This window comes from Salvelinus fontinalis, chromosome 4, assembly GCF_029448725.1.
Source record: "Salvelinus fontinalis isolate EN_2023a chromosome 4, ASM2944872v1, whole genome shotgun sequence".
In the NCBI taxonomy this organism is placed as follows: Eukaryota; Metazoa; Chordata; class Actinopteri; order Salmoniformes; family Salmonidae; genus Salvelinus; species Salvelinus fontinalis.
The window spans coordinates 50,029,086-50,100,507 of NC_074668.1; the positions used below are offsets into that span (position 1 = coordinate 50,029,086).

General features: G+C 42.5%; 3 protein-coding genes across 4 annotated transcripts; 2 read left to right on the forward strand and 1 right to left on the reverse strand.

Annotated features, from left to right (window-relative positions):
* The first annotated feature begins 8,696 nt into the window (after positions 1 to 8,696).
* LOC129853935 (phosphatidylinositol 3-kinase regulatory subunit alpha-like) lies at positions 8,697 to 37,005 on the forward strand. 2 transcript variants are annotated; one of them, XM_055920471.1, is made up of 16 exons: positions 8,697 to 8,883; positions 9,469 to 10,067; positions 10,695 to 10,787; positions 10,902 to 10,976; positions 11,734 to 11,850; positions 12,087 to 12,288; positions 13,687 to 13,769; positions 27,658 to 27,763; positions 27,913 to 28,011; positions 29,189 to 29,369; positions 29,565 to 29,690; positions 29,773 to 29,915; positions 32,706 to 32,882; positions 32,982 to 33,056; positions 33,207 to 33,377; positions 34,033 to 37,005. In XM_055920471.1, exons 2-16 carry the CDS (start codon positions 9,740 to 9,742, stop codon positions 34,220 to 34,222), a joined length of 2,166 nt encoding a protein of 721 aa, XP_055776446.1. In that variant the 5' UTR covers positions 8,697 to 8,883; positions 9,469 to 9,739; the 3' UTR covers positions 34,223 to 37,005. The 2 variants fall into 2 exon arrangements, with proteins under 2 accessions (XP_055776446.1, XP_055776447.1); XM_055920472.1 differs by having other exon boundaries at positions 9,474 to 10,067.
* Positions 37,006 to 41,901: 4,896 nt separating this feature from the next.
* LOC129853936 (uncharacterized) lies at positions 41,902 to 44,839 on the forward strand. Its single transcript, XM_055920473.1, has 3 exons — positions 41,902 to 43,137; positions 43,279 to 43,561; positions 43,752 to 44,839. Exons 1-3 carry the CDS (start codon positions 42,893 to 42,895, stop codon positions 44,112 to 44,114), a joined length of 891 nt encoding a protein of 296 aa, XP_055776448.1. The 5' UTR covers positions 41,902 to 42,892; the 3' UTR covers positions 44,115 to 44,839.
* A 4,602-nt stretch (positions 44,840 to 49,441) lies between these two features.
* Positions 49,442 to 51,133, reverse strand: LOC129853937 (protein FAM240B). The gene is made up of 3 exons (XM_055920474.1): positions 50,960 to 51,133; positions 50,527 to 50,651; positions 49,442 to 49,639 (listed from the first exon to the last, which is right to left on the reverse strand). Exons 2-3 carry the CDS (start codon positions 50,646 to 50,648, stop codon positions 49,528 to 49,530), a joined length of 234 nt encoding a protein of 77 aa, XP_055776449.1. The 5' UTR covers positions 50,649 to 50,651; positions 50,960 to 51,133; the 3' UTR covers positions 49,442 to 49,527.
* Between the last annotated feature and the right edge of the window lie 20,289 nt (positions 51,134 to 71,422).

Genomic DNA, 71,422 nt, shown 5'->3' on the forward strand with positions numbered 1-71,422 from the left:
CAATCTGTGTTAAGGAGAGAGATTGGTCTATAGGAGGCGCACTTTAGTGGTTTTTTTCCTTTCTTGTGGAATACAGTAATCACTGCTTGAGAGAAAGACTCTGGAAAGCAGTTGTCTTCCCTGGCTTTTTAAAGTACTCCATAAGGTAGGGGACCAACAGCTCCCTAAATTCTTTATAGAACTCTGGAGGGAAGCCATCCTCCCCAGGAGATTTATTAGAAGGTAAGGACTTAATGGTCTCCAACAATTCAGGAACTGAGAAGTGTTCACTCAGGCGCTCGCTGGCTTCCCCTGACAGGCATGGGAGGTTGAGAGGAGAGAAAGGAGTCGATCTCTGATAGATCATCGCTTGATTGGGAAGTGTAGAGGTCTTCATAGTATTTCTTAAAATTATTATTAATTTCAGTAGGGTCGAAAGATATCTCATTAGTAAGAGTTTCTATAGCATTAATTGTCCTCTTACTTTCCTCTGCTTTCAGTTGCCATGCCAATACTTTGTGGGCTTTCTCTCCAAGCTCGTAATAACGCTGTTTTGATTTAGTGATGGCCCTCTCAGCTTGATATGTGTTCAAAATATTATATTTCAGTTTTTTATTTGCCAAAAGCCTGTATAGATCTTTAGTCGGGCCTCTTTGCTAGGTTTTCTCTAGCTCTGAGATTTCAGATTCAAGGGCACTCAGTTCCGCACCGTGTTTTCTCTTCAGCCCTTTAGTATAGGAAATGATCTGTCCCCTCAGATAGGCCTTCAATGTGTCCCAAAGAATGAAACTGTCAGGAGCAGAGGGTTTGTTTGTCAAAGTAAAAACATTGATCTGCTCTTTGATGAATGCACAAAATTCAGGTTGCTTTAGGAGTGTAGAATTTAGTCTCCATCTATATGCTCCATTTACCTTGGTAGGAATGGAGATTGATAATACCAGAGGAGAATGGTCACTAAGCAATCTGTGGAGATACTCGACATCTAACACTCTATGAAACAGTTGTGTCGATAGTAAAAAGTTATCTATGCGTGTGTGTGTCTTGTGTGGGTGTGAATAAAAAGAGTAGTCCCTATCCTGTGGGTGCAACGGTCTCCAGATGTCGAGTAAATTGAGATCTTTCATGAATGACATGGTGAGCTTGCTGGCTTTGGTAAGAAGTGAGGGTTTATCAGAGGACCTATCAAGAACTGTATCTAAACAAAAATTAAAATCTCCTCCAACCAGTAGCCATCCTGGTGGTGCTTGAGCAACCTGAAGGAAGACATTCTGAATAAACATATGGTCATCGAAGTTAGGAGCATAAATATTCAATAGGGTCCAAGACTCTGAAAACATATGCCCCTGCACCAAAACAAACCTGCCAGAGAGATCAGAGATGGTGTTGTTGACGCAGAAGGGGATGTGTCTACTTATCAAAATTGCAGTTCCTCTTGCTTTGGAGTTAAAAGAGGACGCAAAAACTTGTCCTACCCATTCCCTCTTCAATTTCTTGTGTTCACTGGCTGTAAGATGTGTTTCTTGTAAAAACAAAATGTCAGCCTTTAATTTCTTAAGGTATGTACAGACTATTTTCCTTTTAAATCGGGCTGTTAAGACCTTTTACGTTGAATGTGATACATTTTAGTGGATTAAGCATAGATTGGGTTTCAAATATGTAACTGAATGGAAATCTATCATATGTAGATAGTTAGGAAATGTTTCAACTTTGGTTTGAACACAGAAGTGACCTATGTGTCTCTTTAAGAAGGAAACAATAAACATAGAAAAAAGGGGGGAAAAATAAAGAATCCCACCCACCCCAATTGTTAGACTAAAACCACAATCCCAACAATCAAACATGAATACACTTGTAGAGATACGTTGCTGCTCGCTTTCCATCTTGCTCTTACTAGCTAAACCTTGGCGTAAACTAAAACCTGCGAGCTCTCAAAATTGAAAACAAACGTTGTGAATAGACATTTATGGCTGAATATTTACTGCCCACGGTAAGAGCTGCTTGAGTCTCTTTTCGAAAGATTAACATAAATGAGGGGGAAAGCAGTGGGCCTAAACCCACTTATTTGCTTCGCCCAGTGGATATGGACTAAACCAAAATATACTCTCCTTTAAATGTAATAGAACTCACCCCGGAAAGATACGGTTAGTTGCAAATGTACAAATCAATTATAGCGACCGGAGGATATCAGCGGTTCAGTCCGGATAAGAGAAAACAAACAAACTGCATCTTATCCCCCAGAGAGACCGTCCTGGCTCAGACGTTGTTCAGTTCTTTGAGAAAAGTGTACACTTCTCCCGGTGTGTTGAAGAGATGGCTTCGGCCTTTGTACTGAACTTTCATCCGCGCAGGGTGGATGAGGTAGCCGGTGATGTTCTTCTCCTTCAGTGCTTTGGCGGCAGGTCTGAACTGCTTGCGACGTCTGGCGAGATCCACGCTCATATCCGGGAAAAGGCTGACCCTCTGCCATCGATGGTGATGTCCCCTTTGGCTCTTGCGAGTTGTAGTATCTTCTCTCTGTCTTGGAAACGGAGGAACCTGATCTGGACGGCCCGTGGGGGCTCATCTGGCCGGGGTTTCGGCGCTGATCTGTGGGCGCATTCGATTTCCAGTGGCTTGGTGAAGTTGATTATGCCTAGGACATCCGGGATCCATTGAGTGAAGAAACAGACCGGGTCACGGCCCTCGCTGTCCTCTTTCAATCCCACCTCACGGATATTACTACGTCTGCTCTGGTTCTCCATCTGATCTACCTTGTTTTTGAGGTAGGCATTGTCCTTTTGCAGTTGTATCAAGACCTGGTCATGTCGAGCGATGCTATCTTCAACTGTGCTAATGCGCAACTCTGCCTCAGTCGTTCTCAAAAGGAAATCATTCATGGAGGATTTCAGGTCGTCAATGGAAGAATGGAGTTCAGCCGTTTTCTTATCAATTTTCATAGAAAGACCTTTGTTACCATCCTGAATTTCCCGGAGGAGAGTAGCCAGCATGTCAGCAGGCTCACAAGAGGCTGCCAAAAGCAACAGTCTGGAACTGTCGTCTGAGTTATGAGGGCTAATGCTAATCTTGCAAGCTGTAGCGTTATCGTTATCTTGGGAATCAACAACATTTTGGTCGTCCTTCTTGCCTCTCGGTCGGAGGTCCATGGCTCTTTGGGAAGGTAAGTACTTGACAATTTATCAGCCGATGTTAGAATATTGTTTCAACGTTGTTATTTAGGTAATAATAGAATAACTTTGAAGAGCTCGGTTTGTTTTGTCAACGTCTGCTCAGCTCTGCAGCATCACGTGCTCCACAAAACAAACATTTATTGTGGAACTGGGATTCCTGGGAGTGCATTCTGATGAAGATCATCAAAGGTAAGTGAATATTTATAATGCTATTTCTGACTTTTGTGACACCTCTCCTTCTTTGGAAAATGGCTGTATGTTTTTCTGTGACTTGGCGCCTTCCAAACATAATCGCAAGGTGTGCTTTTGCCGTAAAGCGTTTTTGAAATCTGACACAGCGGTTGCATTAAGGAGAAGTTTATCTATATTTCCATGAATAACACTTGTATCTTATATCAATGTTTATTATGAGTATTTCTGTAATTTGATGTGGCTCTCTGCACTTTCACCAGAAGTTTGTTTGGGACAATGCATTTCTGACCATAACACACCAATTTCAAATTAGGTTTTTGGACATAAAGATTAACCTTATCGAACAAACACACATTTATTGCGTAACATGAAGTCCTGTGAGTGCCATCTGATGAAGATCAAAGGTTAGGGATTAATTTAATCGCTATTTCTGACCTAACATCGTTTGGTGTGCTTTCGCTGTAAAGCCTATTTGAAATCGGACACTGTGGCTGCATTTACAGGAAGTTTATTTTTTAAATGGTGTAAAATACTTGAGGAATTTTTTTTTTTTTTTTTGAGGAATTTTAATTATGGGATTTCTGTTGTTTTGAATTTGGCGCCCTGCAATTTCACTGGCTGTTGTCGAGGTGGGACGCTACCGTCCCACATATCCCAGAGAGGTTAAACCACTCGAGTGTTGCTTTAGCAATATGCTTAGGGTCATTGTCCTGCTAGAAGGTGAACCTCTGTCCCAGTCTCAAATCTCTGGAAGACTGAAACAGGTTTCCCTCAAGAATTTCCCAGTATTTAGCGCCATCATTCCTTCAATTCTGACCAGTTTCCCAGTCCCTGCCAATGGAAAAACATGATGATGTTCTCGGGTGATGAGAGGTGTAGGGTTTGCGCCAGACATAGCGTTTTCCTTGTTGGCCAAAGAGCTACATTTTAGTCTCATCTGACCAGAGTACCTCCCACACGCCTTTTGGCAAATGCCAAATGTGTTTCCTTATTTTTTTTCTTTAAGCAATGGCTTTTTTTCTGGCCACTCTTCCGTAAAGCCCAGCTCTGTGTAGTGTACGGCCTAAAGTGGTCCTATGAACAGATACTCCAATCTCTGCTGTGGAGCTTTGCAGCTCCTTCAGCGTTATCTTTGGTCTCTTTGTTGCGTCTCTGATTAATGCCCTCCTTGCCTGGTCTGTGAGATTTGGTGGGCGGCCCTCTCTTGCTGTGGTGCCATTTTCTTTCCATTTTTTTAGAACCCAACCCTGATCTGTACTTCTCCACAACTTTGTCCCTGACCTGTTTGGAGAGCTCCTTTGTGTTCATGATGCCACTTGCTTGGTGGTGCCGCTTGCTTGGTGGTGTTGCAGTGTCTGGGGCCTTTCAGAACAGGTGTGTGTGTGTATGTATGTATATATGTATATATATATACTGAAATCATGTGACAGATCATGTGACACTTAGATTGCACACAGGTGGACTTCATTTAACTAATTGTGTGACTTCTGAAGGTAGTTGGTTGCACCAGACCTTATTTAGGGGCTACATAGCAAAGGGGTGAATACATATGCACGCACCACTTTTCCATTTAATTTTGTAGAATTTCTTTAAACAAGTTATTTTTTTCATTTCACTTCACCAACTTGGAATATTAAAATGTATGTCCATGACATGAAATCCAAATAAAAATCCATTTAAATTACAGGTTGTAATGCAGCAAAATAGGAAAACCGTGAAGGGGGATGAATACTTTTGCAAGGCACTGTATATGTTTTGATTAGGTTTGTATCACAACTAAAGTGGCCAAATAACTTCTTACAAATAAGCACATTAATCTACTTTACAACTGGTGTAGAGCCTTACTGGCATACAGTTTCAAGTTTGGGGAAGAACATGTTCACCATAAAAATGCTCAATGATAATAAAGCATTACATGCATAATGGCATTTGCGGTCATTTTTGAGAACAGTGTTTTCCTGCTAATTGATTGCATTTTTCACACATACTAGTTGGACTAGTAACCGAAAGGTTGCAAGTTCAAATCCCCGAGCTGACAAGGTACAAATCTGTCGTTCTGCCCCTGAACAGGCAGTTAACCCACTGTTCCTAGGCCGTCATTGAAAATAAGAATTTGTTCTTAACTGACTTGCCTAGTTAAATAAAGGTAAAATAAATAAAAAATAATGTGAAGAAATAGCCTAATAGTTTAACCTTTTAAGCTAAATGTTCTGATCTGTTGCATCAGCCTCATTGCTTTAAAAAAACATTTTTATAGGAGTGGTTGTATTAATTTGGGATCTATCGCATCCCACAACTGTCCCAGAGTATGTTTGGAATATTTTTTTTTGCACAGAAGGACAAGTTGACCAATAGAATAGGTCAACTTTCGTACTATGGGGGATAGTAGCTTGACATGGCTAGTGCTTTTGCTGTTCGTTAGGCCTACTCATCTTGTTGGCTGACAAAGTAAATGTGGAAGTCTTCGATATGCACCTCAGAATTCGATACAAGGGACGCGCACAGTTGCGTCCCTGATGTGTCTTTCTTCACGTGTAGCCTACTTAGCTGAGATACCTTTGAAAAGGACCCCATCACATGATGGGCGTTAGCTAATAAGAATTGAGATATCTGAGAGAGCAAGAGGTGCTTCGGAGCACGGCAGTTGGGAGAAGGGAATTCTAATTATTAAATTCAGCCAAAGGGCACAAAAGCCAAAGGTTAGTTCCACTAGTAGCCTATCGACTTACTTGTTGGCAAGTGTCTTCTACATTTTCAACCTCCCTGTCTGAGTCTGTAATACCGTCATGTTTCAAGCAGACCACCATAGTCCCTGTGCCCAGGAACACTAAGGTAACCTGCCTAAATGACTACCGACCCGTAGCACTCACGTCTGTAGCCATGAAGTGCTTTGAAAGGCTAGTCATGGCTCACATCAACACCATTATCCCAGAAACCCTAGACCCACTCGAATTTGCATACCGCCCTAACAGATCCACAGATGATGCAATCTCTATTGCACTCCACACTGCCCTTTCCCACCTGGACAAAAGGAACACCTATGTGAGAATGCTATTCATTGACTACAGCTTAGAGTTCAACACCATAGTGCCCTCAAAGCTCATCAATAAGCTAAGGACCGTGGGACTAAATGCCTCCCTCTGCATTTGGATCCTGGACTTCCTGACGGGCCGCCCCCACGTGGTAAGGGTATTTAACAACACATCCGCCAAGCTGATCCTCAACACAGGGGCCCTTCAGGGGTGCGTGCTCAGTCCCCTCCTGTACTCCCTGTTCACTCATGACTGCCTGGCCAGGCACGACTCCAACACCATCACTTTTGCTGATGACACAACAGCGACACCGACAACGATGAGACAGCCTATAGGGATGCAAGGAGGTGTGGTATAAGGACAACAACCTCTCGCTCATTGTGATCAAGACAAAGAAGATGATTGTGGACTACAGGAAAAGGAGGACCGAGCACGCCCCCATTCTCATCGACGGGCCTGTAGTGGAGCAGGTTGAGAGCTTCAAGTTCCTTGGTGTCCACATCACCAACAAACTGACATGGTCCAAGCACACCAAGACCGTGGTGAAGAGGGCACGACAAAACCTATTCCCCCTCGGGAGACTGAAAAGATTTGGCATGGGTCCTCAGATCCTCAAAAGGTTTTGCAGCTTACATCACTGCCTGGTATGGCAACTGCTTGGCCTCCGACCGCAAGGCACTACAGACGGTAGTGCGTACGGCCCAGTACATCACTGGGGCCAAGCTTCCTGCCATCCAGGACCTTTATACCAGGCAGTGTCAGAGGAAGGCCCTAAAAATTGTCAAAGATTGCAGCCACCCTAGTCATAGACTGTTCTCACTGCTACCGCATGGCAATACCGGAGCGCCAAGTCTAGGTCCAAGAGGCTCCCAAATAGCTTCTACCCCCCAAGCCATAAGACTTCTGAACAGCTAATCAAATGACTACCTAGACTATTTGCATTGCCCCCCATGTACCTACATGTACATATTACCTCGACACCGGTGCCCCTGCACATTGACTCTGTACCGGTACTTCCTTGTATATAGCCCCGCTATTGTTATTGAATGCTGCTCTTTAATTATTTGTTATTCTTTTCTCTTACTTTTTTTGGTGGTATTATCTTAAAACTGAATTGTTGGTTAAGGGCTTGTAAGTAAGCATTTCACTATAAGGTCTACAAAAATGTATTTGAGTTTACCATAGAGACAAGATAATCAAACTGACTTTATATTGCATTCAAAGACTTCCGTAACTGGCTTTATCGCTGGATGCAATAACCCTGTTGCCATGCTCGCCAGAGTGGTAGAATGCAATGGCAATGGGCTACGTTAGTGTACCTGGATAAATTGTGGTATATGTCAGCTAGTGTGCTTCCTGGGTTAATCAGAGTTGCCCTCTGTACCAAGCAGGGGAGAACTCAGTACATTCGCAGATTATCTACCATGTTCCAATATTATACTCATTATCCTTAACTACAGTATCTCTCTATAAGATTCATTAATTATATTTGTTGCTTTCCTAACTGTATGTAATGACATCAATATAATATATACACTTGTGTAGCCGCTTACCCAATCAAATATATTTTTGCCCTCCAGGTTCTCCATCCCACAGTGGAAGCAGAACGAGTGAAGCGGTTCTGTTAACAAAATCACACAATTGCTGAAAGGTTCCTTAATAGCCCACCCTTTATCTTACTTTGATTTATGTTTCATAGTGTAATTCATTATCAGGGACTGCCAGCACTTGCATCTAGAGCTCTGTTTAAGAGTTTGGTTACATTTCCCCATCTTTCAACTTTAGACCTTTGTCTCATGAAGGTTGTGAGACCGACACGTTTGTATAGTGTAGAAAGTTACGCACCTCTTCTCTTTGTTGTTTGACCACAAAACCCCTCCCACATCACCAGAAATAATTAGTGGCCACCTATTCAATAGAGGCTCGTGACTATTCTTTTTACTGTCTTTTCACAAATGTAATTTTCATGATCAATTTACAATCTCAAACAAATTATAGAAATATACTTCTCTGCAATTTTATTTTATTTTATTGACATTACAATTGGTAAAAAAAAATATAGGGGGAAAAGCTGTGGATTTTTGTCCATCCTTCCCCGTTTCAGAATATATAATTTTCATAGTCATGCCATGCTTTGTGTAAGAGCTATGGAAGATTGAAAGCAACAACAAAAAGTACAATGAAATGTCTCTAAAAAAAAGTTGTGGATTTTTGTCCATCCTCCCTTTATTCAGAATATCTTTATTGTCATGGCATGCTTGGTTCAATAGCTATTGTTGAGAGAACCGAATATCCACTACTTTTAACTTTGACTTTGTGGCTGTGTTAACTAGTGACGACCGGCTAACTAGCTGCACTGCGGTGTGCTACTAGCTGTTACTGCACCCGGATGCATTTTCGATATCATAGCTAGCTATGTCGCATAGTTTGGAGACCGCGTCTATCCTGCACTTCCCAATGAAATCTGATCTTTGTTTTTTCTGAAGATTTTTTCTGAGGAAAATAACAATAAGGTAGCTATTCAACTAACGTTACCTAGCTAAAGTAGCCATCTGCCAAATCTGATCAGGCAGTGGAATTTCCAAATTTTCACGGGCCTGTGTGCATGCTAGCTAACGTTAGCTAATGATGTTACATACTAACTAGCTACACAACGCATGGCTTCTTTAATCTAAATGTTTTTATATAATTTGTATTTTTAAATTATTTTTGCGTTTGTCCTTTGGATGGTGTGTGTACTCGGTTTGTGGATGTGTCTTAATAGACGTAGCTACACGGCTAGCTAATAACGTTAGCTACTTCCCTTCTCCCCAATCCCCAACTAGACTATTGGTGTATAGCTAGTACAGTATGTCCAAGCTAACTAGCTATGTCACGAACAAAGACGCACAGCTTTATCCAATGTGGAATTTATAAAGCTTGAAGTATACAGTAACTTTAGCTAGATATGAACGCTTCTTATTCATAGACAATCACCGTTTTGTTGGTGATTGAAATCATTGAAGACGTTAGCTTGTGAACCAACAAATGATTTCAACAATCTAGCTACCACAGTTCTTTAATTTTGATTTCTGAATATACATTTTGTCTCCATCCAGGACAGATGCTTTCATGGGACTACAGATGCCGATGCCTTTGATGGGATTGTATTGCATGAAGCATAATGAGGGTGTATTGAAAAACAGGACAGAACCTTAATGTTAACATTTGGAGGTGCTGAATCTGCATACTTTTGGGGGGAAGAAGATCTGCATAAAATGAAGATGGAGGAAACATGCGTTGTTAGAAAGAATATAGTCCATTTTTAACCTCAGGCCAAATCTTATTGGTCTTAAATTGTGTATTGGGAAACAGATATCATATATCAAGATGACTTCAGAAGGATACCAGTACAGAGCACTGTATGACTATAAAAAGGAGAGGGAGGAGGACATTGATTTGCATGTAGGTGATATACTTGTGGTGAGCAAGGGTGCTCTGCTGGCCCTAGGCTGCCCTAATTGGGCTGAAGAAAAACCAGATGAGATTGGGTGGCTGCCAGGATTCAATGAGACAACTCATGAAAAAGGTGACTTCCCCGGGACTTACGTTGAGTTTGTGGGAAGAAAAACAATTTCACCACCAACACCAAAACCAAGGCCACCTAGGCCTCTTCCTTCCACATCAGATCTAGCCAGGACAGATTCAGAATCAGAGGGTGAGTAGTTGTACATCAGGTTACATTGCTGATGTTTTTATCTTGTCGATTTTAAAGTACTGTACTACCAATTTTGATTTTAAATTACTGTGACCAATCTTTTTGCACTGTTTATTATGAATGTTATTGTGCATAGACATGAATTTCAGGCTGTAGTTTGTGTTTCCGCTCTTCCTTGGCTTATTGTTTCATCAGTTTGAGTTGGTTCCAACTAGTATTTAGCACTGAGCTGCAGATGTGCAGCAAGCCAAGGAAGAGCAGCTGTGCTGAATACGGATCTATGAAAACGCTGATGTGGAGGATTAGTGCATCATAAGCTTTTGCAAAGGAAGCTTAAGAGGCAAAACAGGAAATGCTTGTGTGTAACTGTGATCTGATACTAATAATTTAGGCAGGCCTATACCTACAATAGTGCCGTGACTCCGCAAGGAGAAATGAATATCTTTGCAGGCTTGTTAGTAGATGCGACACAACCATTGCTGTGTGTAAAAAATACAAATAAAATATCTTCATTTTAATTGAATGCCTATAAAGGAAAGGTGAGCAAGATGGGTGTTTATCAGGGAACAATCAACTGTCCGGTAGCAGTTTAGAAAGTTTCAGGTACGTCATCTTTCTGTTGTGCAGGCTTCATGTTGCCAGATCTGCCAGAACAGTTTGCTCCTCCAGAGACGGCATCACCCATCCTGGTCAAGCTTCTGGAGGCAATAGAAGGCAAAGGTAAGAAGGGACCGTGGCCTGGTGCATGGGAGTAGTTAACGATGGTGAATGTTTTGCTATTACATTGAAATGGTTAATCAAATCCACCTCCTGATCCTGTTTTCTGTCCTGCAGGTTTGGAATGTCCAACCCTTTATAGAACTTTCACAGCAGCTTGTGGGCTGGATATGAGACAGTTCACTGACTGTGGTGAGTGAGTGGCAGATTGTGCCTAATGTGGTTAATTTCTTTACTATCAAATGAGGAGAGACAAACTTATCACACAAGTCAGAGTTATACTTAAACAAAATCTTTAATCACTTATTAATAAGGGAGCAGGTCAATACAACGCACACATATAAAGTGAATTGATTGAGTGCTCTACGATAATGATGGCTGGTCATGGCTGGTTGACAATTTACGCTCAGATGATTCGTTGAGAGCCCCGAGACAAAAGTACAAAGGTATTTTATAGCCAAGATACACCCCTTCCAACCTACATGACGAACAACAGATGTATAGAATGGGTCACAAGGTCAAGATTTGTATACAAGATACCTATAATACATAGCAGACAATATCTGCTGTGTCAACAGTTTTCATTGTATAGAGACCAGTGTCTGGCCCCGTATAGAACAGAAGCATTAACTCATGCTCTGGAATGTTCTTTAGGTTTTATCACCCAAAAGACATTGTAAATCTCCTGTCAGTGTTATCTCCCAGAGGCCCATCCTCAGTAGAATACACACACAATAGTTAACAGAATACTCTATTCTGTTGCATAAAACAGCCATTTGATGCAATAAAAGTATTATAACATAATCTTGCAATTTTTCCACCATACTACTTCTCACATTTTTAATAGTTCTTGAGAAATATGATTTTTTCTTAACCAAGTGATTGTTGTAACTGTCATATTTGTTACGTTCATCTCTACCATCTACTAAGTTTATTGATGCATTTACAGATTTGGAGCCTTTGGACCTACAGTCGCTATGTGATGGCCTTTGGAGATACCTGCAGGATTTGCCTAATCCAGTTGTTCCCACCTCTCTCCAAAGTGAGATGATTCATGCAGCAAAGGGTAAGACCTGCTGGCTATAAAACTTATAGAATCCCTCAAACCAAACGTACACTCAAGAAGCGGCCCACGGACCAAATCCGGCCCGCTGGCCGGTTTTATGTGGCTCACCATACAAATAAAGTTATAGTATTTTGTGGCAAGTTTTCCAGGGCAATGTTGTGCAGTACATTTTAATAGTGGTTGTCATTGATTTAATCTTTACCTTGTGTGACTGTTTCCTCTTTTCATGCTCACAGAGGTAAAGGATCCAAAGGACTGTGCCCAGTTGTTGCGCAGAATAGCCAGCTCACCTACCCATCCGCCCCAATACTGCCTCACGTTCTACTGCCTCATCAAACATTTCTGCCGAATTTCTCAGAACACCAGCAAAAACCAACTCTGTGTCAGAGACTTGGCGGAAATCTTTAGCCCTGTGCTTTTCAGGCTTCAACCAGCAAGGTCAGTATACAATTACAATTTAAATAATTTATTTATCCCACAAGGGGCAATTATGTTGACAGGAATGCTTTTATGTATGAGGGCAGCATAAGGACAACATGTCATAGAGACAATAACACTCACAGTAACTGTAGAATGTGAACAGATAATGTTTTGTGTGTTTAAATACACATACCAAATGTATTTAACCTTTATCTGATCAAGGACTCATACTGATTCCAAGGTCTCTTTTACAGATGAGCCCTGAATTACATAAATTACATAAAATACACATCAAAATGCAAGCAGAAAGAAAAAACACGATCATAAACAACAAACATATTCATCCGTAATAAGATCCTCAATCATCTTTCTGAATTGCCCTAGAGGCACGAGAACATCATATTTAAGAACATTTTGAAGATTGTTCCACAAATAAGGTGCAAGAAAACCAAAGGAATTTCCAGAGTGTGGTTACTTGTATGTCTTAAGTTTAGTAATGATGTTAGGTACAGTGGGACTTTTTGTAAATGGGCTTTATAAATGAAAACAAAGTAATGTATCAACCTACGTGACATCAAAAAGGGCCAACCAACTTTCTGGTAGAGAATGCAGTGATGAGTACAACAATTGTTGCCCGTAATAAAGCGCATGATAAACTGCATCTAACAGCTTTAATGAAGTGGCAGCTGCATTCATTTAGATGTCTCCATAGTCTAGAACTGATTGGAACGTCGACTGAATAATCTGCTTTCTACAATTTAGTGAGAGGCAGGACCTATTTCTATAGATGAAGCCCATTTTTATTCTCAGCTTCTAAACTAACTCATCAAGATGCTTTTTAAGACAGATTTTCATCTATCCAGATGCCCAGATATCTGTAAACGGGCACGATCAATATGGACACCATCTAAAGTACATATGCTTTAATCATCAAACTTATTTTTATGCGCTCTAGAAAACAACATATACTTAGTTTTACCTGCTTTTTTAACTAATTTCAGGTCAATAAAGTTTTTCTGTAATACAATGAAGGAAGACTGTAGTTCAGATATTGCCTGGTCAACCGTGGGGGCAATAGCATATACAACACTATAATCAGTATACAAGTACAGGTTACAACTTTTTACAGACAAGTCAATATTGTTAATGTAAACTGTAAAAACTACAGGACCCAGAATCGACCCCTGCGGCATACCTTTCGTAATATCCAGGAAGCCGGATTTAACGCCATCAGTAGATATACATTGAGTTCTATCTGTTAAGTAATTTTTAAACCATTTACATGCATCCTGGTCTAGACCAATTGAGGAAAGCCTCTGAATTAGCAGTGAGTGATCAACAGTATGGAAAGCGTTTGACAGGTCAATGAACTAAGGATGCAGCAGATAATAAATGTAACGATTTCCTATCTCTCAGCTGTGAGGCCAGCCTGGATTCCCTTATCAAGATTATAGAGATCTTGGTCAACAGTGAATTGAGTGAAACCCAGGCTGCTCCAGGTAATACAAGTCATATTTTTTAACGTTTCAAATTTGGAGTTGAATGTGATTTTCATGTCTGCTGAACTAATTGCTGACTATAGATCTCGAAGATGGACACCTCTTACATGGGCCGTAGCTGGTTACTTTTTCATTTAGTAATTACTAAATAGTATCAGTATATGTTCTAGTGCTGGATTAAACTATCAAGTACACAAACTGTTTTCTGAGATGCTCATGTGTATTAGTATAATGTATGGATCTTTTTTTTGTGAGAATTTAAAGTTGAATGATTGTTCCGTGTTTGCGAGAGAGGGAGAGAGAATACTGTAACCATACAGTATTGTAGCTATTTGGTAAACATGTAGTCTATTTTAAGCTCAATATAATAGTCTGTCACCCCAGGCTACAAGAGCATGGCTCACTGATGATAGTGACTGATGACTGTTTATTGTTATATAGAAGCATCTTGGTACTGAGAAGGATTCAGTTACCGCAGTTCACTTTGTAAACTGGAGTGAGCCGACAACTGAAGGGTTGCTGGTATCAGAATCTCTGATGCAATCTACTGCCTTTGTGCCCTTGAGCTAGGCACTTAACCTGCTCAAGTGGAGCTTCTCTGCGGCTGACCCTGTGCTACTTCCAGCCTCTCAGGTGTGCATTTAATGTCCGGGGGTTGTGGATTTGGAAGAACATGTGGAAAAAGACACATTTACGTTTCGATTCACAATTTAAGTTCATGGACTGCAATTCCCGAGGTGTATAACATACCAACCAGAGGTGGGACCAAGGCACTATTATTCAAGTAACAAGCAAATCTCAATTCACAAGGTCTGAGTCTCAAGTTGAGTGCTTCAAGTCCAAGTTGTGCATTCTAAGAGCAAGTCGAGTCACAAGTTTAAAAAAAAATAGAAAATTTGTAAATACACTACCGGTCAAAAGTTTTAGAACATATACTCATTCAAGGGTTTTTCTTTATTTGTACTATTTTCTACATTGTAGAATAATAGTGAAGACATCAAAACTATGAAATAACACACGTGAAATCATGTATTAACCAAAAAAGTGTTGAACAAATCAAAATATATTTTATATTTGAGATTCATCAAATAGCCACCCTTTGCCTTGATGACAGCTTTGCACACTCTTGGCATTCTCTCAACCAGCTTCACCTGGAAGGCTTTTCCAACAGTCTTGAAGGAGTTCCCACATATGCTGAGCACTTGTTGGCTGCTTTTCCTTCACTCTGCGGTCCGACTCATCCCAAACCATCTCAATTTGATCAATCAATTGATCATCTCAATCGCCATTTTCCAAGATGGCGTAGCAGTGTAGACGTCTTTGTCCTGTCGTGTCCCGTGTCCCTTGTTTATATCTTTTTACGTCTTTTTCTTCGCATATCTTTTAAAAATACTTTCTTAAACCTCAACTTCTACATACTCTCCTGCAACCCGCCTCACCCAATGTGGCGTGGATCTGCTTTTTTCTAAAGTATTTCTATTTACTTCTGATCTGGAATCCATCTACTGAAGATAGGCAGCTAACTGCCTACCAGCTATCAGTTAGCAAACCATTGCTAGCGGTCATCAGCTAACCTTTAGCTCGGAAAGCTCTCGCTAGTTCGAACAACGTGACTAAAACCAGAGCATAACGGACCTATTTCTCTCCATATCCCCGGATTCCTACCGCAAACTCTGAACATTTTCATCTGGATCTTCGCAACTAGCTAACCACAATCCCGGGTGACCACTCCTGGCTAGCGTTTCCATCCCGGAGCAAGCACCAATTAGCCTGAAGCTAGCCCGGCTAGGGCTCCTGTGCTACCACTGAAGCCCACTCCTGGGCTACAATATCCGGACCCCTTTACTGCCAGTACGGAGCACGGAACCCCGCCGATCCTCTACGACTGGAATACCGACATAATCTGCCCGAGGACTCCAACAGGCCCCTCAGGCGTGACGCCCGCTGAAGGCCCATTCTGCTAACCTACTAGGCCTGTTAGCTACCTAGAGCTACATGGAACCCTACTAATTCCACGACTGGTCTATCGACGTCACCGCACGAAGAGGCAAAAACAGACTCCCCCCCCCCCCCCCCCCCCCCCATCGCGACGTCCCCCAAAGGCTAACTTGCCTGCCCCGGTCTGCTAACTGCTAGCTTATCTTGCAGCTAGCGCAGCCAGGAAGCTAGCACCAGTTAGCAAACACAATTCTACAATTCACAACCTCTCTTTCGCCATCGCTATCCGGCTTGGATTCTCTGTCGACACGACCACGTCTGGTCTGCAGACGTGCCCTCAACCGGTGCCCTCAACCGGCCTCCGTCTGAGCAGACCCCCTCCGTCTGAGCAGACCACCCCCCGGGCTACTAACTTTAAACGCGTGATAGCTTAGTGGAGGCCTCACTGCTCCATCTACGGCTGCCCCCTGGACACTATGATCACTTGGCTACATAGCTGATGCCTGCTTGACTGTCCATTAATTCATGGTACTCCATTCTGTTTATTTGTGTTTTATCTGTCGGCTCTGTGCCTTAACTCAGGATCTGTGTGTAGTTAATCCGACCCTCTCTGCCCAGTCGTCGCCATTTTTACCTTCTGTTGCTGTGTTAGCTGACTAGCTGCTGTTATCTCACCTGTTGTTTTAGCTAGCTCTCCCAATCATGACCTGCAATCACTTTATGCCTTATTGTATGTCTCTCTCAAATATCAATATGCCTTGCATACTGTTGTTCAGGCTAGTTATCATTGTTTTGGTTTGCAATGGACCCCGTAGTTCCACTCTCCGTACCTCTGATACCTCCTTTGTCCCACCCCCCACACATGCGGTGACCTCACCCATTGAGACCAGCATGTCCAGAGATACAACCTCTCTTATCATCACCCAGTGCCTGGGCTTGCCTCCGCTGTACCCGTGCCCCACCATACCCTGGTCTGCACATTATGCCCAGAATCTATTCTACCACGCCCATAAATCTGGTCCTTTTATTCCTTGTCCCCAACGCTCTAGGCGACCAGTTTTGATAGCCTTTAGCCGCACCCTCATCCTACTACTCCTCTGTTCCTCGGGTGATGTGGAGGTAAACCCAGGCCCTGCATGTCCCCAGTCACCCTCATTTGTTGACTTCTGTGATCGAAAAAAGCCTTGGCTTCATGCATGTCAACATCAGAAGCCTCCTCCCTAAGTTTGCCTTACTCACCGCTTTAGCACACTCTGCCAACCCTGATGTCCTTGCCGTGTCTGAATCCTGGCTTAGGAAGGCCACCAAAAACTCTGAGATTTCCATACCCAACTATAACACTTTCCGTCAAGATAGAACTGCCAAAGGGGGAGGAGTTGCAATCTACTGCAGAGATAGCCTGCAAAGTTCTGTCATACTTTCCAAGTCTATGCCCAAACAGTTCGAACTTCTAATTTTAAAAATTAATCTCTCCAGAAATAAGTCTCTCACTGTTGCCGCCTGCTACCGACCCCCCTCAGCTCCCAGCTGTGCCCTGGACACCATCTGTGAATTGATCGCTCCCCATCTAGCTTCAGAGTTCGTTCTGTTAGGTGACCTAAACTGGGATATGCTTAACACCCCGGCAGTCCTACAATCTAAGCTTGATGCCCTCAATCTCACACAAATCATCAAGGAACCCACCAGGTACAACCCTAAATCCGTAAAAACATGGGCACCCTAATAGACATTATCCTGACCAACTTGCCCTCCAAATACACCTCTGCTGTCTTCAATCAAGATCTCAGCGATCACTGCCTCATTGCCTGTATCCGCCACGGGTCCACGGTCAAACGACCACCCCTCATCACTGTCAAACGCTCCCTAAAACACTTCTGCGAGCAGGCCTTTCTAATCGACCTGGCCCGGGTACCCTGGAAGGATATTGACCTCATCCCGTCAGTTGAGGATGCCTGGTCATTCTTTAAAAGTTACTTCCTCACCATATTAGACAAGCATGCTCCGTTCAAAAAATGCAGAACCAAGAACAGATATAGCCCTTGGTTCACTCCAGACCTGACTGCCCTCAACCAGCACAAAAACATCCTGTGGCGAACTCCAATAGCATCGAAGAGCCCCCGCGATATGCAACTGTTCAGGGAAGTCAGGAACCAATACACGCAGTCAGTCAGGAAAGCAAAGGCCAGCTTTTTCAAGCAGAAATTTGCATCCTGTAGCTCTAACTCCAAAAAGTTCTGGGATACTGTAAAGTCCATGGAAAACAAGAGCACCTCCTCCCAGCTGCCCACTGCACTGAGGCTAGATAACACGGTCACCACTGAGAAGTCAGTGATAATCGAAAACTTCAACAAACATTTCTCAATGGCTGGCCATGCCTTCCACCTGGCGACTCCAACCTTGGCCAACAGCCCCGCCCCCCCCGCTGCTACTCGCCCAAGCCTCCCCAGCTTCTCCTTTACCCATATCCAGATAGCAGATGTTCTGAAAGAGCTGGAAAACCTGGACCCATACAAATCAGCTGGGCTTGACAATCTGGACCCCCTATTTCTGAAACTGTCCGCCGCCATTGTCGCACCCCCTATTACCAGCCTGTTCAACCTCTCCTTCGTATCATCTGAGATCCCCAAGGATTGGAAAGCTGCCGCTCTCATCCCCCTCTTCAAAAGGGGAGACACCCTGGACCCAAACTGTTACAGACCTATATCCATCCTGCCCTGCCTAGCTAAAGTCTTCGAAAGCCAAGTCAACAAACAGATCACTGACCATCTCGAATCCCACCGTACCTTCTCCGCTGTGCAATCCGGTTTCCGAGCCGGTCACGGGTGCACCTCAGCCACGCTCAAGGTACTAAACGATATCATAACCGCCATCGATAAAAGACATTACTGTGCAGCCGTCTTCATCGACCTGGCCAAGGCTTTCGACTCTGTCAATCACCATATTCTTATCGGCAGACTCAATAGCCTCGGTTTTTCTAATGACTGCCTTGTCTGGTTCACCAACTACTTTGCAGACAGAGTTCAGTGTGTCAAATCGGAGGGCATGTTGTCCGGTCCTCTGGCAGTCTCTATGGGGGTACCACAGGGTTCAATTCTCGGGCCGACTCTTTTCTCTGTATACATCAATGATGTTGCTCTTGCTGCGGGCGATTCCCTGATCCACCTCTACGCAGACGACACCATTCTGTATACTTCCGGCCCTTCCCTGGACACTGTGCTATCTAACCTCCAAACGAGCTTCAATGCCATACAACACTCCTTCCGTGGCCTCCAACTGCTCTTAAACGCTAGTAAAACCAAATGCATGCTTTTCAACCGTTCGCTGCCTGCACCCGCACGCCCGACTAGCATCACCACCCTGGACGGTTCCGACCTAGAATATGTGGACATCTATAAGTACCTAGGTGTCTGGCTAGACTGCAAACTCTCCTTCCAGACTCATATCAAACATCTCCAATCCAAAATCAAATCTAGAGTCGGCTTTCTATTCCCGGAACAAAGCCTCCTTCACTCACGCCGCCAAACTTACCCTAGTAAAACTGACTATCCTACCGATCCTCGACTTCGGCGACGTCATCTACAAAATAGCTTCCAATACTCTACTCAGCAAACTGGATGCAGTTTATCACAGTGCCATCCGTTTTGTTACTAAAGCACCTTATACGACCCACCACTGCGACCTGTATGCCCTAGTCGGCTGGCCCTAGTCGGCTGGCCCTCGCTACATGTTCGTCGTCAGACCCACTGGCTCCAGGTCATCTACAAGGCTATGCTAGGTAAAGTGCCGCCTTATCTCAGTTCACTGGTCACGATGGCTACACCCACCCGTAGCACGCGCTCCAGCAGGTGTATCTCACTGATCATCCCTAAAGCCAAAACCTCATTTGGACGCCTTTCCTTCCAGTTCTCTGCTGCCTGCGACTGGAACGAATTGCAAAAATCTCTGAAGTTGGAGACTTTTATCTCCCTCAACAACTTTAAAAATCTGCTATCCGAGCAGCTAACCGATCGCTGCAGCTGTACATAGTCCATCTGTAAACTACCCACCCAATTTACCTACCTCACCCCCATACTGCTTTTATTTATTTACTTTTCTGCTCTTTTGCACACCAGTATCTCTTCTTGCACATGATCATCTGATGATTTATCACTCCAGTGTTAATCTGCTAAATTGTAATTATTCGATTTATTGCCTACCTCATGCCTTTTGCACACATCCTGTGGCGGTCCTCATGAGAGCCAGTTTCATCATAGTGCTTGATGGTTTTTGCGACTTGACTTGAAGAAACTTTCAAAGTTCTTGAAATGTTCTGTCTTGACTGACCTTCATGTCTTAAAATAATGATGGACTGTCGTCTCTCTTTGCTTATTTTTGCTGTTCTTACCACAATACGGCTATTTTCTGTATACCACCCCTACCATGTCACAACACAACTGATTGGCTCAAACGCATTAAGGAAAGAAATTCCACAAATTTACTTTTAGAAAGGCACACCTGTTAATTTAAATGTATTCCAGGTGACTACCACATGAAGCTGGTTGAGAGAAAGCCAAGAGTGTGCAAAGCTGTCATCAAGGCAAAGGGTGGCTATTTGAAGAATCTCACATATAAAATATCTTTCGCTTTTTTAAAAAGTGGGTTACTACATGATTCCATATGTGTTATTTCATAGTTTTGATGTAAAGAAACCCTTGAATGAGTAGGTGTTCCAAAACTTTTTTCCGGTAATGTAGGTGTATATAATATATATATGTATATATCTCATGTAGTAACCCCAAATAAAAAAAATAATCAAATAGCTACCAGCTTCATGAGGTAGTCACCTGGAATGCATTTCAATTAACAGGTGTGCCTTGTTTAAAATTTAATTTGTGGAATTTCTTTCCTTAATGCGTTTGAGCCAATCAGTTGTGTTGTGACAAGGTAGGGTGGTATGCAGAAAATAGCCTTATGGCAAGAACAGCAAAAATAAGCAAAGAGAAACGACAGTCCATCATTATTTTAAGACATGAAGGTCAGGATCCTGAATACAAGACATGCGTCGGTGTATTGCACAAGATTTTCCCAACTCAGGAGCTCATGCTTTCTGAGGATGTAACAGTGATGATGGCTATTGGGCTTCCTATCAAGCACTTTGAGAGCCTGTTTGTAGACAGACTGAATGGGTTTTAATGTTGTGCAGCAAGCTTGGGCCCAACTAGTCAAGCAGTATGTTAAGTGGGGGAGTATCATAGATTTGAAGTACAGTTTTGCTACCTCTGTAGTCAAACAATTTCATGTAAATCGAAAATTAGCTAGGTTGAATTTGGTTATTTGAATTACCTTTTTCACCTGCTTTTTAAAAGAGAGGTTGGAATCAAGTATGATGCCAAGGTACTTCAAATCAGATACCACCTGGAGCTTCTCCCCTGACACACAGACATCTGGCTCAGTAGCATCTGTTGCCCTTTTTGTGAAGAACATGCAGACAGTTTTTTTCACATTGAAATGCAAACACAAGTCACTGAGCCACTTGGTAACCTGGACCATTACAGTAGTGCAGCTTGTTGTTTGCTCTTTGCATGCACATATATCACTGTCATCTGCATACATTTGAACTTCAGACCCAGTACAGACAGAAGGCAGATCATTAATGTACAGGCTGAACAGGAGGGGCCCCAGTATTGACCCTTGGGGCACGCCCACATCATAGCTAAGAGTGGGCGACAGCTCAATGCTCACTCTGACACACTGAGTTCTGCCTTCACGGTATGATTTCATCCATCTCAAGGCATCGGGGGAAAAGTTGAACTTGGACAATTTTGTGATGAGAATCTCATGGTTAACAGTATCAAACGCCTTCCTTAGGTCCAGAAACACAGCCCCAACAACGCCCCCTTTGTCCAGCTTGGACTTCACATTTTCCAGAAGAAAGCAGTTGGCTGTTTTTCTGTGCAGTGTTTCGCTCTGAAGCCAAACTGCATGGAGTGTAATGTGAAGGGGCTGTTGTTGAGGTGGGCAATCAGTTGTTCTGCTACACACTTAAAAAAATATATGTTTTTATTCTAATGGGCTTGTAGTTACTCACGTCAGCAGGGTCACCCGATTTAAAGATGGCCGTTATTATGGCTGACTTCCATACCCTTGGAAACACCCCCAGACCAATAGATGTGTTGGTGACCTTAGTAATGGGGCCAATGAGTGACTCTTTGTAGTTAAGAAAGGTAGAGTCCAGCCCAAACACATCTTTGGCTTTTGAGTTCTTTAGTGAGCTAATCACGTTGTTCACCTTTGACTCAGAAACCTCCCTTATGATGAAGACAGGTTGAGCGTCATTTACTAGCTCTGAGCCCAAGAAACCAGTGGAGGGTTCTGTGTCAGTACCCTGACCGAGTCAATAAAGTAGGAATTGAAGGCTATTGCTATTTCGATTGCATCCTGTGTTAGATTGTTATTTACCATGATTTCTAGTCTTTTTGCAGTGTTACTATGGTCTTTCCCTGTTAACGTTTTTAGATTCTCCCAGATCAATTTAGAATTTCCCTTTGCTTCGCCAATTATGTTAATAAAAAAGTTTGCCTTGGCCTGTGATTTCTTTCATCACCTTATTTCTCAACATGGTAAACCTACGTCTGTCATGCTCTAATTAGGATTTTAGGGCTGTTTTTAGAGCATAATCTCGTTCTTCCATCTATTTCCAGATTTCTCCATTTAGCCAAGGAAGAGTGCTCTTTTGGCCAGGTTTGGATTTGATTTTTTTAGGAAACCATTTATTGTAGTCAGTCTGGATTGTGTATAGGTTTTTCTATCAGCTTCCACATCTGTATAGGACCGATCATTCCAGTTAAATCCCTTAATTGCGTTTTCAAAGTAATTTAATTCACTCTTAGGTATTCTTAGTTGATCCGGCTTTCTAACAATAGAGAGGTTAAACCTGTTCTTAGAAAGCTTTCTGGCTGTAAGTGTCAGATTATTATCAGATAGCCCAAATCAATCTGTGTTTTAGAGCAACAAGTCAGCCTGGTTGGCCCTTTAACTAGCTGTGTAAGGTCAAAGGTATGAGTGATCCGTTTGAGGGTTTTCCTACAAGACTTGTCTTGATAATTAATGTTAAAATCTCCCATTAAGATGACCTCTTTCCCAAAATCACATTCCCTAAGCATGTTATTAAACTTATTGAAAAAACACACTTTTGGTGGAAGGGGGTCTATACATTCCAATAAGGGTAAAAGACATTTGGGGAGACAGTGTAACGTTCAGGCCAATACATTCTAGTTCATTATCACATGACCACTCAATTTGTTTACATCAGATATGTTCTTTAATGTAAATCATCAGACCCCCTCTTCCTTCAATCCTGTCTCCTGAAAACATTGTAGCCAGGCACAATCAAAGCAGCATATGGAGAGTTTTTATGGAGCCATGTCTCTGAAAGGCAGAGGAAGTCAAGGTTGGAGTCTGTAAGAAAATGTTGAATTTGATCACTTTTTGGAATGACACTACGAATGTTTGTGCCCCCCTAGTAGTCCCTTGGGCTTAGCTCGTGGGTCCCAGATGACTCGAGAGTGACACATTGAAAAAAGTTACATTTTCTGTGTTTTCTGACGGCTGGGTTTAGGCCGTTTTTGTTTAGTTTTGATTAGGGGAAGTTCGGCAGCGCAATTAACTATCTCTCCCGCTTGCACTGGATGCGGGGAACTAATTAAAACAGCTTGCATACCAGAAGCAGAGTCAGGGATTGCATATAGCGACTTGGGTATGTTTGAAGAGTTAAATTCCATCCTGGAGCCGGGTGAGTCGAGTCAAACCATGGGACCATAGCACTCACCCACTTCCGTAGCGGCATCGATCAGGGGACAAGGCCATCCACTGCTATCCACTCTGGTGAGTATCGCTGGCTCGGTGATGTTAGGGCCAGGATTGAGTTGCACATCCCCGGAGAGCAGGAGGGTAGTTTCTGATAAATGTTGGACTTGTGTTTGTTATGCCTAAGCGGTTCAGTGGAATAGGGAGTGAGGTAGACTTGGCCATTATTCAGAACATAATGGTATGCTGTGTACTGTCTGCTCCCATGGAACGTTGAACCAATGTGTTTGGTGTTGATATTCTCCGCCAGTAGATTGATTGTGTCATCCCAGCAAGGACGCACTGAGATTATCAGTAGAGCAGCTACATAACTGACACTCAATGTACTGGAGATAAAACACATTGTGCTTTAAATCTTTGCATGAGTTACTTAGCTGGGGTCGGCGTACACCTGATGTTTTAGATAAAATAACAGCATTTGTAGGAGAAGCGGCACCTCCCGCACCACCCTCCCTTCCGTCTGCCATTTTAGAACACCAGTAATCCTCAAAGATTGTGTGCCACAATGAGTGACAACTTTACAAAACCTGACCAGATCATTTCAAGTCATCAGTCAAGTCCCGAGTTGAGGCTCCAAGTCAACCACTGTTGTCTCATCGGCAAACTTAATGATGGTGTTGGAGTCGTGCCTGGCCAGGCAGTCATGAGTGAACAGGGAGTACAGGAGGGGACTGAGCACGCACCCCTGAGGGGCCCTCGTGTTGAGGATCAGTGTGGCGGAGGTGTTACCTACCCTTACCACCTGGGGGCGGCCCGTCAGGAAGTCCAGGATCCAGTTGCAAAGGAAGGTGTTTAGTCCCAGGGTCCTCAGCTTAATGCCCTCAAAGCTCATCAGTATGGTGTTGAACTCTGAGCTGTAGTCAATGAACAGCATTCTCACATAGGTGTTCCTTTTGTCCAGGTGTGAAAGGGCAGTGTGGAGTGCAATAGAGATTGCATCATCTGTGGATCTGTTGGGGCGGTATGCAAATTGGAGTGGGTCTAGGGTTTCTGGGATAATGGTGTTGATGTGAGCCATGACCAGCCTTCAAAGCACTTCATGGCTACAGACATGGGTGCTACGAGTTGGTGGTCATTTAGTCAGGTTACCTTAGTGTTCTTGGGTACAGGCAATATGGTGGTCTGCTTGAAACATGTTGATATTACAGACTCAGACAGGGAGGTTGAAAATGTCAGTGAAGACACTTGCCAGTTGATCAGCGCATGCTCGGAGTACACATCCTGGTTATCCGTCTGGCCCTGCGGCCTTGTGAATGTTGACCTGTCCCTTCCACGGGACGGTTGAGCTAACGTAGGCTAATGCGATTAGCATGCAGTTGTAAGTAGCAAGAATATCTGATATTGGCACAAAGCTTAAATTCTTGTTAATCTAACTGCACTGTCCAATTTACAGTAGCTATTACAGTGAAATAATACCATGCTATTGTTTGAGGAGAGTGCACAGTTTGAACAGAAAGTTATTAATAAACAAATTAGGCACATTTGGGCAGTCTCGATCAACATTTTGAACAGAAATGCAATGGTTCATTGGATCAGTCTAAAACTTTGCACATACACTGCTGCCATCTAGTGGCCAACATCTAAATTGCAGCTGGGCTGGAATAATACATTATGGCATTTCAAAGGTGATGGTACAAAAAAATACAAAAGAACAGTTGGTTTTTTCTTTGTATTATCTTTTTCCAGATCTATTGTGTTATATTCTCCTACATTCCTTTCACATTTCCACAAACTTCAGTGTTTGCTTTGAAATGGTACCAAGAATATGCATATCCTTGCTTCAGGTCCTGAGCTACAGGCAGTTCGATTTGGGTATGTCATTTTAGGTGAAAATTTAAAAACAATGGGGCGGATCCTTAAGAGTTTTGAAGGTCTTACTCACATTTGCTACGGAGAGCGTAATCCCACAGTCCTCCGGAACAGCTGATGCTCTCATGCATGTTTCAGTGTTACTTGCTTCGAAGTGAGCATAGAAGTAATTTAGCTCGTCTGGTAGGCTCGTGTCACTGGGCAGTTTGCGGCTGTGCTTCATTTTGTAGTCTGTAATAGTTTGCCAGCCCTGCCACATCCGACTAGCATCGAAGCTAGTGTTGTACAATTCGATCTTAGTCCTGTATTGATGCTTTGCTTGTTTGATGGTTCGACGGAGGGCATAGCGGGATTTCTTATAAGCTTACGGGTTAGAGTCCCGCTCATTGGAAGCGGCAGCTCTACCCTTTAGCTCAGTGTGGATGTTACCTGTAATCCATGGCTTCTGGTTGGGGTATGTACGTACGGTCACTGTGGGGACAACGTCATTGATGCACTTATTGATGAAGCTGGTGACTGATCTGGTGTTTTCCTCAATGCCATCGGAAGAATCCCGGAACATATTCCAGTCTGTGCTTGCAAAACAGTCCTGTAGCTTAGCATCTGCTTCATCTGACCACTTTTTTTATTGACATAGTCATTGGTGCTTCCTGCTTTCATTTTTGCTTGTAAGCAGGAATCAGGAGGGTGGAATTATGGTCAGATTTGCCAAATGGAGGGCGAGGGAGAGCTTTGTACGCATTTGTGTGTGGAGTAAAGGTCTTCTAGGGTTAGTTTCCCCCCCCCCCCCCCTCTGGTTGCACGTTGGTAGAAATTAGGTAAAACGGATTTAAGTTTCCCTGCATTAAAATCCCCGGCCACTAGGAGCGCCGCCTCTGGAAGAGCGTTTTCCTGTTTGCTTATGGTCATATACAGCTCATTGAGTGCGGTCTTAGTGCCAGCATCGGTTTGTGGTGGTAAATAGACAGCTGCAAAGAATATAGATACCTCTCTAGGTAGGTATTGTGGTCTACAGCTTATCATGAGGTACTCTACCTCAGGCAGGCAAAACCTTGAGACTTCCTTAAATATCATGCACCAGCTGTTGTTTACAAATATACAAAGACCGCCACCCCTTGTCTTACCAGAGGCTGCTGTTCAATCCTGCAAATACAGTATATAACCCGCCAGCTGTATGTTATTCATGTCGTCGTTCAGCCACGACTCGGTGAAGCCTAAGATATTATTGTTTTTAATGTCCCGGATATGGGTGCTTGTAGTTCGTCCACTTTATTATCCAACGATTGTACGTTGGCCAATAGTACCGATGGTAAAGGCAGATTAGCCGCTCGCCGCCGTATCCTCACAAGGCACCCCAGCCTCCTTCCGCGATATGTCTCTTTCTCCTGCGAATGACGGTGATGAGGGCCTTGTCTGGAGTAAATCCCTCTCATCCAACTCGTTAAAGAAACATTCTTTGTCCAGTTCAAGGTGAGTAATCACAGCTCTGATGTCCAGAAGCTCTTTTCGGTCATAAAAGATGGTATCAGCAACATTATGTACAAAATAATTTACAAACAATGCGAAAAATAAATAAATAACGGAATAGCACGGTTGGTTAAGAGCCCATAAAACGGGAGCCATCCCCTCCAGCGCAACATCTGTTCGCCATCTGTGGTTTGCGTGTGTTTCTTTGGCATCCTCCTACGTCATTTTTTTTGTGAGATGTTACCATTAGGCTGTATAACGTAATTTCATTGTGGGTATTTCTACATGGATGTGCATTGTGTTGATTAGGCTATGTTACATTGACAGCTTGGCAGAGCAGATGAACTGCAGTGAAGTACTACTATTACACACAGGAGTAGTTATGGTGTACAGAGGCGTATTTCTTTTTGGATTTAATGTCTTTGCATTCAGGCCTCATTTTCTCCGTTTTTTTTTATTTATTTAGTTTGTCATCATAATATTTTGATATTGTTACATTAAAACGTGGCCAAATAACACATTTCCTCTTTTTTTTTTTTTTTTTCATTATGTTAATGCAGAAAAGTGTAGCTACTTAACTGGTAATGCAGTAGTTGACACAAATAAACCAAACAATAGCCTACATGTAGGTATTAGTTTTGAGCCATTACACTCATATTGTTATGAACCGTTGCACTTTTTTGAGGAATTTAAGCCCGTTTCTGGTAGCTAATAACTATCCTCCTCACTCACCTAATCAAGTCAACTTCAATTTCACAAGTTCAGAAAAGGTAAGTTATGCACTGTGAGATTTGCAAATTGACAGCTTCATTCTCTCTTCTTGCCGCAGCTTTGCCCCCGAAACCACCAAAGGCCACTACTCCAGTTCCAAACAACGGGTTCAACAACAACATGGCCTTGCAAGACGGGGAGTGGTACTGGGGAGACATCTCAAGGCAAGCCCTTATGATCTTAATGATAATTCAATTAGTAATGAATGAATGGTCAGTGTCTTGTGATGAAAATCTCTTGGTTTCCAGTTTGATAATGAGTCCTATTGGATTTGTGAAGAAACTGTAGCATAACCCTTCATTTTTTTTTGTAGGGAGGAGGTGAATGAGAAGCTGAGAGACACAGCTGATGGTACGTTTCTGGTCCGAGATGCATCCACCAAAATGCATGGAGACTACACACTGACTCTGAGGTACGTTGTGAATCGCATGGCTGCTAAATGAATATGGAACTCTTAATATCCTGCTCTGTCTAATGCAGGGTTTCTGTTAGTCGGTAATGTTAGTCCGTAATGTTAGTCGGGGATTTTTAAATAAAATAATTGAAAATAAAATAAAAAATCCCTTAGCAGAATTATGCTTTTTAGCCTATTAATTGATGGAAATACATTTTACCAGTCATGCTTATCGGTCATGCAAGTCATTGTGTCACACCACTTTGCAATGAGCTTGGGGCAGTATGCATTTTAAAAACAAACTTAATTGTTTTAAACATGATTGTTTTGCTTCATATTATGAGGCATGTCTTACCTTTCTTTGAAGTAGCCTAGCCAAAATCTGCCCATAGAAACAATAATTTTATAAAGACTTCCATATGCCATTGAAACCAATGGCCTATTTTTTTGTCATGTTCAAATGGTTTTCAAATAAACTTTTTCATTGTCCAGTAGCCAAAGGCACAATCCTAGTCATATTAGAAGCCTAGTTGTTGCATCATTAGATCTTCCCTCTTTCTTCATTTCTAACGGATATTTTGATCTCTGCCGCTCTTATATGCGGTGCGCTTTTGGAAACGGTATTTTCCGGCTAATTGCATTATGGAACGAGCATTCATGAGCTTATAATGCGAAGAAATAATAGTTTATCAACATTTTAAGCTAAATGTTCACATCTGTTGCATCAGCCTGATTTGCTTTCTAACGTTTTTTTTATGTAGCTAAACTGGTTGTATAAATTAGGGATCCCACAACTGTCTTAGTCTGTTTGGAATAGGCTAGAACTGCAAACTGACCAAGAGAATAGGTCAACTTTTCTACTACGGAAAATAGTAGATTGACATAGGCTAGTGATTTTGCTGTTCGTCTTGTTGGCTGAGGAAAAGTGGCAGTTATTCTAACGTCTTCAAAGTGCGCATCAGAATTCGGTTAGGAGGACACACACCGTTGCATCCTAGAGTTGCATGTTCTGTTAAGATGAATTACCATAATCTAAATGTGATTTCTGTCATTCTGTGCACCGTTGGTGGACGCCCTAATCACACAATGCATATGGGCTCCGTATATTTCTCAAATGTCCGGTATATTTAAAATTAAACCCTGGCCTAAAGACACATGGCCATTTTCAAAGTTGCCTTTTTGATCTCGCTCATAGGAAAGGAGGAAATAACAAACTGATCAAAATATTCCATCGGGATGGGAAATACGGCTTCTCAGACCCACTGACATTCAACTCGGTGGTTGAGCTCATCAATCACTACAGACACGAGTCCTTAGCCCAGTACAACCCAAAGCTGGACGTGAGACTGCTGTACCCAGTGTCAAGGCTCCAGCAGGTAAGAGTGCCTCCACAATTCAAACACAAATGGAAGCTACACATATTCAAAGATAAGAGATCCCTTGGTCAGATTATTCTATGAGCACAGTCAGTGTTTCATTTTCATATCCGGCATTTGAGTGTCACCCAGAACTTTTTTTGCCAGATGACTGAGTGAGATTTGTTCCTCTAACTGCTTTGTTGTCTCCTGCAGGACCAGGTTGTTAAAGAGGACAACATTGAAGCTGTCGGTAAAAGGCTGCAGGAGTACCACCTGCAGTTCCAGGAGAAGAACCGAGAGTACGATCGTCTGTACGAGGAGTATACAAGAACATCACAGGTGAATTGCTATTGTCATTCAATTGTGATTGAATCGTTTCTGATTGTGCTGTATCCAACCTCCGGTTCTTTGTTTTCCTCAGGAAATTCAAATGAAGAGAACGGCCATTGAGGCATTCAATGAAACCATTAAGATCTTTGAGGAGCAGTGCCAAACCCAAGAGCGCTATAGCAAGGAGTACATTGAAAAGTTCAGGAGAGAGGGTAACGATAAAGAAATCCAGAGGTAATAATGAACATTATAAATCTATCTTTCTTTTCAACCAAAGATGTAGCTAACACTAATCTCAGTTCTATGATAAAGTGGTTAATATCTGTTAGGATGCACGATGTATCGGTGAGCGTATCAGAATCGGCCTACGTTAGCTAAAAATGCCAGCATCGGCCCGATGTCTAGTTTAACGCCGATGTGCAAAACCGATGTCAAAGCTGACGTGCATACCTATATAACGTAAGTAGATGATGTAATGACGCCACGAAAAATACAGCGCTACACAGAACAAAAGCAGAAAAATACTAAGCGCACACTTCCAACAAGTTCAATTTGAACAGTCATTTGAAAGAGTAAGAACATTTCAGCGAGACAACTCAAAGGCGAAATGCATTAACGCCAAGATGATGGAATTCATTGCCCTTGACAATCAACCGTTCTCTGTCGTGGGTGATGTTGGCTTTCGCGGCTGGTCGAGCACCGGCACACACTACCAAGTGCGCTGTTTTTCAGATGTTGCCCTACCGGAGTTACACAGTAATAACGTCACTGCTATTAGCTTCACAACATACTATGGAACGCCATTTGGGTCTTTTGCGTGTCAAATAACACTATTTGACAATAACACTATTTGATGCGTTAAATAAGCTTTTAATTTTACACGTCAAATAACAGTTCTATTATAGAATGTTGTGTGTTCTGAATTTGCACGTGCAAGCCAAGCGCCACCACTACTATCAGTAGCACTGTCAAAGCTGTACAAACACCGCGTTGGTAATAAAGCATTATTTGTTGGACCGCAACTTCTGGGGTAGTTTGCTAGCTTTAACTTGGTACCTAGCTAGCACCAATACAACCAGCCTGAAAACAATGGCCAGTCGAAACTTCAGTAATTTTCATTATTCTTAGCAATGATTTAGGAATCATGGTAAGTATTAGCTAGGTAGCCACTTGTTGTTCGCCTATTGAAATTGAACCTCAGTTCATGAAAATAAATAGCCAGCCAGCTACTTAACCCTGTTGCCCAAAGTTAACGTTATAAGCAGCCAGCTAGCTTCATCTGGCTAGTCTCGACGGGACTGGGTTATGTGTTGTTAAGCTAGGCACAATAGTGGAATTTGCAGTTTGCCTTCAAAATAAAGTACCTCCTTTGAAAGTGATGCAGAAGGTTACAATTGGTGTAATCATTCCATATTTAGACTAGATAATGTTAAACAAGGTTGGAATGTGAAGCACTGAGATGGGGTATCAGTCTACTCGATGACACCCACAGAACACAACTGAAGAGTTTACGCAAATATTAGCGTTGTAGCTCTTATCGCAGGACTGTGACTGTGTGAAATCACCTCCCCAGTCAGCCTATTGTGTGTATTGACATTCATATTGTACAGCGTTATGTAAGGATTGGGGATCAATGAAATGGGGTATTACTCAATACCCAAGCTATTTTTTCCCAACATCCTCAGAGTTATTGGACTCCAAAATATCCATACAGTATGGTTTTTCCTTGGGAATAGTGTTCAATACATATAGGTTGACAATACATGTGGCTCAATTCACAGTTGTTTCAGAGTCCCACAATAAGAGCTACAACACTAATGTTCTCTGGGTGTCACGGAGTAGACTGATACCCCATGTCATTGATCCACAATCCATAGGTATTTATTTTGAAGCCTAACTGCAAAGTCCACTATTGTGGCTAATCCTTATTGTGGCTAGCTTCACATAGATGGGTCCGACCACCATTAATCAAATAAGAACTGTCTTATAAATTAGGGTTATTTTAGATGGTGACACCTAGCTATATAGTTAGCCAGCCAACTATAGCAACTGAAACAGATTGTCTTTTTTGCTATGTTTTGGGGGAAGAACATTGTGTGCATCCATGAGCTAGCTAGCTTTTTTTTAATGACCAGCAATGTAGGTGCGCGAGCCAACTTTACAAGCATCGTAGCATATATATCGATGAATCGTTGTGACATATTAAATACGAGTGATAGTATAATCACTACGTAAAAAAATGAAACGTGTTAAATTATTATGTGACGTGCAGTCATATTCAGGTCCTGATTGGTCAACAAGCTTATTTGACACGCAAAGGCCCAAATGGTGTTCCATAGAAATCCTGGTTGAGAATGAAACGGTTGAACAAATGAACAACGAAACAGTGCAGCAAGTAAGTGAAAGAAATAGATTTTTATTATGTTTTACTGGTAATGGGGACATACGTAAATGCCAACAAAATAACTTGTTGGTCAGTGTGTTGTGTGTGTGTGTGTGTAACCTTTATTTAACTAGGCAAGTCAGCTAATAATAAATTCTTATTTACAATGATGGCCTACCCCGGCCAAACCCAGACGATGCTGGGCCAATTGTGCGCAGCCCTATGGGACTCCAATCACGGCCGGATGTGATACAGCCTGGATTCAAACCAGGGACTGTAGTGACTCCTCTTGCCCTGAGATGCAGTGCCTTAGACCACTGTGTGTGTGTGTGTGTGTGTTAAATATTTAACTGTACTAGAATGCTTAAAAGGCCGCAAAATCTTTAAATATCGGTATTGTTTTTTTGGCAAGGAATATATCGGGTATCGGACAAAAATGTCATCGGTGCATCACTAATGGTAATAGTATAGTAGAAGTTTGTATACCCACAGAATCACTGGGGTTTTGTTGATGCCACAACTACTCAGATTGCTTCACTGTTGGAGAAGCCAAATGTGCCATTCCTTATAGAAGTACAACAGCTGTCTCATATATTGACAATGGGTGATATATTTTTGACAACAAGAATTGTTTCTCCTAGAATCATGGGAAACTACGACAAACTGAAATCGAGAATAAGTGAGATTGTGGACAGCAAACGGCATCTGGAGGACGATCTGAAAAAGCAAGCGGCGGATTACAGGGAGATCGATAAGAAGATGAACAGCATCAAACCTGATCTGATTCAGCTCCGCAAGACCAGAGACCAATACCTAATGTAAGTATAGCACCAGTCTTAGCTATTATCAAATATCTTGTCTATTATGTCCCGTTACTAAATGACTGACATTAAACCTTTTTTATTTTCTCATGGTAGGTGGCTGACACAAAAGGGAGTGAGGCAGAAGAAGCTGAATGAATGGTTGGGTATCAAGAACGAAAACCCAGAGGAGTAAGTATCCATTTCCCACGCTTTTACTTTGGATTGTTTTTTAAAGATCCACTTCAAAGTTTTGACTCCTTTTTGAATGTTTCTTTTTAAAGGAGTAATTCAAACACAAGTTAGTGTTGTATAAAACTAATGTGATTTATTGTATTGCAGTGAGTACTCAATGGTTGAAGACGACGAGGACCTCCCACATCATGATGAACGTTCGTGGAGGCTAGGCAACATCAACCGGCTGAAGGCAGAAGCTCTGCTCCGGGGGAAGAAGGACGGAACATTCCTGGTCCGGGACAGTAGCAAAGCTGGCTGCTACGCCTGCAGTGTTGTGTATGTATCTAATAATACACGTTTGCGGGGTGCTTATATTTGTCCTGTTAATGGAAATGTGTTTTTTTTGCATATCCCAACTCCCCCCTGAGACACCCGCAAGGAGTGGGGCCACGGCCAGGGTCACTATTGTATAGCACCGCTGTTGCAATTAGGGGGAAGTGCCTTGCTCAAGGGCATAGCGACAGATTTTTAGGCTACCTAATCACCCTGAAAAAAATTCCACATGAAGACGCATGATTTGAGTTTAGCGTCATGATAATTTAAGACCTAAACACTCACGTTTCATAGAGTTAATTCATCTTATTTAATGAGATCTGATTATTCAGTCTTAACGTGTTGACAGATTTTATGATGTTAATTTGCAGCATTAGTATTGAGTGTATATTGGCAACTTGATTAGCATATTGATTAGAATTGTCATGCTAGATCATATTCATAATAAACAAACTGATTATCCTCATGCTACATATTGAGAGAGACTGAAGGAAGAAGGAAAAGTTGACCTTGGTGTGTTTCTAAATGATCAAATTGACAACATGTAACAAAACCAGGCCATTCTTTATTTTCGGGAACCATGTAAAATAATCCATACATGGAATTTGGATGTATTCTGAACTTGATGTATTCTCATTTATAATGTCTTTCTTTGCAGTGTGGAGGGTGAGGTGAAGCATTGCGTTATCAACAAGAGTCATACGGGCTATGGATTTGCAGAGCCGTATAACCTGTATGGCTCCCTAAAAGAACTAGTCCTGCACTACCACCACACGTCACTCGTACAGCACAATGATTCTTTAAATGTCACGCTTGCCTACCCAGTTTACACACAGAAGAGGCGGTGATGAACTCATGGTGAGGACTTGGACTTCATGATGGACAATCAAGATGACTTCTTTGGAAATGCAAATGCCTAGGATGGTATCAATTAAATTAGGGAACCATTGGTACAGGTATTTGACATTTTGGAAATTTCAAAAATCAGGAGATGGTCCTCGTTTAAACTTTTTTTTTATATATATATAGCTTTTTCCTTTGGATAGCCATGATTACGTATGTGTGAGTGAACATGGTATGTGCAGTCAAGCCTACTAATTGAAAAAAGGAGGAGAGACTTGAAGCAGCAGGTTTTTCAGACACAGATTAAGCCTGGTCCTGGGCTAAAATGCATGGTCAATGGAAAGTCTCCATTGAAATGGCTTTTTAGTCCCGGACTAGGCTTAATCTGTGTCTGGGAAACAGCATTTTCAGTGTTTGCATTAAACTGAAATGTTTGGCTTTCAATACCAAAATCTTCATTCAACATCCTGACACTGTCAAGTGTAAGTTTTTGTTGTGCTATGCAATGCTGTCTGCGTCCTCAGAATTAATATGTACCCTAAATATATTTGTATTTTTTTTGTCATGATTATTGGCCATCAATGTAGGCTACCAATTAGCTAGACATGGTGTGGGACATTTTTCATTCTCTACTTCTACACACAATACTTATTTGGTTTACACTTTGTCTGTAAAATGTTAAAAGCATTCACATTAGAGTCATTTTAAATGTATTCAAAAATATATACAGACACACACAGTACCAGTCAAAAATCTGGACACCTACTCATTCTTTATTTTTTACTATTTTCTGTAGAATAATAGGGAAGACATCAAAATTATGAAATAACACATGGAATCATGTAATAACCAAAAAAAGTGTTTGAAGAATCTAAAATATATTTTAGATTCTTCAAAGTAGCCACCCTTTGCCTTGATGAAAGCTTTGCACACTCTTGGCATTCTCTCAGCCAGCTTCACTTGGAATGCTTTTCCAGCATTCTTGAAGGAGTTCCCACATATGCTGAGCACTTGGCTGCTTTTCCTTCATTCTGCGGTCCAACTCATCCCAAACCATCTCAATTGGGTTGAGGTTGGGTGATTGTGGAGGCCAGGTCATCTAATGCAGCACTCCATCACCCTCCTTTTTAGGGGCGGCAGGTAGCCTAGTGGTTAGAGTGTTGGGCCCGTAACCGGAAGGTTGCTGGATCGAATCCCTGAGCTGACATGGTAAAAATCTGTCGTTCTGCCCCTGAGCGAGACGTGGATGTCGATTTAAGGCAGCCCCCTGCGCCTCTCTGATTCAGAGGGGCTGGGTTAAATGTGGAAGACACATTTCAGTTGAATACATTCAGTTGGACAACTGACTAGGTATCTCCCTTTCCTTCTTGATCACATAGCCCTTACACAGCCACGCGGTGTGTTGGGTCGTTGTCCTGTTGAAAAACAAATGATAGTCCCACTTAGCACAAACCAGATGGGATGGCGTATCGCTGCAGAATGCTGTGGTGTGCCTTGAATTCTAAATAAATCACTGACAGTGTCACCAGCAAAGCACCATCACACCTCCTCCCCCATGCTTCATGATGGGAACCACACATGCAGAGATCCGTTCACCTGCGGTTGGAACCAAAAAGCTAAAATTCGGACTCATCAGATCAAAGAACAGATTTCCACCGATCTAATGTAATTGCTTGTATTTCTTGGTCCAAGCAAGTCTCATCTTCTTATTGATGTCCTTTGGTAGTGGTTTCTTTGCAGCAATTTGACCATGAAGGCCTGATTCACACAGTTTCCTCTGAACAGTTGATGTTGAGATGTGTCTGTTACTTGAACTCTTTCAAGAATTAAATAGGGCTGCACTCTGACTAATGAATTTACCCTCTGCAGCAGAGGTAACTGTGGGTCTTACTTTCCTGTGGCGGTCCTCATGAGAGACAGTTTCATCATAGCACTTGATGGTTTTTGCGACTGAACTTGAAGAAATGTTCCGCATTGACTGACCATGTCTTAAAATAATGATGGACTGTCGTTTCTCTTTGTTTATTTGAGCTGTTCTTGCCATAATATGGACTTGGGTCTTTTACCAAATAGGGCTGTTTTCTGTATACGACCCCTACCTTGTCACAACACAACTGATTGGCTCAAACACGTTAAGATGGAAAGAAATTCCACAAATTAACTTAACAAGGCACAGCTGTTCATTGTAATGCATTCCAGGTGACTACCTCATGAAGCTCGTTAAGAGAATGCCAAGAGTGTGCAAAGCTGTCAGAGGCAAAGGGTGGCTACTTTGAAAAATCCCAAATATAAAATATTTGGAGGTGTTTAACACTTTTTTTGCTTACTACATGATTCCATGTGTTATTTCATAGTTTGTCTAAGCTATTGTTCTACAATGCAGAAAATAGTTCAAATAAAAACCCTTGAATGAGTAGCTGTGTCCAAACTTTTGACTGGTATGCATATATATATATATATATATTTGGTTTTATTTATTTCCTTTTGACTCAGAAACCTTGTGCAAAGATGATTTGTTTCTCTAATTTTATGTTGTGTTATTACGTTACTGATATTCCCTATCGTGAATGCATATAAACCACCCTATTTCCTCATAGAAAGGCCAGTGAAGTATTTGGTGTCCCTGAGTGAAAATGTCATTCCTTGATTCTGTATTTTCTGTATCAGAAAATCTTTACTTTGAATTCTTTAGTTGCAACTTAAATCTTTTTTCTTCTTGTGTAATTCATGCCATGCCTGACTTGATATGACATAGTGAACATTAAAGCACCAAATTCATGAAATATCATTTAAATTAGTTATGTTTTTACTTACATGTATTTGCCAATTGGGACAATTTTATGCTTCAACAGTGCAAATACAACGTACACAGATTGAACAATATGGCAGACACAAGTATAGGGACAAAGTGGAGGAGCGGGTTGGACACGAGGGCTTCTAACAATCTCGGATTTTCAAAAATAAAGCTGCCCTACCCGATGAGCTAAACACCTTTGTCACACTTCGAGCATAGCTAGTCTGAGCAACCGAGGAGAGCCTCTGAGGACGAGGGCTACATGCCTACGGTCTCCATAGAGGACGTATGTATGTACATCGCATTCGGAAAGTATTCAGACCCCTTGACTTTTTCCACATTGTTACGTTACAGCCTTATTCTAAAATATATATTTTTTTAAATCCTCAATCTACACACTCTATCCCATAATGCAAAGTGAAAACAGGTTTTAAGAAAATGTTGGTAATTTATAAAAACAAAAAAAACATCACGTTTATGTAAGTATTCAGACACTACTTTGTTTTAGAACCTTTGGCAGCGATTAAAGCCTCAAGTCTTCTTGGGTAGGAGGCTACAAGCTTGGCACACCTGTATTTGGGGAGTGTCTCCCATTCTTCTCTGCAGATCCTCTCAAGCTCTGTCAGATTGGATGGGGAGTGTCGCTGCACAGCTATTTTCAGGTCTCTTCATAGATGTTTGATCGGGTTTAAGTCTGGGCTCTGTCTGAGCCACTCAAGGACATTCAGAGACTTGTCCCGAAGCCACTCCTGCTTCGTCCTGTTATACTGGGGTGAAGGTTCACCTTCCGAGGTCCTGAGCGCTCTGGAGCAGGTTTTCAAAGATCTTTCTGTACTTTGCGCTGTTCATCTTTCCCTCGAACCTGACTAGTCTAGCAGTCCCTGCCGCTGAAAAACATCCACAAATCACGATGCTCCCACCACCATGTTTCACCGTAGGGATGGTGCCAGGTTTCCCCCAGAGTGACCATCGGGTTCTTGGTTAGGGAGGTGACTAATGCCCTTCTCCCCCGATTGATCAGTTTGGTCAGGTGGCCAGCTCTAGGAAGAGTCTTGGTGGTTCCAAACTTCTTCCATTTAAGAATGATTGAGGCTCCTGTGTTCTTGGAGACCTTCAATGCTGCTGACATTTTTCGGTACCCTTCCACAGATCTGTGCCTCGACACAATCCTGTCTCAGAGCTCTACGGACAATTCCGTCGACCTCATGGCTTGGTTTTGCTCTGACATGCACTGTCAACTGTGGGACCTTATATAGACAGGTGTGTGCCTTTCCACACACCTGTCCACCTGAATTTACCACAGGTGGACTGCAATCAAGTTGTAGAAACATCTCAAGGATGATCAATGGAAACAGGATGCACCTGAGCTCAATTTCGAGTGTCATAGCAAAGGGTCTGAATACATATTTACATAAGGTATTTCTGTTTTTAGTTTTAATAAATGTGTTTTTGCCTTGTCATTATTATTATTTAGAATAAGGCTGTAACAAAATGTGGAAAAATTCAAGGGGTCTGAATACTTTCCGAAGGCATTGTAAATTGTGAATCTTTATTTGTGTTGTGTGGCCGGGAATGTGCATGGTGCTGAATTTCGCATGGTTCTTGTTATACGCTTCATCTTTATGAATGGACAATTGCATCGGAGGTCACTTGGGTTCACTGACTTTTTTATGCCCGAGGTATGGGACATTTACTGAGGAACCTAAGTTATTATTATTTTGTGACTAATATTGATTGTATGATCATTTATGTTGGTAATTGTAACGGAGACACTGAGTTGAGTTTGGTAAAGAACTGGGCCCTGCGGAGGTGTTCAATGGCACCAATGGGAGATTGTACCGAATATTTGTGGTGATTTCGTTGAGTCCTCTGTAGACAGTGCAGGGATTACCCTCCATCATTCTTAGCCACGAAGAAGAAAAAAAACAGCCGGCGCAGGGGAAGTGGACATGCGGATGAAACCTTGGAGTGCCTCTGGGATGTAATCCTCTGTGGCCTGGGTCTCAGCCACCGACAGAGGGTAGATGCGTCTGCGCGGAGGTGCTGAACTTGCAAGCAGGTCGATGGCACAGTCCCAGCGGCGATGAGGAAGAAGACGGGTGGCGCGAGTCTTGAAGAATACATCCCGCAGGAGAGGAGAGCGGATATGAGATGATGCTAAGGGAGGCAAGGGTCTGGTCAAAAGTTCCCCGCGGCAACGGAATCCACTAAAGCTGTAGACAAAGTACATGAGGGACAGTCAGCTGGTGTGATGGACACTTTAAAAGAGCCTAGCAAACAGTGATGACGATGGATTACTCACTCCTGACCCAGAGGGTGGAAGATCATGTGACCGTCCCTCTGCTCTTGTGGATCCCAGATTCAGACATGCCGGACACCTCTGGAGCTTGTGCCCTCTTTGTCCACAGTACAGACAGAGCCCCAGCTGTATCCATCTGCAGCACTCCACTGCGGGGAGGTGTGTGACCCCTACCTCCATGGGTTCAGGCTCTGATCCCGAGTGTTCACTGATAAAAGGAGAGAAGCAATGAGAGTACCGGCTCTCCCGAAGTAGGTTATCCGGACGGCCATCGCAATGAGTGTGTCCAGGGTGAGGTTGTCGTCTCGACAGGCCAGTTCCATCTGGACTTCTTTGAGCAAACCTCTTCTGAATAGCGTACGAAGCGCCAGCTCATTCCATCCACTGGATGCTGCTACTGTCCGGAAGGTGAACGCGTACTCAGAAGCTGTCATGTCCCCCTGTCGTAATTGCAGTAGAGCATCACCCTCTGGGGGATGGTCAAAAATACATTTGAAACAGAGCCATGAACGCCTCACAGGAATCCTGTCTCCCAGATGGCCGGAGCCCATTCCAACGCCCGTCAGTCAGCAGAGAAATAACAGTGGCAACGTTGGACCTATTGGTGGTGGGGGCTCCCATCTGGTGTGTAAAGTAGAGGGAGCACTGAAGTAGGAAGCCACGGCTTGTGGATGGTGTACTGTCATATTTATCCGGGAGGGATAAACGGGTATCGCTGACCTGAGCAGGTTGCTGAATGGGCTGTTGTGCCGGCTCGCTGGGTCGACTAGTTGTAGAGTATCCTCCGCTGGTTGAAGGCAACGCCTCCTTGGTGTGTTCGAGACGTTTCAAACTGCAAAGAACCTCCTCCATAGCCGTACCCAGTTGTCCCAGCTGGTCATGGTGTTAACGTACAAGGTAACCCTGTTCGTCGACCGTCAGAGATATTCAATGTTCCTGCTGATTCCATAGTTGGAGTCGGTATTCTGTAAAGTAGACGCTGTGAGTCGAGAAGCAGGTTCAACATTTAATAAAACAACAAACATGAACCGAGACACCACAACAGCGATAATGCATAATGCATGTACACAGGAACAATACCGACTGAGGAAGGAACCCAAGGGAGTGACAGATAAAGGGGAGGTAATCAGAAAGGAAATGGAGTCCAGGTGAGTATCATAGTGATCTGCAGGTGTGCATAATGATGGATGCCAGGTGTGCGTAATGATGGATCCCAGGACTGGTGGTTAGTATACCAGCGACGTCGAACGCCGGAGGGGAGGAGTGGGAGTATTTAAAATATATATATTTAACTAGGCAAGTCAAATAAGAACAAATTCTTATTTGCAATGACGGCCTACACCGGCCAAACCTGGACAAATTGTACACCGCCCTATAGGACTTCCAATCACGGCCGGTTGTGTTACAGCCTGGATTTGAACCAGGGTGTTTGTAGTGACACCTCAAGCACTGAGATGCAGGGCCTTAGACCGCTGCACCACTCGGGAGTAGACGTTACAGTAATACAACCAAATGCAAAAAAAACATTGTTTTGAAGTTATTTCCTTCTATGTTTTAAGGGTTTACAGTTCAAGTCGGAAGTCATTAAAACTCATTTTTCAACCACTCCACAAATTTCTTGTTAACAAACTATAGTTTTGGCAAGTCAGTTAGTACATCTACTTTGTGCATGACAAGTAAATTTCCAACAATTGTTTACAGACAGATTATTCCACTTATAATTCACTGCATCATAATTCCAGTGGGTCAGAAGTTTACATACACTAAGTTGACTGTGCCTTTAAACTGCTTGGAAAATTCAAGAAAATTATGTCATGGCTTTAGAAGCTTCTGATAGGCTAATTGATGTCATTTGAGCAATTGGAGGTGTACCTGTGGATGTATTTCAAGGCCTAACTTCAATCTCAGTGCCTCTTTGCTTGACATCATGGGAAAATCAAAAGAAATCAGCCAAGACCTCCGAAAAAAATGATGGACCTCCACAAGTCTGGTTCATCCTTGGGAGCAATTTCCAAACGCTTGAAGGTACCACGTTCGTCTGTACAAACAATAGTACGCAAGTATAAACACCATGGGACCACGCAGCCATCATACCGCTCAGGAAGGAGACGCATTTTTGTCTCCTAGAGATGAATGTACTTTGGTGCGAAAAGTGCAAATCAATCCCAGAACAATAGCAAAGGACCTTGGAGATGCTGGAGGAAACAGGTACAAAAGTATCTATACCCACAGTAAAACGAGTCCTATATCGACATAACCTGAAAGGCCACTCAGCAAGGAAGAAGCCACTGCTCCAAAACCACCATAAAAAAGCCAGACTACAGTTTTGTCACAAGAATTTCTAGTTCCAATGATATTAACTCAACTCACAATAAGCTTTGACCAATTCCCCAGAGGTTGTAAGGCCCTGGTTAATAGAACAATTAGACAAAGTCCCAGAATACTGCAAAAGGTTAGTTCTTTATTCACGAGAGCTCAGAAAATTATACACTGCACATAGCCTTTTATACCTCACATTTGGTCATATAAATGCCCCTCCTCTCTAACACTGTCAATGTTGTTTACAAGTTTTCTACAACATACATTGCTTATCATATCCTACAACATCTTACATAATCTACTGCAAGCCTAATGGTTTCTCCCCTCCCTGGGTGGGGAGACCTCCTTCCTGTTATCAGTTTCACAGTGGTCACAAGTTGTCTGTCATAAGCTGTCTGTTAACAGTTCCTCTTTTCCTTAAATGTCTCACTTACATTGCTAAATAGTAAAGTCTTAACTTGTCCTATGCACACATATTATAGAATTACAGTCTTATAATTCTAATTCTTTACACAGTTATGCGTTTCAGGTCGGAATCATTTAGTCATTACCTTAAACATATACATTCTTTTATCAGGTTTGCAACTGCACATGGGGACAAAGATTTTACTTTTTGGAGAAATGTCCTCTGGTCTGATGAAACAAAAATATAACTATTTGGCCATAATGACCATCGTCATGTTTGGAGTAAAAAGGGGATGCTTGCAAGCCGATGAACACCATCCCAACCATGAAGCACGGCATGGCAGCATCATGTTGTGGCAGTCCTTTGCTGCAGGAGGGACTGATGCACTTCACAAAATAGATGGTATCATGAGTCAGGAAAATTATGTGGATATATTGAAGCAACAGCTCAAGACATCAGTCAGGAAGTTAGTTTTTCTCAATTGCTAAAACACTAAAACCCATTGGCTGAACAAAGTTCGCAGTTGCCTGGACTCATTTAGCTAATTATGCCGTCTGTTGTCAATACCTTAAACCATTTCACATGGTAAAACACAATTTGCAGATCTCACTTAGACTTTTCAGCAAAACTCTAAACACATTCTCATTCTCAAAACACATTCTGCACTCTAATGCACATGTCATCCATACTGGTAAACGCAAGTGGCAACAATCAAATACAAATAGAGAACACATGTCATTGATTGAACACAACCACTCAAAATTGATTTAACCCGTTTCAAATGATGCGACACAACCAATATAAGCCAGTTCAGAGAGCAAACAGGTTGTTGAAGATGGGAAGGAGAAAGTCTGAGAATGGATAGAAGAAACAATGTGAGAGGACGAGTGCGTATGCGAGGTGGGCGACGAGGAGGAGGGCAAGAAAGAGGAAGACGAAGAGGAAGACAAAGAGTGGAAATATCTGATGAAATTCGAGCAACAGTTATAGACCATGTTCTTGTCCATGGACTGACAATGAGGGAAGCAGGACTTAGAGTGCAACCCAATTTGAGCCTATTTTCTGTGTCCACCATAGTAAGGACATTCAGAGAAGAGAACAGGTACAGTATACTACTGTATTTTTATAATTGCAGATTTACTGTACTACACTATATGCAGCTGTTTCAATAGACATAAAGTTAATCACTGTATGTATTGTACTGCATGAATACGTTTTGTAACTGCACAACTACTTTTTGTAGAATTGCAAGGTTGCCACATGCAGGTGGAAGGACAGCTATATTCACTCGGGAGCAAGAGGCCGTTATAGTTGGCATGGTCCTTCAAGATAATGCAATACGACTCAGAGAAATCCAGGAACGAGTGATACAAGACAACACACACTTCCAGGGAATCGACAGTGTGAGCATTTCCACAATTGACCGTGTCCTCCTTCGTAACAGGATGCGAATGAAACAAGTATACAGAGTACCTTTTGAGCGCAACTCACCAAGGGTGAAAGAACTGCGAGCTCAGTATGTGCAAGTAAGTGTACATTCATAAACATTTACTGTAATCCAGATTGTCTACAGTACTAACACATACTATGTGAATGACATTACTCTTCAGTACATACAATGTATGTGAATCAGAAGCCTAATTGTACTCTACAGTATAGCACTGTCTTTGTACGACTTACAAAATCCTACATACAGTATATTGTATTTCTACACAGACAATATTTGACTTGGAATCCTTGGACAGACCCCATAAGTTCATCTTTGTCGATGACGCAGGCTTCAATCTAACAAAGAGGAGAAGGAGAGGCCGAAACATGATTGGACAGCGGGCCATTGTTGAAGTCCCTGGTCAACGAGGTGGCAATGTCACAATCTGTGCTGCTATCAGCAACCATGGTGTTCTACATCACCGTGTTACACTCGGGCCATATAACACCCAGCACCTTCTAAGATTTATTGCCAATTTAAGAGATATTTTATTTGAGCAGCAGGTTCAAGAGCAGCAGGGTCAAGTGCTAAATGAGAATCCCATTCCCACCTATGTGATAATGTCAGTTTCCACCGAGCTGCTCAGGTAAGGGAATGGTTTAACATCAATGGGCAGTTTGTGAACTTGTACCGCCCTCCATACTCACCTTTCCTGAATCCGATTGAGGAGTTTTTCTCCTCTTGGAGATGGAAAGTGTATGATAGACAACCCTACACCAGAGTAAATCTGCTGCAAGCCATGGATTTAGCCTGTGGTGATATAGGTGAGGAATCATGTCAGGGCTGGATACGGCACTCTTCTTCCCCCGTTGCCTCAGGAGGGACAATATTGCTTGTGATGTCGACAAAGTGCTCTGGCCTGACCCAGCCCAAAGACAAGAAGAAGCACATTGATCACATGTTTACTCTTTGTGTCCCTTTTAGTATTGTATACTGTAATACAGTGCATTGTAGGCTGTATACTGTACAATGGACAAAATGTATGGCCCTGAACATTGTGCTTTCCATTTATTAACAGTACTGACTGCTCAATAGCTTTTGACTGGTTGCAGGTTCATATCAACAAAGAACAAGAATTACAGTATCACAGAGACGAAGGACAAGTTTGTGAGATGCAGGGCACCGTACTGTAAAAATAGGGGTACAAGGAGGAGGAAGAACAAAAAAACTAATTGCAAAGAGCAAAGCAGAGTAGTAATTTCTGATCAATTTTGAGCTACTATGATAGAATATGTTTTTGTTCATCAAAAGACAATGACGGAAAAATATGAATATTTTTTTTTGATAAAGAATGTACTTCTCCCTGAGAATTGTATGTTTTGAACAATGTGTTCTCTATTTTTCGGTGTATTGTTTACTGACTGCATGAGCGTGTATATCATTTTGATCACTTTGTTTATCATTTGAGAGCAGTGTTTGATTTTGAACACAGGTAAAACTGTTTTGAGGCGAATGTTTCATTTTGCGAGAGGAGTCAGAGGTTATGTAAATAGTGCTTGAAGATGAGGTTTTGTATTTAATGTTTTCAGGAAATGGAGCAAGGTTTCAGAAATTGTGTTTTAGCAATTGATAAAAACTGTAAAGCTTGGTCGCAAGTAATTGAACACCAATTAGTCTGAGCCTTAGCACTACAAATAGACCTCAGGTAAGCGCACCTCTTTTGTGATGAGAGAGATCATTATTGTCCATTTGGGACCAAGCTTTAACAATCTATATTATGACGTGCACCAGTCCCTCCTGCAGCAATGCACCCCCACAATATGATGCTACCAGCTCTGTGCGTCACGGTTGGGATTCATTTAAATTGACAGATTTTATCATATGAACTGTAACTCAGTAAGATCTTTGAAATTGTTGCATGTTAGATTTATATTTTTATTCAGTATATATACTTTTCCCACCCCCCAACCTACTTCTTGCTATAAATTCTATCTGAAGGCATATGCATGTTTAGGCCAGTGCTTGACTTGGACTGAAAAAGGTGCCGGTACTCATTTTGGGTGCCGGTAGAGTTTTTATTTAGGTGCAGGAACTCCTCAATACTTTTGAGCTAATATTCTATAGGAGGTGGAGGAAGTCAAGCAGAAGACAATTTGAGGTGCCGGTACTCAATTCCAGTGAGCTCCTGCCCAAGTCAAGTACTGTGTTTTGGTAAAAAGATAAATAATGTCCGATTTGGAACACTGATTGAGTGGGCCTGGGTCCTGGTTGTATATTGACGTACACTATCAGTCAAAAGTTTCAGAAAACCTACTCATTCAAGGGTTTTTCTTTATTTTTACTATTTTCTACATTGAAGAATAATAGTGAAGACATCATAACTATGAAATAACACAAATAACACAAATAACACAAAAAATAATAACACAAAAATAACACAAAAATCATGTAGTAAACAAAAAAGTGCTAAACAAATCTAAATATGTTTTATATTTAAGATTCATCAAATAGCCACCCTTTACCTTGATGACAGCTTTGCAAACTCTTGGCATTCTCTCAACCAGCTTCATGAGGTAGTCAGCTGGAATACATTTCAATTAACAGGTGTGCTTTGTTTAAAGTTAATTTGTGTAATTTCTTTTTGTGTAATTTCTTTCCTTCTTAATGCGTTTGAGCCAATCAGTTGTGCTGTGACAAGGTGGGGGTGGTATACAGAAGATAACCCTATTTGGTAAAAGACCAAGTCCATATTATGGCAAGAACAGCCCAAATAAGCAAAGAGAAACGACAGTCCATCATATCTTTAAGACATGAAGGTCAGTCAATACGGAACATTTCAAGAACTTTAAAAGTTTCTTCAAGCGCAGTCGCATAAACCATCAAGCACTATAATGAAACTGGCTCTCATGAGGACAACCACAGGAATGAAAGACCCAGAGTTACCTCTGCTGCAAAGGATGAGTTCATTAGAGTTACCAACCTCAGAAATTGCAGCCCAAATAAATGCTTCACAGAGTTCAAATTACCGACACATCTCAACATCAACTGTTCAGAGGAGACTGTGAATCAAGCCTTCATGGTCGAATTGCTGCAAAGAAACCACTACTAAAGGACACCAGTAAGAAGATGAGACTTGCGTGGGCCAAGAAACACGAGCAATGGACATTAGACCGGTGGAAATTAGCCCTTTGGTCTGGAGTCTAAATTGGAGATTTTTGATTCCACCCGACGTGTCTTTGAGAGACGTGGTGTGAGTGAAAGGGATGATCTCCGCATGTGTATTTCCCACCGTAAAGCATGGAGGAGGAGGTGTTATGGTGTGGGGGTGCTTTGCTGGGGACACTGTCTGTGATTTATTTGGAATTCAAGGCACACTTAACCAGCATGGCCAACACAGCATTCTGCAGCTATACGCCATCCCATCTGGTTTGGGCTTAGTGGGACTATAATTTGTTTTTCAACAGGACAATGAGGACAATGACCCAACACACCTCAAGGATGTGTAAGAAGGAGAGTGATGGAGTGTTGCATCAGATGACCTAGCCTCCACAATCCCCCGACCTCAACCAAATTGAGATGGTTTGTGATTAGTCGAACCACAGAGTGAAGGAAAAGCAGTTAACAAGTGCTCAGCATTTGTGGGAACTCCTTCGAGACTGTTGGAAAAGCATTCCAGGTGAAGCTAGTTGAGAGAATGCCTAAAACTTTTGACTGGTAGTGTATAAATAAAATTGTACTTTGAGTGGTGATGTTTAAGGTTTAAATGATTTAATAGAGGTCAGACTCTCTAACTGTTACGGCTTACTTTAAACTGAGAATCGGCGATATGATGTGATAAGTTGGCCACATATAGCTGTTTACTTTGTGCATCGCTGACTTTGCCTTTAATACTATACCTATTTTGCTATAATGAGTTGTGATTTTTTTTGTTGGTCAATGTGGGTCTAGACTTTGACTCTCATACTATACAAGATACACAGGGTGAGAACCTGGGCTATTGCTGAGTGGCAGTGAATCATGCTCATGACAACATCTTTCAGCATTGGCACCAGGAATCAATATTTTAAGTATGATACAGTGACATACCATCTGTAGTTTGACAGGGCAGTAAACACATTTTGCCACTGCTGTCAGTCATATATTTGCCTACCAGAGAGAGGACACATGACATGATAATGAATGCCCTTCAGACCACCTGTTGGGTGCAAACGTCTGCATGTCAGAAGCGTTTGGGGAGTCTTGTGCCCTCTAGTTGTGTTGTATTTACTTAATTTCAATGATCTTCTTGTGTTATACATTTTATGTTGACCATTCTGTAATTGAAAATGTTTGTACATGACAAATTGTTGATTTTCCATATTGTGATGTTGGATGGTGGACAACTAGCATTGGTCTTGAAAAATAAAACTAGCATGTAAAATTGGCTAGGACTACTCTATAGACTGACAAATGGTCGGTACAGTAATAGCTAACAGCTGAGATATTCCAATATTTTAGGCTATTCATTGTGTGAATATGTCACAGTAGTAGTGCTCTGACAACTACACTGAACAAAAATATAAATGCAACACTCAACAATTTCAAAGATTTTACAGAGTTACAGTTCATATAAAGAGATCAGAACATTTTAATAAATTCATTAGGCCCTACTTGGGAGCTAGGCCCAGCCAGTCGGAAGGAGTTTTTCCCCACAGAAGTGCTTTATTACAGACGATCCCGCAGGTGAAGAAGCTGGATGGGGAGGTCCTAGGCTGGCGTGGTTACACGTGGTCTGTGGTTGTGAGGCCGGTTGGATGTACTTCTCTAAAACAATTTTGGAGGTGGCTTGTGGTAGGGAAATTAACATTCAATTCTCTGGCAACAGCTCTGGTGGACATTCCTGCAGTCAGCATGCCAATTGCACGCTCCCTCAAAACTTGAGACATCTGTGGCACTGTGTTGTGTGACAAAACTGCATATTTTAGAGTGGCTAATATGTCTACCAAAACAAGTGGCTGACAATTTCATTGGAATAGAGGTAGATAGATCTATTTCTAATTACCAGTTAATACGTAGAACACAGTAAATACATTTTAAAAACATGACAAGGATATCACAAAAGTCAGAGACGTATTTCCATTGTGGTTCCCTATAACTTGCAAAGCAAAAAATAAACAGGCACAACAATTTATTTAAAAAAAAAATGGAAAGCAAATGGTGTCTCTAGCCAATTTCACATAGAAGTAGAGGCAGTTCGGGAAAGGCAGGATTGAGTGAAGAGAAGGGTATTGATAGTTACAGTAGCCAGGGTCCGGGAGAAAGTCAGTCTGACAGACAGGCCAGGAGCTCTTCTTCAAGGCACCTTGCCATCTCCAACATTCATTCCCCCATACTTCCTCTGAATGTCTTAGTGCACCACCGACAACAGTGTAGCACCCGCCTGGGTGATGCTTCGGCTGCTCCTGAGGAGGTATCACAAATATATCAGCATAAGTGTCTTAGGTCTTAGAATTAAAACATATCTACTCTTAGCCACTAGCCTATAGTTTATAAAGTGATAAATACTTACACGCCTTCACCGACTGCTTAGGATACTGAGTATTTTCCAACAGAAATAAATCAACTCACAAAATCATTTGGCATATTTACCAACGTAATCTGTTCCAAACTAACATTTACTTTGATATTTTTATACATGATCTCAGTAAAACGTCCTATATTCATACCAATAGTGTCATTGTTCCATGTAGAAATGGCACAATTTATATAGTTGACTTCTGTAGTCCTTTTACAGTGATACCAGAATACACTTGAGAAAACTGAACTCCTAGGGTCAGTTTCCAACACTCTTCAACCTGTTTTAACTGCAAGTGTGTACGCTTCGTTCACTTAAGCCCACTTAAGCCTATGCGTAAGCCTTAAACCTAAGAATAGATAATGCTGGACTAAAAAGTATGCTCAATAGTGAATCTTCCCTCAGTGTGAGACAAAACAGGAGTGACCATGATAAAACATGTTTTTATTGATATCAGAAAAAAATACATCACTCTTCACGAGAACAGAGGGGACAAATGCAACACTCCATTATGTGTCATCTGCCTGTTCGGCAAGTTTGCTCTTCCTCAGAAGTTCGTCATTTAATTTCTTCAGATGTTTTGTTCGACTCTCAAGCCTTCGGTGCCATTCGTCTCGCAGCCTATGTGAAGACAAAGTATTATAATATATATTTTTTTTAAGTCAGACACATTCCATAAGCCATACGTTTCCAATATTGCTTGAGGCTACTTAATTGTATGTGTATTGTTAGGACAATTTATTTTTTCTAGCCTGGTTACAGATCTGTTTGTGCTTTTACCTACTCCATTAGCAAGAGAGCAGAAACAGACGGGCACCCGGGCTAAATTTCTTCGACAATTCCTCTAGGAGTTCCAATGGGTTTATTATTTGTGACACCGTGCTCTTGTGCCCAGTATTGTGAGGCTCTGCCACCTTCCTCACATCTACTTGGCTTATTGCATTTGTTCCTGCTGTGACTGCTGTGTCTGATAATCCTCTAACCTTAAAGCAGCACAGGTTATTGTAGGACAGCTAAGCATGGAATATGGCATCCCCTAATATCACTCAACACTCTCTGATTATCATATCGGATTCCCTAAAGTTTTTCCAGTCCTTCTCAGATCAGGGATATACACATGATTACATGGACTAGCCACGGACTAGCCACGGGGTTATGAGATATTAGAGTGCGGTTTTGCTTTTGTGATTAAAGATTCTTATGGCCAAGTACTTTAATATGATTGTCAGTGTAAGTTGTCCTGAGATGCCCTCAGCGTTAACATTTTGCTTGTAACAAAATCAGGGTCTGTTACATGTAGCGTATGCTTCGAAAGTGATATCGCCTAAATTGTGGACGTTTTATCACTCATAGCAGGATGTATTCCTAATCCAAATATGAAGAAGAAAAGTTCTGCAACAACATAAATAAATAGACCTTTGTTTCCCTTGAGTAACCTTTCCTCATATCCTGTGCAGTATTCGTATAGCACAAAAGTGTATCCCTTCAGAATGTCCAACAATACTTACTTGGTGAGAGCACTATTTTTCTTCCTCATGTCTTCAGTTTCTGTCCTTTGGTCGTGTTTAGCAATTTTTTGTTCCCAGAGATCTTTTATAAAAAGCTTATCATGAATAAGAGCCACATTCATTTCCTAGAAGAAAATACACATCTAATTAGTTAACAATTACATTTTGGATTTAATTGGATTCAATTAAATTTTGCTAGATTTGATTCTGGTTTGAAAAAGCTACGCAATGTCTCACATTTCTCAATGGCTCATAAAATCAATGTCAATTATGTTTATTCTTGACAGTAATACATTTCTCATCTTGAACATGTATTTGTATAGTAGTAGATAGTAGCTACAGTATAAATAGTCAGATATTAGTGATGAGACAACGAGTTCCAACCAGCTGGAATAATAAGAGGAACAGCATGCATAGATCATTAAAAACAAACCTTCTGTGGGTATGAATCTTCTTCTCCCAAAGAGCCTCAATGTCACAGGATGTACTGTATAGTCCTGTCGTGGTGGTTGTGGTGCCGATGAAAGACTCCCCTCTCCCACGCCCCCTGCTGAGCTTTATTTAAGAGCGGACAACATAAGACCTTCGTGTCATCTGGCCTTTTTGAGAAGAGTTTGGAAGGGAGGGGGAAACATAACGTTAATTCCCTTTGTTACGTCTGATGACATTATGTTTAGAGGGGACCTATAGCAGGGCTGTAGTAGTGCTCAGCTCAGCATTAGGGGCCTCCCACACTGGCCTTATTCTAACCGCCCCCACTACTCCAATGACACCAGCACCAAAAGAAGGATTGGCTTGTTCTGTTCATTCTGGCTAGATCGCATCAGTCATTTGATATCATCCCCTTTTATTCAATTTGAATGGCTTGCACCACATTTTAAGACGGTGGCCCCTGAGAGGAGAGAGCAGCAAGGCTAGCCTGGGTAGCTGTGGATCATGTTACTTGAAAAACTGATGAATGTATCAGGTTCTAATTTATGACCAGAACATCCTTGACATCTTCTTGACAACTCCTTAACTGCTTTTGACAACCTCAAAAGTGATTGGATGGCATTGAGGTAAAGAGTGGTAAAGGAGGGCAGTCCAAATGATTTAGCCAAGCAAAGGAAGTTTGCAACGTAAGCCCCTCAGCCCTCGTGTTAAGTCGGCTTTGCAAGTGTACAATTACGTTCCCTCCGGGGCCTGAAACTCCCCATAATTCAATTCGCGACAATAGTACATCCTCAAAGAAAAGTCTGTGAAAACTTAAAAACAACATACAAATGTAAGTAAAAACAAATGCAAATAAGTTAGAAATTTTACTACTAATGCACATGACGACACAAACACGTCTTGTAAATATGTTTTTGTTTGGTTATCTTTTGGAAATTGTAGAAATAAAACATTTTCCTTCTTCAGAAGTTCCAGCTAGGCAGGCAAATGTGAGTTAGCTAATTAATTTGCTAGCTTTCATACAGTAGGCTTATATTAATTATATATTTATTATAAGTAGACACGCACTCATAATTGACTGTAGTGCATATAAAGCACCCACAAGCAACCGGTGGCTGAAAACACGGGATGAATGAGTGACGGATTTCCGGTCAAGGGGGGGTCCATTTAAAAATCGTTCCTTCCTCCCTGGCCCCTTGCCCTGCAAGTGCATTCTCGTCAGACGTCATGACACGTCATCAGAAGTGTCCACTTAATTTGAGGGCTGAGGGGACAGGGTGTGTCTTTTTAGTGTTTGGACCGCAGCCAGTGTCTTTATATTGCAAGTGCAACAGTTCACTTTACCAAGCCGCCACTCACATGCTGAATGAGGTCTAAAATGAAGACATTAGGTAACCCATTCCAATTCCCATTCCCAAAGTATTGCACCAGACATGTCCAAGGCAGAATGAAGACAACATTTACTTCGGCCAATCAGTGAAAGGGGCACAGAGAACATTGTGTGGACAGAGAAAGTGATCTATGTTGGCCATGAGGCAATTAACACTGGTGGTCAGTGTAGCGAATACTTTTTTGAGAGGGTAGCTGTGATGATAAATGTGATAACACATGTCTGACATTTAAATTCCTCTGGGTGTGACACACTGCACGCCAACGGTATTAAAAATAGATAACAAGGGTTGTCATGTGGTCTATTTTGGGTACAGCCAGAGCCTTTGCTAACATACTATAATTACACTAGCATTCCAATATAATGATTCATTTGTCTTTGGATACATTTTGAAGAGTAATCAATCAATAATTACCTCGCTAAGTACAGTTATAATAATATAGGCATCTGAATCAATATTGAATATATCCAGCTATGCGAATGATATGCCAACTCTCAAGGAATTAGTTGGGACTGAGAGTGAAGAGAGCATACACTCATTTAGAACAAAAGCACAAGAGACAAAGGCTAGAACATTTATTGTTGATGAAAAAACATGATTCGAAATAATTCCAAATGATAATAGTGCTGCATTAGAATGAACTCGTATTTCATTGCTCCTTTTTTCTATACAGATAAAACTGGTATACAGTGAATTCGGAAAGTATTCAGACCCCTTGACTTCTTCCACATTTTGTTACAGCCTTATTCTAAAATGGATTAAATAAAACATTTTCCTCAGCAATCTACACACAATACCCCATAACGATAAAGCGAAAACATGTTTCTTGAAATGTTTGCAAATGTATAAAAAAACAAAAACAGAAATACCTTATTTACATAAGTATTCAGACCCTTTGCTATGAGACTCGAAATTGAGCTCAGGTGCATCCTGTTTCCATTGATCATCCTTGATGTAACGCTCGTCGTTATGTGGAAGAGAGGAGGACCAAATCGCAGCGTGGTACGTTTCCATATTTATTGGAACACTTATCAACATGAACAAAACAATAAACAGAATGAAACCAACGACGCTACAGACCTGAACATGTGAACCTAGTAAAACAAAGAACGCAATGAACAGGAACAATCACCCACAAACAAACAGTGAACACAGCCTACCTAAATATGGTTCCCAATCAGAGACAAAGTAAAACACCTGCCTCTGATTGAGAACCATATCAGGCCAAACAGACACACCTAAACCAATGAGACACAACACATAGAATATACCCACCCAGTTCACATCTTGACCAACTAAACAAAGATTAAAGAAAGGAAATAAGGTCAGGTACGTGACACTTGAGATGTTTCTACAACTTGATTGGAGTCCACCTGTGGTAAATTGAATTGATTGGTCATGATTTGGAAAGGCACACACCTGTCTATATAAGTCCCACAGTTGACAGTGCATGTCAGAGCAAAAACCAAGCCATGAGGTCGAAGGAATTGTCCGTAGAGCTCCGAGACAGGATTGGATCGAGGCACAGATCTGTGAAAGGGTACCAAACAATGTCTGCAGCATTGAAGGTCCCCAAGAACACAGTGGCCTCCATCATTCTTAAATAGAAGAAGTTTGGAACCACCAAAACTCTTCCTACAGCTGGCCTACCGGCTAAACTGAGCAATCGGGGGAAAAGGGCCTTGTTCAGGGAGTTGACCAAGAACCCGATGGTTACTCTGACAGAGCTCTAGAGTTCCTCTGTGGAGATGGGAGAACCTTCCAGAAGGACAACCATCTCTGCAGCACTCCACCAAGCAGGCCTTTATGGCAGAGTGGCAAGACAGAAGCCACTCCTCAGTAAAAGGCACCTAAAGACTCTCAGACCATGAGAAACAAGATTCTCTGGTCTGATGAAACCAAGATTGAACTCTTTGGCCTGAATGCCAAGCGTCATGTCTGGAGGAAACCTGGCACCATACCTATGGTGAAACATGGTGGTGGCAGTGTCATGCTGTGGGGATGTTTTTCAGCGGCAGGAACTGGGAGACTAGTCAGGATCGAGGGAAAGATTGGAGCGAAGTACAGAGAGATCCTTTTTTTTAATTTTTTTATTTATTTTATTTTTTTATCCCATTTTCTCCCCAATTTTCGTGGTATCCAATCGCTAGTAATTACTACCTTGTCTCATCGCTACAACTCCCGTACGGGCTCGGGAGAGACGAAGATCGAAAGCCATGTGTCCTCCGAAGCACAACCCAACCAGCCGTACTGCTTCTTAACACAGCGCGCCTCCAACCCGGAAGCCAGCCGCACCAATGTGTCGGAGGAAACACCGTGTACCTGGCCCCCTTGGTTGGTGCGCACTGCGCCCGGCCCGCCACAGGAGTCGCTGGAGCGCGATGAGACAAGGATATCCCTACCGGCCAAACCCTCCCTACCCCGGACGACGCTATGCCAATTATGCGTCGCCCCACGGACCTCCCGGTCGCGGCCGGCTGTGCCTGGGCGCGAACCCAGAGACTCTGGTGGCGCAGTTAGCACTGCGATGCAGTGCCCTAGACCACTGCGCCACCCGGGAGGCCACAGAGAGATCCTTGATGAAAACCTGCTCCAGATCGCTCAGGACCTCAGACTTGGGCATAGGTTCACTTTCCAACAGGGCAACGACCCTAAGCACACAGCCAAGACAATGCAGGAGTGGCTTCGGGACAAGTCTCTGAATGTCCTTGAGTGGCCCAGCCAGAGCCCTGACTTGAACCCGATCGAACATCGCTGGAGAGAGCTAAAACTAGCTTTGCAGCGATGCTCCCCATCTAAACTGACACAGCTTGAGATGATCTGCAGAGAAGAATGGGACAAACTCCCCAAATACAGGTGTTCCAATCTTGTAGCATCCTACCCAAGAAGACTCAAGGCTGTAATCACTGCCAAAGGTGCTTCAACAAAGTACTGAGTAAAGGTACGCACAATACCTCATAATGACAAAGCAAAAACTGTTTTTTATAAATTAGCCAAATTGTATAAAAACCTGTTTTTCCTTTGTCCCTATGAGGTATTGTGTGTAGATTGATGAGGGAAAAAACGACTAAATCAATTTTAGAATAAGGCTGTAACGTAACAAATTGTAGAAAAAGTCAAGGGTTCTGAATACTTTCCGAATGCACTGTATTTATCTTTGAAATAAAAGGTGCGAAATAGAATCATTCAGGGCATGTTTGTTTTGCCTGTTTTGCATGTTATTTTGTCATCAGTGTCACGCCCTGACCATAGAGAGCACTTGGTTCTCTATGGTGTTGTAGGTCAGGGTGTGACTAGGGGGTGTTCTAGTCTTTTAATTTCTATGTTGGTGCTCTTGGTATGGTTCCCAATTAGAGGCAGCTGATGTTCGTTGTCTCTAATTGGGGATCATACTTATGTTCTCCATTGTTCCTACCTGGGTTGTGGGATATTGTTTGTGCTTGTGCAGGTAGCACTACGTTACGTTACTTTACGTTTCATTACTTGTTTATTGCTTTTGTTTGAAAGTTTCACTTAAATAAAAGATGTGAAACTCAACACACGCTGTGCCTTGGTCCGTCCATTCAAACGAACGTGACAATCAGCTTGCAAACAATGTAAAAAAAAAGAATAATCATTTAGCTAATAAAACCACATACAAACTTTTTTGCTTTCTTGACTAAGTCAGCTCCAAAATGCAGGTGTTTTAGCCTAGCTCAGTGCTTTCTGTGGTGGTGGCAGCCAGTGGAAAATACAGAGCGTAGGGGTTGGTAATGTTCTCTAGTTGCTCCTTGATTGGCTCAGTGTTCTCTCACTCATGGGGACACTACTTCACCGCAAGATCTATGGGGAGAGATTGAAAATTCAAGCCCCTGGGTGCTGCCATAGAGTTACATTAGAAGTGCCCATCCAAGAAGGCTGAAGGTCAATGGCCACAGATATAATGCTGTCAAATTGCATTATAACTACCGTAGCTTTGATTGGACTGATCATGTCAACATCATACTTTCAAAGTCTTAGCTAGCAGTCATCATCATGAATCAAGTCGACAATCTACTGGCAAATCCTTTTCAATCCTTGTCACATAAAGAGAAATTATAGATAAAGTGTATCAGTACTCATTGGCCATTGGACATTAACATTACACAACAAGTTGGATGTCAAATTCAACAATGAATGGTTTGGAAGAAATCAGTGGCTAACTGCAAGCATTGCAAAACAATCACTTGCCTGCTATTCCTGCTATTAAGGGTCTATTTTCCAAGCTTAAATGACAAACCTTCAACATTGGCCATGTTGTCAATCCAGCATGACTTCTGCCACGTTCAAATCAACTGGAATCTCGGAATTGGGGAAACTCAGACTTCAGTGATTTCAAGACAACTGGGAACTCTGAAAAAAAACGATCTCCGTTTTGAACGGTCATCCAACTCGGAATTCCAAGTCAGAATCTGACCTGAAGATCACATGATTCTACCTTGTTTTTTTCCCGAATTCCCAGTTGTCTTGAAAGCACCATAAATCCAGAGAATGCCAGACTTTCATGGCAAAGTTTGATGAGAAAATTTGCCCACAATGGACCGCTGCGCCATCTTCCTGTTCAAGTGAGCACAGTACAACAAGTCCAAATATGTCTTGTATGCTGCTGCATAAATGATGTAATATGCCAGTGAGATATGTATACTGTAGCTAAGGAAGTAACACTAAGTGTATGTTGTGTAATAAGCATGTGCTTCACCCTGAAAATGTGGTCCCTTTAATCCTCATAACTTAGCCTACTGTTCTGACTTGGTGGTGCACATGTAGCCTATAGCCTGTTTTAGAGAAATGTCATCATCAAATATTGTAAGAGCTTTCATTGTCTGCTTATATGCCCTCTTTATTTATCTAACAGTTCTGACTTTGTGTACAGGGAGGATACTGTAAGAATGCCCATGATCTGAAAACAAAGTTATATTGACTATGTCAGTCCTAGCCCGTTCATTAATGTCTTCATCTAAATTATGAATTGCCTCTTATCCGCTCGTCGTCCCCTTATGCCTGTCACGCCCTGGCCTTAGTTATCTTTGTTTTCTTTATTATTTTAGTTGCATCAGCTGGAGGCAGCGAAAGCAGAGAGGCGGCGTTTTGAGGAGCTAGCTCGGCTGATCTGGGTTACACTACTTGGGAGGAAATAGACAGGTGGTCGGTCGACCCAGGGAGAGTGCCGGAGCCCGCCTGGGATTCTATGGAGCAATGTGCGGAGGGATACCGGCGAATGGAGGCAGCACGGCGACACGGTAGGAAGCCCGAGAGACAGCCCAAAAAAATTATTGGGGGGGGGGGGGGGCACTTGGAGCAGTCGGCAAAGTTGAGGGGTGAGTCTGAGATTGTCGAGGAGTTATTGGACAGATTGGAGGAGAGTGAACGAAGGGGAGGTTATGAGAATTTCGAGGAGTTGTTGACGAAATTGGAGGAGAGTGAAGAGAGAGAGCTGTTGGTTTGGCAGAGTATGCATGGCATTCTCCCTGAGGAGAGTGTTAGCTGTCCGATGCTACCTGTGTCAGTTCCTCGTACTCAGCCTGAAACTTGTGTTAAAGTTCCAGAAGATTTGATGCCGGCTATACACACCAGGTCTCCAGTACACCTTCACAACCCGGTGTGTCCTGTTCCTGCTTCTTGCACTCATCCTGAGGTGTGTGTCCTCGGCCCAGTACCACCAGTGCCAACACCACGCACCAAGCTTCCTGTGCGTCTCCAGAGTCCAGTATGTCCTGTTCCTCCTCCCCGCACTAGCCTTGAGGTGTGTGTCCATAGCCCGGTACAACCAGTTCCGGCACCACGCACCAAGCCTCCTGTGCGTCTCCAGAGCCCTGTGCGCCCTGTTGCTGCTCCCCGCACTAGCCCTGTGGTGCGTGTCTCCAGCCCGGTACCACCAGTTCCGGCACCACGCACCAGGCCTACTGTGCGCCTCAGCAGGTCAGTCGGCCGCCTGCCCAGCGCCGTCTGAGCTGCCTGCCTGCCCAGCGCCGTCTGAGCTGCCTGCCTGCCCAGCGCCATCTGAGCTGCCTGCCTGCCCAGCGCCATCTGAGCTGCCTGCCTGCCCAGCGCCATCTGAGCTGCCTGCCTGCCCAGCGCCATCTGAATCATCCGTCTGACCAGCGCCGTCTGCGCCGTCCACCTGCCCAGCACTGTCTGAGCCGCCCGTCTGTCCGGAGCCGTCAAAGCCGCCCGTCTGTCCTGAGCCACTAGAGCCGTATGTCAGTCAGGAGCCGCCAGAGTCGTCCGTCAGTCAGGAGCCGCCAGAGCCTTCCGTCAGTCAGGAGCTGCCAGAGCCGCCCGCCAGTCAGGAGCTGCCAGAGCCGCCAGTCAGCCAGGACCGGCCAGAGTCGCCAGTCAGCCAGGACCGGCCAGAGTCGCCAGTCAGCCAGGACCGGCCAGAGTCGCCAGTCAGCCAGGACCGGCCAGAGTCGCCAGTCAGCCAGGACCGGCCAGAGTCGCCAGTCAGCCAGGACCGGCCAGAGTCGCCAGTCAGCCAGGACCTGCCAGAGTCGCCAGTCAGCCAGGACCTGCCAGAGCCGCCAGTTAGCCAGGAGCTGCCCGCCAGTCATGAGCTGCCCTCCAGTCATGAGCTGCCCCTCAGTCCGGAGCTACCCCTCAGTCCCCTCAGTCCGGAGCTGCCCCTCAGTCCGGAGCTGCCCCTCAGTCCGGAGCTGCCCCTCAGTCCGGAGCTGCCCCTCAGTCCGGAGCTGCCCCTCAGTCCGGAGCTGCCCCTCAGTCCGGAGCTGCCCCTCAGTCCGGAGCTGCCCCTCAGTCCCCTCAGTCCGGAGCTGCCCCTCAGTCCGGAGCTGCCCCTCAGTCCGGAGCTGCCCCTCAGTCCGGAGCTGCCCCTCAGTCCGGAGCTGCCCCTCAGTCCCCTCAGTCCGGAGCTGCCCCTCAGTCCCCTCCGTCCGAAGCTGCCCCTCAGTCCGGAGCTGCCCCTCCGTCCAGTGGCGCCCTCTAGGATAGTCTTCAGTCCGGGACTCGCTGTAAGGGTCCTCGCTCCAGAGGCGCCACCAAAGCGGGTATAGACTATGGTTTGAGTGGGGTCCACGTCCCGCACCCGAGCGGCCGCCGTAAGAAAGCCCACCCGGACCCTCCCCTTCTATGTCAGGTTTTGCGGCCGGAGTCCGCACCAGTGGGGGAGGGGGGGGGGGGGGGGGGGGGGGGGTACTGTCACGCCCTGGCCTTAGTTATGTGTTTTCTTTATTAGTTTAGTTATGTCAGGGTGTGACATGGGGGATGTATGTGTTTTGTATTGTCTAGGGTTTTTTGTATGTTTATGGGGCAATGTTTAGTCTAGGTGTATGTATGTCTATGGTTGCCTGGATTGGTTCTCAATTAGAGACAGCTGTCTATCGTTGTCTCTGATTGGGAGCCATATTTAGGCAACCATAGTCATTAGGTAGTTTGTGGGTGATTGTCTATGTCTATGTGTAAGTTGCCTGTGTCTGCACTTGTCATTATATAGCTTCGCGTTCGTCGGTTTGTTGTTTTGTTGAGTTTGTAAGTGTTCTTCGTCTTCGTTGATTAAATATGTGTTCATTTCACGCTGCGCCTTGGTCCTCCTCTCTTTCACGTAACGACGATCGTGACAATGCCATAGATTGTACATCTTAATTGTCATTAGAAACCTCATTTGTTTAAGCAAGTCAGCCATATCAGCTATGTTTTTTAAAAGGCAGTAAATGAGGCTGAATTAAGTGTTTCACTGCCAGACAAGGCTCCGCTGATAGCCAGGCATAGCAGAGGTAAGGTGTTGGGACTGCTGTTGGAATAGCTTTACGTACAGTTGAAGTCGGAAGTTTACATACACTTAGGTTGGAGTCAATGAAACTCGTTTTTCAACCACTCCACAAATTTCTTGATAACAAACTATAGTTTTGGTAAGTAGGTAAGGACATCTACGCGTTCTGTCTCCTAAAGATGAACGTACGTTGGTGCGAAAAGTGTAAATCAATCCAAGAACAACAATAAGGGACCTTGTGAAGATGCTGGAGGAAACAGGTACAAAAGTATCTTTATCCACAGTAAAACGAGTCCTATATCGACATAACCTGAAAGGCCGCTCAGCAAGGAAGAAGCCACTGCTCAAAAACAGCCATAAAAAAGCCAGACTACGGTTTGCAACTGCACATGGGGACAAATATCGTACTTTTTGGAGAAATGTCCTCTGGTCTCAAGAAACAAAAATAGAACTGTTTGGCCATAATGACCATTGTTATGTTTGGAGGAAAAAGGGGGAGACTTGCAAGCCGAATAGCACCATCCCAACCGTGAAGCATGGGGGGGGCAGCATCATGTTGTGGGGGTGCATTGCTGCAGGAGTGTCACGATCGTTATAATAAGTGGACCAAAGCGCAGCGTGATCTGGGTTCCACATCTTTTATTTCTATGTGAAACTCACAGCAAAACAAAAAAACAATAAATCTCAAAACGAAACATGAAGCTAGCAATAGTGCTAATAGGCAACTATCCATAGTCAAGATCCCACAAAGGGGAAATGGCTGGCTAAATATGATCCCCAATCAGAGACAACGACAAACAGCTGCCTCTGATTGGGAACCATACCTGGCCAACATAGACACATAATCACCTAGATGACCCACCCTAGTCACATCCCGACCTAACCAACATAGAGAATAAAATGCTCTCTAAGGTCAGGGCGTGACAAGGAGGGACTGGTGCACTTCACAAAATAGATAGCATCATGAGGGAGGAAAAGTATGTGGATATTTCGAAGCAACATCTCAAGACATCAGTCAGGAAGTTAAAGCTTGGTCGCAAATGGGTCTCCCAAATGGACAATGACCCCAAGCATACTTCCAGAGCTGTTGCAAAATGGCTTAAGGACAACAAAGTCAAGGTATTGGAGTGGCCATCACAAAGCCCTAACCTCAATCCTATAGAAAATTTGTGGTCAGAACTGAAAGCGTGTGCGAGCAAGGAGGCCTACAAACCTAACTCAGTTACACCAGCTCTGTCAGGAGGAATGGGCCAAAATTCACCCAACTTATTGTGGGAAGCTTGTGGATGGCTACCCAAAACATTTGACCCAAGTTAAACAATTAAAAGGCAATGCTACCAAATACTAATTGAATGTATGTATACTTCTGACTCACTGGGAATGTGATGAAAGAAATAAAGGCTGAAATCACTCTACTATTATTCTGACATTTCACATTCTTAAAATAAAGTGGTGATCCTAACTGACGTAAAACAGGGAATTTTTACTCGGATTAAATGTCAGGAATTGTGAAAAACTGAGTTTAAATGTATTTGGCTAAGGTGTATGTAAACTTCCGACTTCAACTGTATGTCCTAACAGTTTGTAAGGAACTGTTTGTCACCGTTATAGTGCAAATTATGTATTGTTTAGTGTTGTGTTGATTAATGGCTTTGCTGGCATGCATCAAAACATGTTTTGGGGAGTTTTCCCCATCAAGATGTACATGCTAAAATCGCCATTGGATGGAATAAATGATGAAGAACTTCACAGTGTGGTGAAAGTGCACAGTGATGAGCTTGATGCTGCTTTCCAATAAATATTGAGGGTCTTATTCTGGTGACATGATGATTGATGCTTGAGAAATACAAATATTCTCGCTCTTATCCATAATAATCTCATCATGTAGACTAGCCAACCCGCACAGCATACTGTGTCTGCAAGCTGTTGGCTAGAGCGCAGGTGCCAAGACCAGAGTAGGCACATTTGCTATTTGACAGTTTTTGTGACTAAACTATCAGGCAAAGTTGAAAATGCGATGGAAACACATTGAACTTCAGAATTTTATTCGGTACATGAAAACTTAAGTGAAAAAGTACATTGTGTGCACTATCTCATCATGCACTGATTTTTTTTCGCAACAAGTCCGTTTGGAGTTAAATGCTCACATTCACTTTATGTGGATTCCAGAATATTCACATGAAAATCTATTCCCAATTGGATGAAAACCTAGCTACTGATGTTCTTTTCTATACATGAGATCATACATAATTATTGCCTGATGATCTTCTGAACTTCCCAATACCTTTCTGATGCATTTCAGTCACTTCAAACCATACTTCCTTCAGATTGAAATACTGTCAAAAGTACTGTTAGACTGATTTGTAATAGACTGTCATAGCCTCAATTAAAAGAGTAAACATTGGCCATTGATTACATCACTTTTTTACATAGAGGTGTCACAAAAATGTTTTATATCAAAATGGGGTCATTCCGGGTGTAGCATAAGATTGGTAACACATTTTATGGGGTCCTTATTACAGTGTAATTAGGGGTTCACAGTAAACTGTGAAACCTATTGTTATTCCCCAAAAAAAGGATTGACCTTGTCAATTAACTCAAGCATAGATTGGTATTTTTCTGTTTTGGCACACTAGAGGACATGAGTAACTTGGTTAAAAATAATGGCACCGATTGGCCTATAGGTGGTGCCGTTATAAGCAGTCTCACCCCAAATGCACTATGCTTTTGAAATTGTAACCTTTGATTTATAATATTTAATTAATGTGCAACTTTTACAAGTTTTCAACCACAGTGTTCAAATTCATAAAAGTATCCACGTAATGACGTTGAAACTTTTTTGTTTCTTGGGTCACAGAATGCCTTTTCTGAATGTCTTTTCTTTTTTGGTGGGTGGCCCTTGGACTATAACTCTAAATAATAAAAAAAAAACACATAATAAACAGTTATGGTTAAAATTGAGAGATAGTCATTCAGTGCTTGCCAAATTGTGAGCCTAATAGGCTTGGTGGAATAATGGTTTATAAATGCACTTTAAATGGTCATAAGACAACCTCTTTTTCCATCATGTAACCTTGCAAGGGTTTCACGGTTGAAGCCCTTTCTAATTTTTGGATGAGATGCATTGGTGCATTTATATGTCACAGGAATTAAGGTATCATGTCAAGACCTGCCCATCTGTGCAACACGCTCTAAAAAAGGAAGACCTCAAACATGCCCACAATTTGTGTTGACATTGACATGAAGCGTTCCACAGGGATGCTGGCCCAAGTTGGCTGGATGTCCTCTGGGTGTTGGACCATTTTTGATACACACGGGAAACTGTTAAGCATGAAACTCAGCAGCATTGCAGTTCTTGACACAAACCGGTGCACCTGGCACCTACTGCTACCATACCCCGGTCAAAAGCAAAAAATAATAATCACCCTCTGAATGTTACACATACACAATCCATGTCTCAATTGTCTCAAGGCTTAAAAATCTTTCTTTACCTTGTTTCTTCCCCTCCATCTACACTAATTTGAAGTGGATTTAAGTGACATCAATAAGGGATCATAGCTTTCACCTGGATTAACCTGGTCAGTCTACACTGTGTACACAAAAGTATGTTGGCACCGCTTCAAATTAGTGGATTCGGCTATTTCAGCTACACCCGGTGCTGACAGGTGTATAAAAATCGAGCACACAGCCATACAATTTCCATAGACAAACATTGGCAGTAAAATGGCCTTACTAAAGGGCTCAGTGACTTTCAACGTGGCACCGGCATAGGATGCCACCTTTCCAACAAGTCAGCGCGTCAAATTTCTGCCCTGCAAGAGCTGCGAACTGTAAGTGATGTTACTGTGAAGTGGAAACATCTAGGAGCAACAACGGCTCAGCCACGAAGTGGTAGGCCACACAAGCTCACAGAACGGGACCGATGAGTGCTGACGTGCGTAGCACGCAATAGTGGTGGGGATCATGATCCCGAGTTCCAGGAGTACCCTGGAAGGGTGAAGGAGATTCAGGTGGCAAAAGTTTGGGAGGTCAATCTAATCTCCTATGCGGAGGCGATTAAAAGAGTTGAGAAAACAAGTGACTCTGCTGATAATATGGTAGCCTGTAGGCCAAGTAAATGTTTGCTGCCAGTCAAAAGATACCATGTGCGTTAAGGTGAATTTTGTGGCGTTCATGCCACAGTTATAAACTGTACGGCTTAAGTGTCAAAGAAACTAGACATTATTGTGGCTGCGGCAGAAATTTCTTTGGGACTTAGGAGTTTACATTGGAGACTTTCAAGGGGTACTGGCGCCAATATACCATAGAGGAAGAAGTGTTGTAGACGAGACAAAATCGTCCATACAGGAGAGAGAACGTAGGTTTTCGATGCAATTTGTTTAGCTTTTTGGATACAGTAATTGTGCTGGATGATTTAGCACAGGTAGCTAGCTAACCAGCTAACATTATCTATGCTAAATCGTCCAGCAGAATACCAAAAACTAGCTTACTACGTTAGCTGCCGTTTTTGGTAAGCCTACCAACTAGGCTAGACAGTTGGCCAACTAACTTAGTTAACATCTACACAGAATATACTTTCCATGCTAGCTAGTTTTCTAACCTTGACAGCTAACATTAGTTACCTAGCTAACTACCTAAAGCTGGCAAATAGCTAGCTGGGTTCTACGGTCAAGTTCTTCCCTGAACCTTGTTCTCAGGGTATCTGTACCCAAGAGTATTACGTGAGGCACATTCAGCATGTTAACCTTAGGTAGCTAGCTAATTGTGTCAACACACCTATATATGCAGTCGTGTCCAAAAGTTTTGAGAATGACACAAATATACATTTTCACAAAGTCTGCTGCCTGATGGCAATTTTCATATGCTCCAGAATGTTATAAATAGTGATCAGATGAATTGCAAAGTCCCTCGTTGCCATGTAAATGAACTAAATCCCCCAAAAACATTTCCACTGCATTTCAGCCCTGCCACAAAAGGACCAGCTGACATCATGTCAGTGATTCTCTCGTTAACACAGGTGTGAGTGTTGACGAGGACATGGCTGGAGATCACTCTGTCATGCCGATTGAGTTCGAATAACAGACTGGAAGCTTCAAAAGGAGGGTGGTGCTTGGAATCATTGCTCTTCCTCTATCAACCATGGTTACCTGCAAGGAAACACGTGCCGTCATCATTGCTTTGCACAAAAAGGGCTTCACAGACAAGGATATTGCTGCCAGTAAGATTGCACCTAAATCAACCATTTATCGGATCATCAAGAACTTCAAGGAGAGCGGTTCAATTGTTGTAAAGAAGGCTTCAGGGCACCCAAGAAAGTCCAGCAAGTGCCAGGACCATCTCCTAAAGTTGATTCAGCTGCAAGATCGGGGCACCACCAGTACAGAGCTTGCTCAGGAATGGCAGCAAGCGGGTGTGAGTGCATCTGCATTCACAGTGAGGTGAAGACTTTTGGAGGATGGCCTGGTGTCAAGAAGGGCAGCAAAGAAGCCACTTCTCTCCAGGAAAAACACCAGGGACAGACTGACATTCTTCAAAAGGTACAGGGATTGGACTGCTGAGGACTGGGGTAAAGTCATTTTCTCTGATGAATCCCCTTTCCGATTGTTTGGGGCATCCGGAAAAAGCTTGTCCGGAGAAGACAAGGTGAGCGCTACCATCAGTCCTGTGTCATGCCAACAGTAAAGCATCCTGAGACCATTCATGTGTGGGGTTACTTCTCAGCCAAGGGAGTGGGCTCACTCACAATTTTACCTAAGAACACAGCCATGAATAAAGAATGGTACCAACACATCCTCTGAGAGCAACTTCTCCCAACCATCCAGGAACAGTTTGGTGACGAACAATGCCTTTTCCAGCATGTTGGAGCACCTTGCCATAAGGCAAAAGTGATAACTAAGTGGCTCGGGAACAAAACATCGATATTTTGGGTCCATGGCCAGAACACTCCCCAGACCTTAATCCCATTGAGAACTTGTGGTCAATCCTCAAGAGGCGGGTGGACAAATAAAAACCCACAAATTCTGACAAACTCCAAGCATTGATTATGCAAGAATGGGCTGCCATCAGTCAGGATCTGGTCCAGAAGTTCATTGACAACATGCCAGGGCGGATTGCAGAGGTCTTGAAAAAGAAGGGTCAACACTGCAAATATTGACTCTTTGCATCAACTTCATGTACTTGTCAATAAAATCCTTTGACACTTATGAAATGCTTTTAATTATACTTCAGTATTCCATAGTAACATCTGACAAAACATCTAAAGACACTGAGGCAGCAGACTTTGTGAAAATTTATATTTGTGTCATTCTCAAAACGTTTGGCCACGACTGTACACTCCTTGGGTATTTTTACTATTTATGTTTTTTGACAACTTTTACTTTTATTTCGCTACATTCCTAAAGAAAATTATGTGGTTTTTACTCCATACATTTTCTTTGACACGCAAAAGTACTTGGGCTATCCATAGATTTTTAAAAAGACAATTGTGCAGTCTTGTTTGTTTAATATAAAGAGTTTGAAATGATTTATACTTTCACTTTTGATACTTAAGTATATTTTAAACCAAATACTTTTGGACTTTTACTCAAGTAGGATTTTACTGGGTGACTTTCACTTTTACTTGAGTCATTTTCTATTAAGATATCTTTACTTTTACTCAAGTATGACAATTGGGTACTTTTTACACCACTGAAGCTAGGTCCTTTTCAATGTAAACACTACTTAGCTTATTAAGCACCATTATTAGTATAATACTAGTTGAATAACACAACTAGGTATCTAGGCATAGCTACGGACTAAACCTTAAATGATATAAATCATGATAATGATGATTACAGAGGAAGGTTTCTAGCTATACTGTCTCCGAGCCTGATGATAGCTAGCTAGTAGGCTTATTGTCTTTGCTAACGTTGCATCATTTTTCTCAACTTTTACCACAGATTTCCACAAGTTCTCAGACTCCAGGATAGGAAAAATGTTTACAAGAAAGAAACAGATGAAGACATAGATGTTTCCATTGTTATTTCTATTGGTCCTTGTAAATGAGGGAATACATTTCTGTTTTTTCTGAATTACCTAGCTACCTAGGCTACTCACCATACTATAGGCTGCAGATTTGAATCACCACTAAAATAGTTATTTTTTGCAATTGAGTAAGCCCATATCTTTGTTTAATCTAGTTAATCAAATGATTAGTCCAATAATACAAATCCTTATTATTTTGTAAGAAATGTAAGGTTGTTTTACATGTTGCAATAAAGTAAACTAGAAGCTCATCTTTTGTTTGTTGGTATTTTTCCCTGGTAATGATTAGTAAGTAGGTACTGTATATGGTAATTGCTCATTGGTAACATATATATGTAGGTAATGTACAATGTAGGTACACAATAATTACACGTAAGTACCCCTTAATGTATACTTCATTTTAACTAGCTACATTCTGTGTAACACCAGTAATTACGTTGTACTTAGGCAGATATTACATTGTACTTTGCCAGCAGCAAACCACCCTGCATCCCACTGCTGGCTTGTTTCTGAAGCTAAGCAGGGTTAGCCCCTGGATGAGAGACCAGTTGCTGCTGGAAGTGGTGTTGGAGGGCCAGTAGGAGGCACCCTTTCACCTGGTCTAATAATAATAATAATATCCCAATGCCCCGGGGCAGTGATTGGGGACATTTCCCTGTGCAGGGTGCTGTCTTCCAGATAGGATGTTAAATGGGCGTCCTGACTCTCTGTGATCACTAAAGATCCCATGGCACTTATTGTAAGAGTAGGGGAGTTAACCCTGGTGTCCTGGCTACATTCTCAATCTGGCCTTCATACCATCATGGTCACCGAATCATCACCAGATTACAATTGGCTTATTCATTCCCCCTCCTCTCCCTTGTAACTATTCCCCAGGTCATTACTGTAAATGGGAATGTGTTCTCAGTCAACTTACCTGGTAAAATAAGGGTAAAAAAATATTACATGTACTATTGTGTTTATCCTCCCACCTGGATGGAGCTTCCGGAAGCCTTAAAATGAGAGTCGGGATGGGTAACGTACTATGTAAGTACACATTTATTACAACTGTGTACCCCTCAAGATACACTTCATTTTAACTAGCTAAATCCTGTGTAACAACTAGTAATTACACTGTACTTATTCAAATATTACATGTACTCTATGGTGTATTAGTGCATTTACTCTCCCACTTGGATGGCGCTTCCAGAAATTTAAATTAGGGCCAGGTTGTCAGGATGGGTAATGTACTGTATAAGTACACATTAGTTACAAGTAAGTACCCTGCAAGATACACAGGATTTAGCTAGTTAAAATGAAGTGTAACAACTAGTAATTACATTGTACTTAGGGAAACATTACATGTACTATGCTTTAAAATAGTGTTTTATTCCTCATCTGGGATGACACTGGTATTAGATCTGTTTTCTTAAAGGATCCCAACCTTAGTCACAGATGTTAATGAATCGGATGCAGCTGAGAAGAAGCAAAGCAATAAGAAAAAGTCAAGGTGTCTGAATACTTTCCGAATGCGCTGTATATGATGATCATATGTGGATGTGTGTGTGTGTGTAGAGTAAATATAAATGTGTGTGCATATTATGTTTCTTAGCCTCACCGTCAGTTGGATCACGTGACTGGTGAAGAAACGCACATCCGTGTTGTCTCTGTACTGATGTACTGTTTGTTGCTATTTGGCTATCTGCAAAATGATTTTGCTTTTTAATAACTATTTAATCAAACTCTGTATTTAACAAGTTTACCAAGGTCTTAGTTTTGTCCTCACACAACCATTTTTAAGATACTTTTTCACCCCGGACGCTTAATCTGGACATAGGTCAGCAGGACCTACTCCTGCCGAAAAAAAGCTAAGTAACATTATGCCTTCTTATTGCAGTCACTGTACTCTTAATATAAAGGAGAACTATCACCTTATGGTGAGGATAGTCAAGTTGCAAGCTCGGCATCAGACGCAAATCGTTAGGCAAGGTCAATTTAAGTGGTGTCTGTGCCACCAGTAAATACAGGTAGTAGTGTTTTAACCCCCTGAAAACTCCACGTAGCCGGCTTCAGAGTTCAAGTGAAAAACTCATCTCAACATCAACTGTTCAGAGGAGACTGCGTGAATCAGGCCTTCATGGTCGAATTTCTGTAAAGAAACCACTACTAAAGGACACCAATAAGAAAAAGAGACTTGCTTGGGCCAAGAAAGATGTGCAATGGACATTAGACCAGTAGAAAAGTGTCCTTTGGTCTGATGAGTCCAGGTTTGAGATATTTGGTTCCAACCGCCGTGTCTTTGTGAGACACAGAGTAGGTGAACGGATGATCTCGACATGTGTGGTTCCCACTGTGAAGCATGGAGGAGGAGGTGTGATGGTGCTTCGCTGGTGACACGGTCTGTGATTATTTAGAATTCAAGGCACACTTAACCAGCATGGCTACCAAAGCATTCTGCAGCGATACGCCATCCCATCTGGTTTGCGCTTAGTGAGACTATCATTTGTTTTTCAACAAGACTATGACCCAAAACACACTTCAAGGCTGTGTAAGGGCTATTTGACCAAGAAGGAGAGTGATGGAGTGCTGCATCAGATGACCTGGCCTCCACAATCACCCGACCTCAACCCAAATGAGATGGTTTGGGATGAGTTGGACCGCAGTGTGAAGGAAAAGCAGCCAACAAGTGCTCAGCATATGTGGAAACCTCTTCAACAGTGTTGGGAAAGCATTCCTCATGAAGCTGGTTGAGAGAATGCCAAGAGTGTGCAAAGCTTTCATCAAGGCAAAGGGTGGCTACTTTGAAGAATCTCAAATATAAAATACATTTTGATTTGTTGAACACTTTTTTGGTTACTACATGATTCCATATGTATTATTTCATAGTTTTGATGTCTTCACTATTATTCTACAATGTGGAAAATAGTAAAAAAAATAAAGAAAAACCATTGAATGAGTAGGTGTGTCTAAACTTGACTGACCTGACTAGTTTCCCAGTCCATGCCGATGAAAAACATCTCCAGAGCATGATGCTGCCACCACCATGCTCCACTGTGGGGATGGTATTCTCGGGGTGATGAGAGGTATTGTAAGGGGTGAGTAACTGGTGGCAGGGAAGTCAGACGCAGGAGAGCAGAACTAGGTAATAGCTGGAGCAGTTTAATTGCAAAAACCAACGGCATAAAGAATAACAAACATGGGTACAAAACCCGTCGCACACCAGTAAACATGTGCACAAGCACTTACAACAAACAATTCCACACAAAGACATGGGGGGAACAGAGGGTTAAATACACAACACATGATGAGGGAAATGAGAACCAGGTGTGTAGGAAAACAAGACAAAACAAATAGAAAATGAAAAGTGGATCGACGATGGCTAGAAGACCGGTGACGCGGACCGCCGAACAAGGAGAGGAACCGACGTCGGTGGAAGTTGTGACAGGTATTGGGTTTGCGCCAGACATAGTGTTTTCCTTGATGGCCAAAAAGCTCAATTTTAGTCTCATCTGACCAGAGTACCTTCTTCCATATGTTTGGAGAGTCTCCCACATGCCTTTTGTTGAACATCAAACGTGTTTGATTATTTTGTTATTTAATTAATGGCTTTTTTCTGGCCACTCTTCCATAAAGCCCAGCTCTGTGGAGTGCACGGCTTAAAATATTCCTATGTACAGATACTCCAATCTCCGCTGTGGAGTTTTGCAGCTCCTTCAGGGTTATCTTTGGTCTCTTTGTTGCCTCTCTGATTAATGCCCTACTTGCCTGGTCCATGAGTTTTGGTGAGCGGCCCTCTCTTGGCGGGTTTGTTGTGGTGCCATATTCTTTGCATTTTTAATAATGGATTTAATGGTGCTCCGTAGGATGTTCAAAGTTTCAAATATTTTTTTATAACCCAACCCTGATCTGCACTTCTCCACAACCTTGTCCCTGACCTGTTTGGAGAGCTCCTTGGCCTTCATGGTACCGCTTGCTTTGTGGTGCCCCTTGCTTAGTGGTTTTGCAGACTCCGGGGCCTTTCAGAACAGGTGCACACAGGTGGACTTCATATAACTAATTAAGTTACTTCTGAAGGTAATAGGTTGCACCAGATCTAATTTCGGGGCTTCATAGCAAAGGGGGTGAATAGATACGCATGCACCAGTTTTCCGTTTTACATTTTTTTATAATTTTTTGAAACAAGTTCTTTTCTTCATTTCCCTTCACCAATTTGGACTATTATGTGTATGTCCGTTACATGAAATCCAAATAAAAATCTATTAAATTACAGTTTGTAATGCAACAAAATAGGAAAAACGCCAAGGGGGATGAATACTTTTGCAAAGTT

Excerpts from the sequence above, each read along its gene's own strand:
- LOC129853936 (XM_055920473.1), top strand. The coding sequence starts at position 42,893 with ATGGATAGAAGAAACAATGTGAGAGGACGAGTGCGTATGCGAGGTGGG. Across the intron at positions 43,138-43,278 it reads ACATTCAGAGAAGAGAACAG|AATTGCAAGGTTGCCACATG; the intron begins GTACAGTATACT and ends TACTTTTTGTAG. Across the intron at positions 43,562-43,751 it reads TGCGAGCTCAGTATGTGCAA|ACAATATTTGACTTGGAATC; the intron begins GTAAGTGTACAT and ends ATTTCTACACAG.
- LOC129853937 (XM_055920474.1), bottom strand. The coding sequence starts at position 50,648 with ATGAATGTGGCTCTTATTCATGATAAGCTTTTTATAAAAGATCTCTGG. Across the intron at positions 49,640-50,526 it reads AAAAATAGTGCTCTCACCAA|GCTGCGAGACGAATGGCACC; the intron begins GTAAGTATTGTT and ends GTCTTCACATAG.
- LOC129853935 (XM_055920471.1), top strand. The coding sequence starts at position 9,740 with ATGACTTCAGAAGGATACCAGTACAGAGCACTGTATGACTATAAAAAG. Across the intron at positions 27,764-27,912 it reads TACTGGGGAGACATCTCAAG|GGAGGAGGTGAATGAGAAGC; the intron begins GCAAGCCCTTAT and ends TTTTTTTTGTAG. Across the intron at positions 29,691-29,772 it reads AGTATACAAGAACATCACAG|GAAATTCAAATGAAGAGAAC; the intron begins GTGAATTGCTAT and ends TGTTTTCCTCAG.